General features: G+C 35.5%; 1 protein-coding gene across 1 annotated transcript; it reads left to right on the top strand.

Annotated features, from left to right (window-relative positions):
• Positions 1 to 25,854: 25,854 nt before the first annotated feature.
• TMEM47 (transmembrane protein 47) lies at positions 25,855 to 54,614 on the top strand. Its single transcript, XM_081276569.1, has 3 exons — positions 25,855 to 26,460; positions 41,185 to 41,325; positions 51,220 to 54,614. Exons 1-3 carry the CDS (start codon positions 26,235 to 26,237, stop codon positions 51,396 to 51,398), a joined length of 546 nt encoding a protein of 181 aa, XP_081132695.1. The 5' UTR covers positions 25,855 to 26,234; the 3' UTR covers positions 51,399 to 54,614.
• The last annotated feature ends 17,475 nt before the right edge of the window (positions 54,615 to 72,089 follow it).

The raw sequence follows: 72,089 nt of genomic DNA, 5'->3' as shown, positions 1-72,089 counted from the left end.
GTTCATTTCTTTTATTACAACTGTAGGTATAAAATAAACTTCACAAGCTATTTTGGTGCTGGTAAACACAAGCCTCTTAGCATTTTATAAAATAAAGAATTTTCTCCTCCTTAAAATATTGCTTGTAAAGTGCATCATAACTTTTACCATGATAGAAATTACTATGATCTGTCATTTTGTCAAATAACATTATTAAATCCTTTTTTTTACAAACAGTTGGTGTTGGGCACATTAATACAATATACTACTCTGGAACAATATGTCCTGGAGTTGTGCACAAGCTCGTCATCCTCCTAACAGTGATGTTCGGCATAGTGCTTAAATTTTTGTGACACGGGTTCCTAAAAATGGGCATAACAATAATGCTATTGATATGGTTGTTGTATGAAGTAACATTATGTAAAAAGATAAAATGGGTTTGGTACTGACATCTAAATAATACTAGCTATTATCAAAATTGCCCCCATTATCATTATTGTAATTTCAAGCCCTGTGGTCTCATCAGTGATGATCTGCAACAATCTCTGAATTGGCTCACTTCAATTCCAAATATCCTTCTTGAGTGATCAATCTACAGTGCAAATGTGACCATATCACTTCTACTTTTAAAATATGTCTGCAGTTTCTTACCACTCGCAAGACAAAAAGAAGCAAAAGAAGAGCCTCTATGCCTGGATGTCATACTCCATCTTAGTCCTATCTCATGCCATCCCGGCTTTCATGTTACATTCCAACAGCACTCAACTGTTTATAGTTCCCAAGGTAAGTCATGTTACCTTGGGCCTTTATTTTAGTGAAACATACTGTATCCACCAGTGTTTTTTGATTGAGTGCTTTCTCTGGCCACTAGGGCCCATTTTCTTACCTGCATGATAAGCAAAAAGTGCTGAGGAATCAATACCTCACAGGAGAAACACAATTGTTCACTAATACGAGCTGGTATATAAAACTGCAGCACCCCCCCCACACACACACACCTTAGGAATCATTTAGAAATAACTGTGCACTGTCCTCCAGACTTCCCGAGAAGAATCAGGCTCAAGTTACTCACAATAATTACTTGAAAACAAACTATTAACCCCTATCTCTTCCCATCTTTCTTCTTCATTGGTGTGTCCTCATGCTTCCTTCCAAATAAAGTACTAGTTCTTGAATCCTAGAGTTGGAGTCTGTTTGGGGGTTTCTCCAAATTACAAAACCTACTGTATTACTCTAGATAATTAAAATTACCTGACATGGCCAGAATTCAAAAAATCTCATCACTAAACACAATCGAAATTTGTTTTTCATTTTTGTGAAGTCTAATAAAGACTGATCAGTTCTTGTCAAGACATATTATAGCCACACCATCTGGGACACACAGTTTCCCAGGTCACAGCAACAACCTGCTCTTAGATGCCCTAGTTAAGAAGTAACTTGTGCTACTTACACTCATTGTCTATTAGCCAGAAATAGTCACATGACAAAAATCACACTACAAAGCAGGTGGTAAAATATAGATGAGATAATTGGTGAGTACTCACTGTTTTTCACCTACCTAGCTCCATATTTTTTTATAAAGTCATTTGTGGCTCAGTACTGATCATATTACACTGGATCACAGATTTTTCTTATGTGATATCATAGTGCTTTTTATAATTCTCTATTTATTGTACCAATATAATTTATGTTTTATCAGACTGAACTTCTACCTAGTGAGCTCCTTGACTATTGAGATTATGTCTTGCTTTTCTTTTAAACCCAACTTTTTCCATTTTAATTTTTTATAAAAGTAGCATATATTTAAGGAGAATAACTTGATCTTTTGAAATACATACACAGAGTGAATTAATTAGTATTGTCAAGGTAATTAACATCCATTTCTTCATAGTTACAATTTTTTGTGTGTGGTGTAATGTAGTCACACATATTTAATTTTGCTTTTGTTGCATGTACCTTTCTTGCTGTTATATCAAAACTCCTTTGCCAAAGCCAATTTCAAGAAGCTCCCTCCATGCCACCCTCCATTTTTCTGTAGGAGTTTATGGTTTCAATGTATCATATTGTTGAAAATGGCTAAGACAGTAGATGCTAAGTATTCATGGACTGGGAGTGTCACTCAGTGGTAGAGCACATACCCAAAAGGCACAACGCCCTGGGTTCTATCCCAGAACCATAATAAAAAAAAAAAAAAGTGTTCTCACTACAGAATATATTAAGTATGTGAAGTAATGTATATGTTAATTAGCTCAGTTAAGCCATTCCAAATGTAAACATATTGCAAAAATGCCATATTATACACAAGGAATATATATAATTCTTATTTTCTCATTAAATTTTTAAGTGAAGTAAAGAAAATCATAAGGGTACAGTTTCATTCTTTTGCCTGTGGACATCAATTTTACCAACAACATTTATTGAAGAGATTATCCTTTACTGTATCTTCTTGGGGGATTTTCAAAAATTAGTTGACCAAATATGCTTGCTTTTATGTCTGGTCTCTATTCTATTTCATTGGTCATTCTGTTTTTTTTTTTTTTAAAGAGAGAGAAAGAGAGGAGAGAGAGAGAGAGAGAATTTTTAATATTTATTTTTTAGTTCTCGGCGGACACAACATCTCTGTTGGTATGTGGTGCTAAGGATCGAACCCGGGCCGCACGCATGACAGGCGAGCGCGCTACCGCTTGAGCCACATCTCCAGCCCGGTCATTCTGTTTTAATGCCAATTATTACACTGTTTTGATTACTATTGTTTTGTAATATATTTTGAAATCAGAACGTATGATACCTCTATCTTTGATTTTATTTATCAAAATTATTTTGCTTATGCCTGGCTCTTTTATAATTCCATTCATATTTTAGAAAGATTTTTTTTCCTATTTCTATGAAAAATGTTGTTTGAATTTTGATAGGGATTATGTTGAATCTATATATTGCTTTAGGTGGTATGAGCATTTTAAGGATATTAATAGATTTATCTAGAAGTTATTTTGATAGTATTTTACAAAACATTATGATTTTTACTAATCAAATTTCACAAATTTTTAGGCATATACTCCATGGTTCTTAGAATGGAAATCAATGATTAGACAGGAAGATAAGAAAGGAATTCAGAGATTATGTTTTATTCATCTTTCTTTCAAAGCACCTGTCCAATTTCTTGGACATTTCTGGAAAAAGTCAGAAGAAATGCAACTTTAAAATAGAGATTAAATCAAGTGGCTTTTGCCACTACCTATAAGATTAACAATTTGGAAAATGTCACACATTTTATACTAATGATTGTGGTTTAAACTTGGTTGTTTTCTGGTAGACTTGAGTGATAATAACATCTATCTGTGACATAGTAAAACATTGTCTCCAATTTTTACCAAGAATTATCAAATTATTAGGAGTAATTTATGAACACAATTGCCCCTTTTTGACAGTACATAATCTTTTGGGAGAGAGTTAAGATTAAGTAATCTAGTTCATACTTTCATGGACCATACTAAAAAAAAGATGAAAATAATCTATATGAAAAGGAAAAGACCCTATGTGAAATGGCTTCTATTTGAAGTAGTTGTGTCTGGCTTCAGAACCTTGATATCCCTTCTAAGGAAAACAACAAAAAGTTGAATAAAATATAAACATCTTTTTAAAATATCACCCACTGATTTAACAAAAACTAAAGAGTAGATAAAGGACAAAGAATAAAATGAAAACAGAAATCCTGGGATGTAAGAGAGAAATAAAAGCAACCTTTATCTTCAGGTCATGTGTAGACCTTGGCAACCTTGAGTAGAGCATTATCTGCCTGTGAGAAAGGCATAAGGACCAGAGCAGAGCCTAAGGCTTGCCCAAGGCTGACTTATATTAAAGTCCCAGGATAAAGTTAGTACACAAAAGAGATAGACCTTCTATGTATCAGTAACGAGAAATAAACTTGGCACAATAAGGAGATGGCAGGAAGACTTTCCTATCTTGATATGCACCTTATTTGGAGCAGAAAGGATAAATAATTTTTTTTGAGAATGCTTAACACAATCAGTCCTCACACAAACTTGCATCCTAAATTCACATGACCAGAAACCTCAAGAGGAATATTAAAGATAACTGTTGGACCCCCAAATGACTGGCAGAACTACATAAATCCTCTTTGGGGGAAACAACTGCAACCCATTCCACAAAGAATTTGTATTTATAATAATGTAAGGAACATGAACTCATAGAAATGGAAATAAAAAGGCACAAGAAATTAGTTACTATACTTGAGAGGCAGCAAATGAATGTACAAAGAATTCCAATGTTGGAATCATCAGATCCAGATTACAAAAAAAGAAAACTTATATACATGAAGTAGAGGCTTAAAAATTTAAATGAGGAATCAGAAAACAAATTTTTAAGTAGATCTGAAACAAAAGAATTTGTAGAAATGCAAATTATAATAATTAAAATAAAATTTGATAGTGAGTTAAACAACAAATTAGACCATTGAAAAGAGGAGAAATAAATGCAAGATAAATCCATAAAAATGCTCTAGAATGCTTCTCAGAGAGACAAACTGTTGAAAAACGTGAATGAGACTAAATAAATTATGCATGTAAAATGAGAGTCCCATAAAATGATGAAAAGTTTTAATTTTCCAGAAGATAATAATGATTCTTAACTCATATATGCCCAATAATATAGCCTCAAACTATATAAAGCACAATTGACAAAATTAATTGGGGAATTTCAGACTATCATACTGAGAGACTTCAACATTTATTTTTAGTAACTGATGGATTAAATAGATATAGAAAGTCACAAAATACTTGATATTTGGAAACCACCATAAATATATTTGATCTAATCAGTATGTATGCAACATTGCATACAATGTTTGAAGAAATGGGTTTTCTGCAAGAACTTGAAGAGTATTGTGAATATTAACCATGGTATATTCCAAAAAGCAAATAGCAATACATTTTTTGTTTTCTTGCTTTCCTTCTGCTCCTATTCAGTCGATTCCCCACTCTACAAGAAGAGTTATTCTATGATTGGATGAGACACTTCTGTTCAGATTCTTTCATGGTGTCCTGGCTGTATCTCTGACCTCATCTCCTTTACATTCCCTCACTCAGTCGGCCTCAGTCACGCTGTCCTCTGCTATTTTACTAATAAATTGAGCCTGATTACACTTTAGGTCTTTTTACTAATAGTACTTTTACTGAGGCCCTCACCAAGAACCTTTTCATAATTCAATTTAGATCTCTGTACCCTACTTTATTTTTCCCTAAGACATTTCACACCATCTAAAATATTACTAATTTGGGCTGGGGATGTGGCTCTAGCGGTAGCGCGCTCGCCTTTCATGCGTGCGGCCTGGGTTCGATCCTCAGCGCCACATACCAGCAAAGATGTTGTGTCCGCCGAATACTAAAAAATAAATATTAAAAAAAAAAATTCTCTCTCTCTCTCTCTCTCTCTCTCTCTTCCTCTCTCTCTTTAAAAAAAAAATAAAAATAATAAAATATTACTAATTTAACATCTGTCTACAACACAACTCTTGCAACCTACAGTTTTTGTTCTGCCTTTATTTACTGTGACTTATGACTAGATTCTTTCTAATACTGTGTGTGTGTGTGTGTGTGTGTGTGTGTGTGTGTGTGAATTTGGATTTTTTTTCAGTACTTGGGAATAAACCCAGGAACTCATACATGGTAGGCAAATGCTTTACCACTGAACTACATCCCCATCCCCTTTAAAAATATATATATTTTTAGTTGTTGGTGGATCTTTATTTTATTAATTTCTTTTTATGTGGTGCTGAGAATCGAACCCAGTGCTTCACACGTGCTAGGCAAGTGCTCTACCACTGAGCCACAATCCAAGCCCCAGACCTTTTAAATTTTATTTTGAAATAGTACCTCAAAATTTTGTCAGACTGACCTTGAACTTTGGTCCTCCTGCTTCAGCCTCTGGAGTAACTGGGATTATAGGCATGTACCACCATGCCCAGTTGAATTTGGAAATTTAAAAGCTCTTTGATATAGTATTTGAGTCAGAAAAATCATAATGAAATTATAAATTATGTAAAACTAAACCTGAAAATTATGTACATCAAAATGGTAAGTTGTAGCTAAAATGGCACTCAGAGGAACTTTTAAACTTCAATATATAGATTACAAAAGAATATTTTTAAAATACTTATAAATAACATTTATAATTAACTCCCTGCTGTTCTGGTGAGTTTTATTACATTTTTTTCTTCTTTTGTTCTTATGTTGGATGCAAGTTTAATTATTTTAAAAAGATAGTTAAAGGGAGTTAATTATAAAGGTCATACACAAATAAAATAAGAACAGAGTTCAATCCATGGTAAACACTTATTTGAAAATACTAATAAATCGCTGGTCATAATAACAAACCAAACAAAACAAAAAAGGCAAAATAAACAATATTAGGAGTGAAAGAGATGACATAACTAAAGATACTACAGTGATAAAAATATAAGGTAATATTATGACTAATTCTGTTAATAAATTTAAAATACTAGATGAGATGGAAAAGAACTTATAAAATAATAAAACCTACTTATACTGGTTCAATCGAAAATACAGAAAACCATTAAAATATAGAATTAAACTTTTCTAGCAAAATCAAGCTAGAATCACGTGGCTTTAACAAGTTTTAGAAAGCATCAAATTAAATTTGATAAACCAAATTTTCCGGTAGAGAAAAAGAAGAAATATATCATCTCATTAGATAATGATACTTCTAATGTTATTACCTTAGAAGTACAATTTATAAACAAAAAATTTATATGAATGGATTTCACTTAAAAATGGCTAATATCAGAAAAAGGCTAGAAATGTGCAAAATGAGCCTGGAACTTCTTTTATTAATAGAAATCAAGGAAGTATTTGAAAAAAAAAAAAAGCAAAACCAAAAAGGTACAATAAATGCAATATATCAAAAGAATGTGTGTGTGTGTGTGTGTGTGTGTGTGTGTGTGTGTGTGTATCTCAAGGGAACCAACATTTGAGCAACAAAATACATAATGTAGCAGTAAATTGTAACTCAAAGTATAGAATAAATACCTATGAGTCCATAGTGATACATGAAAGGTGAGTGACTCACCTGAGAGGGAGATTCAACCAAGAGATTTTACTGGGGGGCTGCCTGAAGGGAAAGAAAGGGAGAGTCAGAGAGCAGAAAGAGGAGAGGAGGAGGGCAGAGAAAAAGAGAGGAGAGAGAGGAGAGAAAGAAGAAGAAGAGGGCAGAGAAAGAAGAAGAAGAGGAAGAGGGCAGAGAGCCTGAGCTTCCAAGCTTGGGCTTAAGAAGGGTTGCGTAGGTGACGTGGCAGGTGCTGATTGGCAGGGTGACTCAGGAACATTGAGCTGACACTGTGTCCTATGGGGATTGGTGGAGAAAACTTTTGAATTTGGCACTCTTGGGCTTGGCGCTCTTCGGAGAGGAAGGGGAAGGGCAAGGGATTCCGTGATGTTCTTGCAAGACAGAAACTAAACTTCAGCAGGGAGTCTCCCACACACCCAACAATACAAATAAATGATTAAATAAATAAATAATTGTGGGGAAATAATCAAATTTTCTGTTTGTAATTCCATAATTATTTTCATTATTATATAAGTATTATGTAAATATTCCTCCTTCAAATATTAGATCATAACTCTTCATTCCTTGACTTTGGCCTGTGTCTAGTAACTTTTCCCCAAATAGTATGATATGGAAAGTTACAAGTACATTTCATGAATGTGGATGCTGTACTCATAAGCAAAGTATCAGCAATCTGAATATAATCTTTTTGACAAAGAAAACAAATCATTACTGAATTGATATTATCACAGGAATTATTTTAATTTAATATTAATAAAAGTATTAATGTAGTTCCCTACTGTAAGGGACTATAAGAGGAAAGAAACATGATCATATACACAGGTGAACATAATGCTGTTTTTTTTTTTTTTTTGGTTTTGGTTTTGGTTTTGGTTTATGATTTTTTGGTTCCAGGGATAGAAGCACTGAGCCACATCAACAGTGAACATAATACATTTTATAGAATTTAGCATTTTTCCTGTTAAGAATTTTTAGAGAACTAGTAATAAAAGGGAACCATTAACTTCTATCATCAATTGTGAAACACAGATCAACTGTTGCCACAGCCTAGACAACTGGGACAAAGGAGAGAAACTGGTATTAAATAAAAAGGAACATAAGGGAACTTTTGGCTAGTGGAAATGTTTTATATCATGATGAAGGTAGAGGTTACATGACTATACATACATTTGTGAAAACTCATTAAATTGTACTCTAAAAAAAAATCAATGAGTTTTACTCTATGCATATTTTACTTCAACAAAAATATAATCCACCCATGAAATTTAAAAAACTAGAATTATAAAAACTCTTGTATACCCTCTTTTTTATTAATTAATTAGTTAATTTTAATTAGGTATATATGATAGCAAAATACATTTTGATTCGTTGTATACAATTGCAGCACAACTTCTCATTTCTCTGGTTGTACACGATATAGCATCGCAGCATATGTGCAGTCATTCAGGTACCTAGAAAAATGATATGCATCTCATTTTACCATCATTCTTGTCCCCATGCCCCCTCCCCACCCCTCCTTCTCCTTTGCCCAATCAAAGTTTCTCCACTTTTCCCTCCACATTACAGATGAGCATCCACTTATCAGAGAGAATATTTGGCCTTTGGGTTCTGGAGACTGGCTAACTTCACTTAGCATGATATTCTCCGACTCCATCCATTTACCTGCAAGTGCCATAATTTTATTGTCTTTTAATGCTGAGTAATATTCCATTGTGTATGTATACCAGTTTCTTTATTCATTCATCTATTGAAAGGCATCTAGGTTGCTTCTACAGTTTAGCTATTGTGAATGGAGCTGATATAAACATTGATGTGGCTGTGTCCCTGTGGTATGCTGATTTTAAGTCCTTTGGGTATAGACTGAGGAGTGGGATAGTTGGGTCAAATGGTGGTTCCAATCCAAGTTTTCTAAGGAATCTCCATACTACTTTTCAGAGTGGTTGATCAATTTGCAGTCCCACCAGCAATGTATGAGTGTGCCTTTCCCGCAACATCTTTGCCAATATTTATTGTCTGTATTCGTTTTTATTAATTTTATTTTTTAGTTTTAGGTGGACACAATATGCTGAGGGCCATTGCCAAGTAGGAATGACACATCGAAATTTCCTTGCCAGCGTACCCCATGTTGCTTAGAGGACATTCGCTGGGACATTGCATGTATGCTTTAGTAAGGTGACCTTGCTCAAGGACCAGGGCGGATCTGGGTTTAGAGCTAATCAGGTTTTAGGGAGTATCCCGTCCTTGGGTTTAGGGAAGTTCCAGGTTTAAGGTGTACCCTGCGAGGGAATAGGGCGTATCCTGCTGCCTCAGGCATGCCCGATCCTTGAGTTCCCGTTGAGTTCTCGTGAGATTCAGAAAGTATTGGAAAAGAAAGCCTCGTGGAGTAGGTGAATTGGATGGTGGCAGAACTGGGATTTCCCCAGAACATGTGTAGAGGCCGGTGTGAGTTCGGGAATAAAGATTGCTGTTTGAATCTACATGGTGTGTGGTGGCTCGTGATTCTGTGCCCAGCCAAGACTGTGGCAACAATATCTTTTTAATATTTATTTTTTAGGTGTAGATGGACACAATACAATGCCTTTATTTTTAGGTGTTGCTGAGGACCAAACCCGGGGCCCGCCCATGCTAGGCGAGCGCTCTACCGCTGAGCCACAATCCCAGCCCCTATTATCTGTATTCTTGATAACTGCCATTCTGACTGGCATCAGATGAAATCTGAGTAGTTTTATTTGCATTTCTCTAATTACTAGAGATGTTGAACATTTTTTTATATATTTTTGTTGATCGAATGTATTTCTTATTCTGAGAAGTATCTGTTCAGCTTCTTAAGCCATTTATTGATTGGGTTGTTTGTTTATTTGGCGTTAATTTTTTTGAATTCTTTATATATCTTGGAGATTAGTTCTCTATCTGACATGAGTGTGGCAAAAATTTGCTCTCAAAATGTAGGCTCCTTCTTCACCTTATTGTTTCTTTTTTAAAAAAAATGTATATGTTTTTAGATGTAGATGGACAAATATCTGTTTTGTTTATTTATTTTTATGTGGTGCTGAGGATCAAACCCAGGACCCCACACATGCTAGGCAAGTGCTCTACCATTGAGCCACAACTTCAGCCCCATTGATTGTTTATTTTGCTGAGAAGAAGCTTTTTAGTTTGAGTCCATCCCATTTATTAATTCTTGATTTTATTTCTTGTGCTTTAGGAGTCTTATTAAGGAAGTTGGGGCCTAATCAGATGTGATGAAGATTTGGGCCTACTTTTTCCTCTATTAGACACAGAGTCCTAGGTCCTTGAGCACTTTGAATTGAGTTTTGTGCATGGTGAGAGATAGGAATTTATTTTCACTTTGCTACATATGGATTTCCAATTCTCCCAGCACCATTTGTTGAAGAGGCTATCATTTCTCCAATGTATATTTTTGGCACCTTTGTCTAGTATGAGATAACTGTATTTATGTGGGTTTGTCTCTGTGTCTTCTACTGTGTACCATTGGTCTACAGGTATATTTTGGTGCCCATAACATGCAGGGTTTTTCAGGGGTTTTTTGGTTTTAATGGACACAATAACTTTATTTTGTTTATTTTTTTATGTGGTGCTGAGAATCAAACCCAGTGCCTCACACATGCTAGGTGAACTCTGTACCACTGAGCCACAATCCCAGCCCCCCATGCTGTTTTAGTTACTATGGCTTTGTAGTATAGTTTAATTTCTGATATTGTGATGCCTCCTGCTTCACTCTTCTTACTAAAGATTGCTTTGGCTATTCTGGATCTCTTATTTTACCAAATGAATTTCATGATTGCTTTTTCTATTTCTATAAGGAATGATGATGAAATTTTAATTGGAATCACATTGAATCTGTATAGCGCTTTGGGTAGTATGGTTGCATACCCTCTTATATATCAACTATTATCCCCTGTTGCAGCAACTACTTCCATGCTGTTTTTAATGAATGTGTTCAGGAGCTACCTTCAGGAGCTCTCTCCCCTGGATCTGCATCCTTACCTCTCCCTTCCTTGACTCATGCTGTCAAACATTACTTACATGAACCCACCTGCATGCACACATGTGAAACATAAAAGTACAGGGTAGTTAACAGCTCTTGGGGTCATCTTGACTAGCAGGGTAAAAGAGCCCATGCTTCTCTCAGGTAGATAGTTCTGAGATATGTTTTTCTCAAAGCTCCACAGATAACCAAAGTGATCATAAAGAGATGTATTGAAAAAAAATTCTGCAGGGCTGAAAGTATAATTGGAAAATGGTTTGGTATTGTTTAATAGAAATAAACAACAGCATACTTTATTAACTCTTAAGTAGATAACACTTGCACATATGCCCTAAGCCATACTTAGAAGAATGTTCTTAGCAGTATTGTTCTTAAAGGTGAAAAATGGAACCAGCCCAAGTAGCCTTTCTGGGAGAGTGGATGCATATTAATTTATGGTACAAATACACACTGGAATATTAGGCAACAGAAAAAAAAAACAAACTAATAGTACCTATCTGCATAGGTATGAATAAAGTTCAGAAATGAATCACATAAAAATCATACTGTAGGATTATATTCACATAGCACTCAATGAGGTAAAACCAAAGTTATTGTTTCAAAAATACAAAGTAAAAGCAAGAGACTAATTAATATATATTTTTGGACCACAAGTGCATCTAGCTGAAAAGAGGAAAAAAAGAGCAGTAATTTGCATATGGTGTTCTGAGGTGCTGATAATACTCTATTCTAAATTTGGTATGAGTCCATGAGTGCTCAATTAATTGTCATTGGTTGTATTTATATACCCTTTTTGTAAGTATGCTATATTTCATAATAAAAGGTGTAGTTGTCAAGAAAACTGGCTTTAGGGTTGGCAATTTGTTCAAAGGCTAAAGCTGTCAGATGGGGAATTACTTCTCTGGAGTGGAGAAACTCATTTGCAATATTCACAGTGATTTGGGTATAACACCCTCCAGGGACCCACCTACCAGGCTGCAGTACCCATCCCCACCTCATGCATCCACAGTGATGTTTTCACAAAATTAGAAGATTGTGTACAACCGCCCTCCAAAATGTGTTCCACTAAAAAAATCACCCACCACAATTCTGGCCACGAGAGAGTTCATAAAAACTCCCTCCTGAACAAGTACCAGGCATTTGGTACCTTGTAAAGATCCATGGCCGTCACCACTTCTCAGAGATTTTTTTCCTACATTCTACATCTTTCCTCTTCACTGTGAATCTTAAGAGCATCTCAATCCCTAAGTAACATATGGTTGCCATATATCTGGATTTTACTTCTTGGTCTAGCACTTTAAGGTTGAAAATAAGTTTATGTGATCTGCCTAGCTTCTCCCCAGGATGTAGCCCCTTGCATTTCTTCTTTTATCTGCATTCACTGAACTGCTCATGAACAAATAATGCTCTGGCCCAATGCCAGAGCCTTTTTTTACCCACCTTTTCTTGAAGGAAGAAGGGGTACATGCACCTTCATTAGCTTAGATGTTTTAGGTGTCTATTTATAGATTTCTAGGATACAAAGAAACAACTAACCTGGATGGAACTGAGGACAAACACTGTTACAACCCAAAAATAATAAAGTTAATGATAGAACTTTAAAGAATATTTCTAGAGTATGTATCTACAATTGAAATTATTGGATGAATCAAAAGCAAGAAAATAAACTTAAATATAAGACATTATAGTGTTCATGATGAAAAATCATAATCCTTCTAAATATATAACTTCTCCCATTTGTAAATGAAGTGATATTATATAAATTTATTTATTGTTTTGAAAAGATAAGCAAATGATTTTATATTAAATCTAACAATCCTAGAATCAAATTTAATGTTTTTGACCTTTTTCTAGGTTGAGAGGCAAATGAGCTCACATCTCTCATTTCACAAATTGATTGCTTAAAATCTCACATATCCTTATTATCAATATACTCAAATTCTCCTTTTGGAAGACTTTAGCTTGCATTAACCAAAATTTACTTGGTCCAAAGAAATCAATTTTCTTCCTCAAAGCTATGCACACTGAGAGCTAAGAAGCCCAGTTCTAACACCATTGTATTATTTTTATGTGGACTCATAGCTGGGTTTTTGTTCTCTGTTATCTAATATTGCATGTCCACCAATGAGGTGGGGTCTTTGTGGTCTGGGCTCTTTGTCGTCTGGACACTTTGTAAGATACAAGGGGACCCTGATCTAGGGCTCCAACATCATCATTATGTGTGTGTTTAACTTCACATTCACATTCTCAGCCCTTATGCTTCTGAGTAAATGAGACCCTTTCAGTGATTGGACATCTATTCAAGAATTTAATGATAATAGTCCAAAGATATTTCCTTTGAATAAGAGTTCAGTGATGAAAGTTCTCTATCTTTCAGAAAAGAATAGTAATCTAATTTTGAAGTATACTTTTTGACCAATTTTAGTTTTCAGCAAAATTGAAAGGAAGTACAGCAAATTACATATACCCAGAGGGTATGTACAACTGCCCCATTACTAACATCTCTCACCAGAGTGCTGAATGTTATTCACTGACCCATCATCATCATCTAAAGCCCAAAGTTTATATTAGGGTTCACTTTTGGTATTTTATTTTCTGTGTATGTTGACAAATGTATTATGTATCCATCATTTTGGTATTGTAAGGATAGTTTTAATGTCCTAAAAATCCACTATGTTCCACCTATTCACCCCTCCTCCTCCTCAACCATTATCTTTTTTACTATCTTCATAGTTTTGCCTTTTCTAGAATGCCATAGAGTTGGAATCATTCTGTTTGCAATCTTTTTATATTGACTTCATTTACTTAGTACTATGCATTTGTTTCCTCTATGTATTTTCATAGATTGATAGCTCATTTATTTACAGTGCTGAATAATATTCCATTGTCTAGATGTACTATTATTTATGCATTCACCTACTAAGGAACATCTTGATTGCTCCAAGTTTTGGCAATTATGAACAAAGCTGCTATAAACATCCACCCGCAGGTTTTTGTGTGGACATAAGTTTTCAATTCTTTTTAGAAAATACCCAGAAGCATAATTGTTGAGTCATATGGTAGGAGTAGATTTAGATTTTTAAGAAACTCCTAAAATGCATTCAAAATTGTAAGTACTATTTTTCATTCCCATTAGCAATAAATGACAGGTCCTATTGCTTCACATTCTCATTAGTATTTTGTTATCACTGTTCCAGATTTTGGCCATGCTACGTATGTGTTGTGATGTACCATTGTTTAATTTGCAATTCCTCAATAACTTGTAATTTTGAACATCTCATCTATGCCTATTTGTCACCTATACCTCTTCTTTTGTGAGGTGTCTGTTAAGGTCTTTGACCCATTTATTAAACTATCTTAGACTTGTTTGTTGCTGTTGAGTTGTAGGTAAAATGAGATTTTCTCAGAGTATGAGTATCTTTTCATAAATCTTGTGATTATAGGCCCAAGAAACTTCCTTTGGATAAGGGTCCACTGATAGAAGTTTCCTAATATCCTTCATGAAGAAACAATCATTGTTTTTATTTGTTTGCTCAGTTTTTAAGTAGAAAGAGAACTTAGATCATTAAGAGTCATTCTGGTTTTGAATTGCATGTAGATTTTTATTCAATTATTTCCCAAATATTTATCTTTTTTCCTCCCTAAGTTGATTTTAAAATTATCAGAACATGTGAAATACCACAAACAGGTATCATAACAAACACAAATTGTTCTTGATAAACATCATCTTCATGTGTGAATGAACCTACAGTAGTCTTGACTATGCTTTGGCTTGCTTTACAGAGGCAGTAAGGCATGTTGATTAATTTGGTGAGCTGATTGAGTAGAAACAGGTTTTTACATGAGATTATGATATATTAAAATGAAATAAAAGTATTATAACACAAAATAAATCTGAACTGGGAGACACAGGTGCCCCCATATTATATTTTATTATATTTAATTTCAAATACATTCATTCATTCATCTCTGGTTAATTTAGTAGTCTCATAAATATTTTCCTTGGATTTGTATTCAGATCATGCTTTACACAAAGTAAGTTTGGTGTGTGCTTTTTGTAAATACTGCTTAGTCTTAAAGACTAAGTCTCAAGGTGGAGAGAAAGGTAATTAGTGGTGCCAGGGGAAGAAAAATGGTGAATGGGGGTCAGTCCTGAGCTGCAGTCAACTAGCAGGTATAAGCAAAAGGCAAATGGCAATTTTTGTCAGTCCTTCTTCTCTCTGTATAACATTCCTTTATTTCTCCTTTTAAAAAAATTAAAATTAAAACAGTGAGAATAGAGAAACATTCTTGATGTTCTATTAATTTCAAATGATGTAATTTTGAAAATTCAACTTTACTACTTGATTACATGGCCTTAGGTAAGTAACTCAAACTTTATGCAGTGCAATTCCCTCACCTGAAATAAAGGGCAAGCATCTTCTTCTTAGTGTGCTCATATTCGTTTAATAATAATAATAATAAAGAGCATGAGTAAAATACCTAGAAATGCTGGCAAATAGTAGGCATTCAATAAATTACAGTTAATAATAAAAGTAAAGTGATGTGTAGTGAAATCTCATTTGGAGCTGTTCATATCTCTTACATTCTAGATCATTAATACATTTGTATTATGACTTTTAAGTCTCTGACAGTCCTTGGCCAGTCATCTGAACAGTATTCATTCTATCCTCTCTCTTTCTCAGCAAGACATTCTAATTGCTGACTTGAGATTGTATTTGATCACAAGTCTCTTTATTAGATGAAAGTGAACAGATACCCATGAGCTCTAAAACATATTTCAATAAGGAATGGAGGAAGATTATCCCAATACTAAAAAGGTTTAAAGTGTCCTTAGAAGATAAAGAAAAAATAAAATTAGCTTTTGACTCATGCTTGTTCAAAAAGACCAGTTACTCATAAATGGTGAAATAATTTCAAAGTTTTTACTTTTTAGTATCCAAATACAATGGTTGTTCCCAGTCTTTGCATTTTTTCTATTCAATACCTTCCCACACTTTTCGTTCTTATTAGATCCTCCTCAAATCAATCATTCAGCTGTAGAATGAAATCTAATTCAAATAAGATTAACTTCCATTCTAGACTACTTCTGATCTCTTTGAATTTAAAGCATCACTAATGGAAACTACCAAAACTATCCTCCTTTAGGCACTTAATCTATTCTGTGTTGCATTATTCTGATACTTCCCAGAGTAATGGTAAGAAGGCAAGAAACATCTTCTAAGACTAAATAGTGCAACTTTGGTGGGTATGATGAGAAACCTAGAAACAGCTGGAAAAAACATTTGAAAGAGTAAAGGAAAAATGGATTGATGACAAAGCCATATAAGTGTGGCTTCAACAGCAAAAATGTCTGACTGAACAGAGATCAAGGACAGTGCCGCAGTCTGGCTGGGCACAATTCAGGAGCCACTTGTCAAAAGAAATGAACTTTATTTTTAGAACTACACACCGCCAAACCACACAGCTCTTCAGGAAAACCTTCAGAGCCCAGCTGCCACCACCGGCTTCCCACAAGCCTCTCAACCTCCCCCACTCCTCCTGCTCTTGAGGCCGATTGGCTGGGTTGCATGGGCGGAGCCAAAAAAAAGTCCCCCAATGAGCAGCTCCGTGGTCTGAAAGGGTGGGGAAACAGCCCAATGAGAATCACCACAGAGGAGCCAATCAGTTGGCAGCTAGAAGTTTGCTGGCAGCTGAAAGTTTGCTGGGGCCCCTTTGGCTGTGGCTCTCAACAGACAGAGTGAGCATTTTATACTACAGTTTCAGCAAGCATATGTCCAGGTTTGCATGACAGTCCTGATTTTTAATATTTTGTCAGGTTGCTCCCTCAGAACAGTTTGTCAGACCCTGTATCCTAAATTTATGTTTTATAAGCATGCTGGCTGGCATTGATCTGACTTGGTAATAGAAAAACCAGCATCATATTAAGTAAAATGTCAGTAGAAACATTATCCCAAAATATGTAGATCATTTTCAGTTTGGTGAAATGTGACTATACATCAACAACAACAACAACAAAAACAATTCTCTTTTCCTGGGGGCAGAAGAAGGACATTTACAAAGATACAATGTCATAAAACAATACTATATGGGCTGTGTATATGTTTATGCGTGTGTATGCATATGCGTGAATTTTTAGACAATTTGATTCACTGTTTTCTTATTTAAAAAAATAACATGGATCATGTAGAAGCTGAATATGACAAAAGAAGAAAAAAGGACTAAAAAGGTTTAAGATTTGTATGTGTGTGTGTGTGTGTGTGTGTGTGTGTGTGTGTGTTGCTGGCAATGGAACCAGGCCTTTCACATGCTAGGCATGTGCTCTACCACTAAGCTACTCCCCATAGGGTGAGATTTTTTAAATGAGGAACAGTAAATTGTATATACATACTTAGAAATGCCTTTTGATTGTTTTTCTCTCCTTCTCTCTTTCTCTGTTTCTCTCACTTTGGATTTGGGGTATGGCAGTAAACATTGAAAACCAACAGGGAAACATCATGAATTTAAAAGGATATCACAAATGAATTTAGAATTAAGAAGCAGTGAACAACTGAAAGTATTTTGCAAGCAAGCATATCAATAATTAAAAGCATACCCTTTAATATAATTACCACTCTAGTTTTGCTAACTGGAAAACACAACTTTAATATATTTATTTTCTCCTATATTATTTGATGCTGCACTCAGAAACTTCAGCAAATAATAAAAACCAGATTTAGGGTTTTTTTCTCTTAAAAGGAACACTGTTTCTAAGAAAGAAACATATTCCAGGAAAGACATGAGCAACAGCAGTGCACATCAATTCAGTCAATGAAAAATATGTTAAACAGATGAAAGAACTCAAAGCAAGTGTGTGTGTGCACACACGATATGTGCTTCTCCTGGGTACACAGAAAGTATTAAAATGTATGACCAAAGGAGTGTCCACAAATTGAAATGAAATGACACTGAATTGGTAAAAAGATTCAAAATTGTATGAGAAAAATTGCAATAGGCATTGAATAAAATATACTGAACAATGATTAAGAATCTGCTTTATCTGTCTAGCTTTATCAAAATTGTTAATATCTTGTCAAGAAATAATAGCGTTATGAGAAATCACAGCTTCACTTGGTTCACTGTAGGTCAGTGGTGTCAAAACATAGAATAGTCATGTCAATCACCCTGATTCAATGTCAGCCATGAAAAAATGGTCCCTAAAAGGGTTACTAGCTTGTCAGTCAATCTTAATTGTCAACTTCAATAATTAATAACTTTTAATTACATTCTATTTTTCTCCTGATTTACCAATAATTCAAATGAATTGAACTTCTTAAATTCCATTTAAAGTAAAATTTACTTGCCTTCCACTTTAATTTTCTCTCCATCATTCTCAAAAACTGTATTCACAATTTCTATACATCATGCCCCCTGGATTCCCTCATGGACCTCTCTAGCTTGCTTTTGCATTAATAGGCAGCTTCTATTTCCAGCTCTGATCACAGGCACACCACTTTTTGTTAATTAAGGAGGTTATGCATAAGATTCCAAAATCTGATAACCGGGTCTGCAAAGGGCAAGAAATTCAAAATGAGCCCTGGGAACAAACGTCAAAGTGGCCAGAGTTTCAAACCAGAACAGTGCAGCTTCATCCTCTTACTTCACATAGATATTCATTTTCAAGCAGGTAACTCTCCTTATTTAATGGTCTTTATCAGTGTGGATTAACTATACTATTTTACTTTGTTTCATGATACTCTTTTAGACGACTTGAATAGTTGAACTTCTGCCTCTTATTTCTACATCTATAGTAGATCACTTATATATTGTGAGGCCGCATGAATGTCACAAGGTAAATTCACAAGAAGCCAGGTGTCACTCTTTGTATTTCTCAGTTATAAAAGTTGATTTTTAAAGTGCACCTGGAGAGGTATCCTCATTCATCAGTAAATTAATACATTGTCAGAGTCATAAGCTACACTGAGAATCATTGCTTGCAGAAATGGAAGAATAATGAAACAACCTGGTCGAGGACTGTCCAGCCACTTTCAGAAGAAGACAAGCCCTGCAATGCCTGAGAAGATAATGTAGATCAATGCTTCTCAAACTTTCACTTAAGGATCTCATTAAACTACCGATTATAATTCAATCGGTCTGGGGTGGGGCCATAAACTGGCATTTCTTGTGAACTTTCCAGTAATTCCAGTACTGCTGGCATCTGCATTTATGGTGCAAGAAGTAAGAATGATAGGGATGGAAACTATTGAAAGAGCAATTGGTGAGAGGAGGGAGGGATGGGACTGACAAAGATGAGAAACTAGATGTGACTTCTGATGAGGCAAGCAAGAGATGGAAGGTATTATTTTTCTAGTGTAGGTCTCCTTCCTTAGGACTTCCTAAGTACTCTGAAAAATTTGTAACTTCAAACCTATATTTTGTCATTTGACTTATTTCTTCTGGAAATTGGTGAAGAGTCTGACATTTGCACATAGGTTTGCTAGGGGCAGAATTATGTATTTGAATAGCTACAGAGCCAAATACAAAGAAGAAAAGAAGCAAGAATTTGGAAAAGGAGTTTGGACTATGAAGGATCATGAAATCAGAGATTTGAGCAAAGTTTACCTAAATCTCCCAGGGACCTGGAGGCCTTAGCTGACATCTGGATTATAATAATGTAATAATTATGATTAGTGCTTACCATATGCCAGGAATTACACCTTATGTACATTAACTCATTAATCCTCACAACAACCCAATGACATATCACCCCATTTTATACAAAAGGGAACTGAAGTTAGTCACATGATCAAAGCTACATAGTCCGTAGGTTTCAGAGTGAGTATTTTAACCTTGGTCTTGTTGAATCAAAAGAAATTCCCATTCTTATTTATCGAAGCATAAAAAGCTTGAAAGGAAAGAGAAAAAAATGTAAATGAGGTAAGCTAAAGAAAAGTGGAAAAAAATATTCAGGAAATGACATAAAGCACCGATCTTCAGGTTTTTCTGATATTTTGCACCCATGTTTGTTTGGACCTGAATGAGCTGACATTTGGAATTTTGACAGACTGCAGACGTATTCTGTAATACTACTTAGTCACTTTACAGACTAATTTTAAAAGGTGAAATCTAGAGGTGAGAGCTGCACTGAAATAAAATTCCTAGGAGGGCCTTTTTTCCATTACCCTCAATCCCTTAACACTGCTGACATTTAAGACCACCTTTTAGAAACCCCAGAGAGTAATAGCTTAGTTGTATTCTTCTAGTTGGAAGTGTGAGTATAAATTGCCCCAGGTACCCTTTCTACTTAATCCTTTTTAACTTCAGCCTTTCTTTCAATTAACATTGAGCCTCAGTGTATTTGGGATATATAATTTGAGGCCCATTATTATTATTATTGGGGGGTGCATGAGAGTCCTTTAAGCCACAAAGAAGAGGAGGGACCCATATTTTCCAATGAAGAAGAATTTTTTGACACAGCAGCTACAAACCATAGTAAGAGAACACTGAAGAAGGTTTCTCAGCTACAACAGTTGTTAGAATGACTATTTTACAAAGCTAAACACATGAGAGAGAATACGCAGTGCCAATCATAATGTATGAACTTAGTGTCAGGTTGAGAAACTGACACTACAGCACTCTCATTTGGAAAGTGTATCTAAGTAGGTATTAGACTTTTTCCATCTAGCTGCAAGTACCCCTACTCAAATGCCCAAGGGCAAAAGGTCTCTATGAAAAGTTGTCTTTATGATAACTCACCAAGAAGTGCACAAAGGTGGCTTTAGACTAAAACTTAAAGTCATGGAAGAAGCTTAGCTAATCATCCCTAAGGAGAGCAGGGGAAAAGGATGAAGAACTCTTTATGATGTCTTTTTATTTTCCCTTCCATGTTTACACTAAATTCCTTGGTCTGTGCCCAAGTCAACATCTAAGTCATGATTCAATGGTAAGCCCCTTTAAGTTCCTCCAAGTATAAGCTAAATCTGTTCATCTTACTGTTTCAACTATTCAGGGTAGGCATTTCTGAGGCTGTCTATGTTTCATTTTCAATTCAATTCCAAAACATAGAGAGCACTTAGCAACAGATATGGGAAAGAAGTATCACTCTTATAGTGTCCAAGGATACCTGAAATTCTATCAGCATGAGAATGTGTTTGTGGGCAGCATGCACTTGCTTCAGAATAACCAAAACTATATTGACTTGTAGTGTCAGAAACAAAGAAACAAAAAGATTAAACATAAAATCATGATGTGCTTATACTTGATCATTTCTCCACATAGCTATGAATGAATTCAAATAAAACACAAATGTGGAGGAAGATTTGTGCCTATAGGGAAAATTTGTTAAAGAAATAAATGTTTTAAAAAGATTTAAAAGTCATTTAGAATTAGTCCCATTGAGACTATTCTAATTTTCCCATATTCCTACCTCTTGGGCATCTGACTCATATTTTTTTCATTATGATAAACATATTTATTTTAAAACTAGTCATCCTTCTCCCTCAGTGTCCTCTAGTGTGTTCACTTTCATGATTTATTTCCTTTCTTTGTGGGAGAGTAAATTATTATGGTCATGGGTACTATGAAACATCAATTCACTGGAAATCGAAACATCAATGTGAATAAAGAATGTACTATTATTGACTTAAATCTAACTGATGCCATAATATAGTACATTTTAAAATGAGCTGTTTTCATTCTTTTATTCTTAATTTTTGTAAATGCTTTTTATTTTTGTTTTGGTACCAGGGATTGAATCCAAGGGTACTTAACCATTGAGCCACATTCCCAGCCACTTTTTAAATTATTTTTTCTTAATTTCAAGACAGGGTCTCACCAAGTTGCTCTCTAAATTGTTGAGGCTGGCTTTAAGCTTGTGATCCTTCTGCTTCAGCCTCCAGAGCCCCTAAGATTACAGGCTTGCACCACCATGCCCAGCTTGTAAATAATTTTTAAAATAAATGAAGAAATATCAATCCTTAGTCATGGTTATTTTTTTTATAATTCTAAGCCAAGAACTTTGTCACATCACAAGAAAAAATCCCAGAAATGCAATACGGAATGCACCATAGCCTGAAACTCTCTTGACTTCATTAGTCATCATCAGTAGTAGACTTAGGTCATTATATTTTGATTTCCCTCACATCACAGTCCATCTTTTGTGACCTTAAAAATGACTTAAAGAGAGTACACCTCAGAAGTATTTATCTGTTTCTTATTCCTAAAATATTTTGACCACCTTATTACTTGTTACATTGGAAATGCGGTTGTTGGGTATTTCTAATCTTTCAATGACTGCTTCATTCTTTATTCTTCCAGGCAATTCGTTCCTCCATTTTTTTTTCTCTGAGTTAGCAAACAGGTCTGAGCTGAAAGATATTTCCAGGTCTGGGTAGAGAATCTGACTAAAAGTAGACTTCTCTGGACAGAGAGACTACTCCATAGGGATGGTGGTCTGAGTTTAGAAAAGGAGGAAACCTCCCTCTGCCCATCTAAAGAAGGGTTTAGGATTGACAGTACCCAGTGGCTGCTGCAAGAGTGACAAGTTAGTGACTTGAGCAATGTGTAAAATTTGTTGGGCTCATTACTGAAAACAATGAACAATTTACCTTTTTACCTGATTAAATCCCCTGTGTTTATTCCACATGACTGAAACAGTAGTTGCATACTTAATCTACCAAGCAAATATAGAAGATGCTTCCCTTGCTGATACGTTGTGTGATCTCAGGCTATTAATGTTATCTTTATTCCGAATAAGACAAGTTGGACGTCTGTAACCTAACCCAATCCCCAGGACACTTTCTACTTTCCTGATGGACTTCCCAATATCTTCTAGACATCCAATTTTACATTCAACATTGCTGATCTCTCCCTCCCTCCCTCCCTCCCTCTCTCTCTCTCTCTCTCTCTCTCTCTCTCTCTCTCTCCCTCCCTCCCTCCCTCCCTCCCTCTCTCTCTCTTTTGGTTGTTGTCCTTGTTGTTGCTTTTTTCTGGCCTCACTGATTCAAGCTTGAGCTGATCTTTTCCCCGACTTCAGAAACTCCTTCTTGTCTTTCCCTAGCAACACAATTCAATGGGTTGAATTGTGTTGCTAGGGAAAGGGTTAGGGTTAGGGTTAGGGTTAGGGTTGGGGTTGGGGTTGGGGTTGGGGTTAGGGTTAGGGTTAGGGTTAGGGTTAGGGTCAATTTTCATGGAGCTCTTATACCAAAGGACAGAGTTAAGGACCATAGCCGATAGGCTCTTCCCTGCTGCAGTCCAGAGACAGGGGTGACCATGGTGATACAGTGTCTCAGGCTAGACTCAAGCAAAAGATGAGGACTCTGGCCCTTGTGTCACATGAAAAGTGCGTGGTCAACAAAAACATCACTTCTAAGTAATCTTGAGTCAATTCTCCCCAACCTTAGTGCTCTAATTTTCTTCAGTTCAATGTAGACCCTCATTCTCAAATCTAGGTCTATTTCCATCCTGTGTATGTGTGTGTGCATGCAAGTGTGTATCTTAGTTCTCACCTTTCACCCCATTTTCCACCCCACTTCCAGGCATGTACTGTTTTTTGGTAGGTTTTCATTTAATGCATGCTAGTTGGAATACCTCCTCTACTTTTTCCATCAAGGGTAAATACTGGTCTATCATCCCTTATATGAAAATTTGTTTAGCCAGCTATGATGAAAAATTCAGAAAATTTCAGGTATTTGAAGAATACATTGGTATTCATACTGTAAATTATATAGTGGATGTGCACTGATTTGCATGAAGTGGGATAAATCAAAATCATAATGTTTAAAATAGGTTTTTCCACCAAATGAATTTGCTGCATATTTACAAAAAGAAATAAAATACTTTGTTTTGAGAGCTTTTTATATTTTGAAGAAGACTAAGAATAGTCGATCGTCCTTATGCTGTGCAAATTTTATAAATAAATAATAGAGGAATAGAGGAATGAGAATTTGGCTTTTTGTTGTTAAAAAAGTTTTTTTCCCCTAATTTTGGAAATAATGTTGAGGAAAAAAATTTAGGAATACAAAGAGGAATGGAGTAACTCAAGTAAGCTGTTGAGAATAACCCAGGGAAAAAAGTAAATAAACAAAACAGATGTGGAGGTTAGAGGTTATGGGTAGGGGTAGCCAGGGAAGAAAGCCTGAATTAAAAGGAACAAAGATTAAAATATTAGCTAACTTGAGTAACTTATTAAAGAGAAAGTTATAGAACTTGGAAAAATATTTCTTTATAACTTCGAGAACAGGTTCAAGAAATTTTCTTAAAGATTACTTCTGAAAGTACATTGTAAGCCCATAGATAAGTCCAGATTTTTTTTTTTTAAGATGTTTACAAGCCTGGTCACCCCTGTTCGTCCTCCCGGTTTTTACATTTTTCAGTATTCCCTAAAGAATATTCTCAAGGAGAGGCTGTTAGGCTTGGTTTTACTTTGGGGAGGCAAAGAATAAGGTTGGAAGTACCAGGTTATGGAGCTCAGAGTGCTACCGTCATTCTTTGTGAATGGTCCTACAGTAATTAGCATGATAATGATTGAGCGGTTAGGGAACTGTCACCAGTTATCTCATTTATAAATGTAAGAAAATAGTGGGGTTTTATTTTCCATCGGATTGGTTCTTGTTCTCCAGTTTTTTGACACCAATTCTGTTGTTTGCTAGACACAAAACGTAGGTTCGATCAAGATGTGTCAATTTATGCAAAGAGGTGGTTAAAAAAGAATTGTTACCAACAAATTGAGGTTGGTATTTCAAAAAAGGGAGAGAGTGTTTTTCCATCTTCAGGTCTTAATTCCTATTTTAGGTTTCCCACCAAGTTTTGGAGATGGTGAATGATCTAAGAACAACCTAAACTCCTCCAATGATCTAGTTGATAAATGTATTTTACCGGAAAGCTAGAAGGTAGCCAAGACAGAACCCTTCAATCACATACTGAATGAACTACACAAATTCAAAACCGCAATTTCAGTTTCAAGGGATGTTTAGTCGTCCTGCATGGGGAAAAACACGAAGTGTCTCCTTAAGAATCAGGACAATGCCCTATTGGGCTGAATCTACAAATATTTATTGAACCCGTAGGTGTTCAATAAATATTTGTAGATTCATTAGTTTCCCGTTCAGGGAAGATAATAACATTTTTTTTTCTTATTACAGGCCGGGGGCTAGAGCTGGGCATAATTCAAACAGGATTAGATTAAGGTTTTAGTCAACGCGCAAAGGACAGAGCAGCGAAGATGCAAATAAGGTTCTTTATATTTTGCGTAATATCTAAGTTCTGCACGCCCTGAGCAAACGCCCTTCATAGGGGGCGCAAAAGCAGGCGAGCCCAGAGAACAGAAGCAGATGCTGGCTTAGAAAACTGAAGAAATAGGGATCCCAGGGCTCCTTGGCCCGTCCTGCGTTTGAAAAGAGGGCGAAATGCCCTTCGTCACTTTTCTCCACCTTTCAAATCCTTCAGGATGTTAAACTGGCCTTGGAAGAGAGCTTTGCATCATAGAGAGAGAGGGGACTTCTCCTTGCTTCAAGGCCACGCTTAAGAAACCTAGGAATTCACATCTAACGCCTTCTAGAAAACGACCCACCGAGCTCCTTAGGAAAAGGAAATCCACGTGATTGAGCGAGGATTGGAGCGGACGACCCTAGAGCTAGCGTGGTCTGGGGCGGGATCCGGGCAGGTCTGCTTGGAGGAACTGAGGAGCGCAGCGGGCGCGCGGGGTTGAGGCAAGGGCAGCGGCAGAGGCACCGGCATGGGCACCGGCCGGTGCAGAATCAAGGGCGGGGTAGGACGAGCTAGAGTCTGTGGGACTGTGAGCCAGAGCCCGAAGCCGCCAGGGTGCGGACCCTCCGCCCCTCTCCTTTGGCGCCGCCTCTCGCAGCCCTGGGAGGGGCCGGGGCGGAGCGAGTGGGGTTCGCTCAGGGGCGGAGCAGGCGCGGGCGCTGGCAGAGCGCGCGGCGAAGGTCCGCGACGGGATCAGTGTCGCGGGCCGCTGCTATCGACCCCCATCGGGCCAGCCGCCTCCACAGACCCACCTTCCCCACGCGGCTGGAGGCGCGGAGCCCCGAGGAACTAGTCCCCACGCGCGGCGGCTCAGCTGCTTCGCTCCTCTGGGCGTCGGGCTCAGGCTCTCCGGACCGCCTGGTGTCCTCGCCTCCGGGGCGGGCGGCAGCGGCGCCCCGGGATGGCTTCGGCGGGCAGCGGCATGGAGGAGGTGCGCGTGTCGGTGCTGACCCCGCTGAAGCTGGTCGGCTTGGTGTGCATCTTCCTGGCGCTGTGTCTGGACCTGGGGGCGGTGCTGAGTCCGGCCTGGGTCACCGCTGACCACCAGTACTACCTGTCCCTGTGGGAGTCCTGCCGGAAGCCCGCCAGCTTGGACAGCTGGCACTGCGAGTCCACGCTCAGCAGCGGTGAGGGCCCGGCGCGCCGCGACCCCTGCCTCCCTCCCCGGACTGTCCCGCGCCCCACTGCCCCGACGGCCACCGCCCCTCCCCACCTCTCCGGGTCCCCCGCTCCCGTCGTTTCCCCCTGTCCTGGCCCTTCGCGGAGCTTCGGCCTCCAGACGCGTCCCTGCATGCACCCCTCTCCCCGCCCGGCTCCAGGTCGCCTAGCCTAAAGCGGCGTCCCACGCCCTCTCCCTCCTCCCGTGGCCATTCCTCCCGCTCTGGAGTAACAGGTATGCTATTTTGGGTAATTGTTATCGTTTAAGGCGAGAACCATGTGGCTGTGTAAAAAATGAAACTCCTTCCACACCCCCGTTAAAAAAGAAACGGGCTAAAACGCCCAACTCCAAAGATGTGTGGGTTCCCTGTTCAGTTTTTCTTCTCCTTCTTTCAAAGAGGAATTTGCCTGAGTTTACCTCTTAGAGCCCACGTTTTTGCCTGCTCAGCTCCACTATATCTGGGTATTCTCGAATGAATTTTGATGCAGATTATATTTCCTTAAATTTTGGGGTGGCTATGGTGAGCTGGGAGAGAGACAATCTTAATTCCCCCCCCCCCCTTTGGTGATACCGTCCTTGATTCTGAGTTGCCCTTTTTTTTCTTTCACTGTAAGAAACTCCTCTCTCCTCTGTGAGCTATTCACAGTTGCCTGGAAAGTTGTGCTTTATTCTGCCAGCTTTGAAAACTGCAAATGGATGGAATGGGGGTGGAGTACAAAGAAGGTAGCCATTGGAGCTGCTAGCCCCACGGGGATTTTATGGCTTTATTCTCTCCCTCCCCGACCCTCTAGTTGCCTCCAGCGCCCCAATTGTGCCCTTAACAGAAATCTGCCACTTCCGATTTCTTGCTGCAAACTCTTCCCTTTCCAATCTTAATTCTTCAGCTGCTGAATGTCCGCACAGAGAATGGGGGATAGAGAGAGGACCAAGAGTTTGTGATTTTTACACACACACACACACACACACACACTCCTGAGAAACATTAAATTCCTTCCTGACAGTGTCATGTCTTCTCTGAAACCATTTAAAAAGCTTTACTGGAACCGTTTCAAGTTCCAATAAAGTTGAAATAGCACAAAAAGCCACAAAAAAATCTGATTTTCTTTTGTCTTTCATTTCTTGTTATATGAGAGATTAGTTCACTTGGTTAAGTTCCTTCCATAAATTAAATTTTGTGTTTACAAAAGCTTTTTCTTTTCTCTTACCTCAAAATACCCATTGAAAGGTTTCGCCTTTGTTGATTAATTCACTGAGGAGGGGACTGGTTGGCAGCAGGACGTCAACATTTAGGTCTTTTAATTCTTTCAGAGTTGGTTGTTTACAACTACAGATAAAATAAATAGGTAAAATACCTTTCTTCAGTAACCCGGAGATCCAAATAAACTTTGGAGAAAATATCTTTTCTTTCCCCTCTTCAATAGAAATGGAAATTTATGTAGGAATGCCAGCTTCAGAATGTCTCCTTAGCAACATGAATCTTTTGCCCCTTTCTCTCTGTCTCCTGAAATAATAGCCCTCTGATTGCATAAAGACTTTTCAGATAGGTTAGAGAAACCAGCTTCAACTTCCATTTGCTTTTCAGGCCATTATCCTTTTCTCTTGGCCAGGAATGTAGGGAATGGTGAGAAGCCAGCTCAAGTTTGTTTGAGCAGTATGCAGTGTTTGCTAATCTTTCCTTAATTGCCTCCATACCCATTTATTTCAGCATTTTTTTCTCTTCTAGGCAAAGAAATAGGGAGACCCAAGCTTAATGCAAATATAGTGGATTTTTACTCTGCAATGTAAAAAGAAGAGGCTGACCACTTCCCCCTCAAGCACTTTTTTCTATCCCCATGCATATATTCATGGGAAAAAAATACTTTTCAGCTCAGAAAATGTAGTTTGTAAGCGAATGGGTTACAAGTGAAGGTGGTTTTGGTGGAGGCTATCTGGAACAAGTTCTTGACTTGATGTAGTAGCAGTTCAGTTTTGCTCTCCACAGTGGTGGTGGTGATGGGGGGTGATGGAAAGGAAATAAAAGATGGAAAATTGCCATGTCCCCAGTAACAAAATGTTCTTTTTTAAAATGTTATGTGCACTTGAAACTTCTATCAGTATTTTTGAAACAAAGGGGCACACCAGAATCGAAACCAGCAATGTTTTGCTTGCCTGATCCAAAGGGTAGACAGCGTTTTTCAGTCTGTTTGCTGTGTAGAGTAGCTAAAGGGAAGGGAGGGAAATGCCTTTCTCTGAAGGTTTGTAAGAGATCCACTTCCTTGTATCTTGAAATGAATTATCTTGGGAGGAACCACCAAGGACAGTTTTACTGAAGGCCCTACACCAGGATCTTCAGGGCTTAATTAAAAACCTTTGTCTTAATTAGAATTAAAACTGCCGGGAAGAGGCAAGCTTGTATTTACAGAAGGAAATTTTCGGGAATGTTTCTTCTGACGACAGTGTGCCCTAGTTAGGCCCAGTTTCTACTAAAACTTTCCCCTAAGCCATTATATTTAAACTTGCATTTTAATTTGGGTACCAAATATGCATCGTTTGCTGTTTATAACCTATTTTATGGTTTTAAGCGAAAGCAGAGCCATGCCTCTTGTGTCCTGGTGTACTGAAGGTTGCGTCAGCACTTCTAGTATGAACCAGTGATCTGGTTGTCAGTCAGCAAGAATGCTTTTCTCTGGCGTCTAATTCAGTAATTCAGTGTACTAGGGACAGTGCAGACAATGGTCTTAAGTTTTCCAAAAAGACAAATGAGAAAATGACTTATTGACTGTCATTGGTGGTGCAAAAAGAAAAGAAACATAAAGTATGCTTGTTAGGAAGTTTAGAATATGCAGTACTCATGGCTGCTGGCCACAGAATTCCTTTCTAAGAATGGTTTTCCACAGTACTGTTTAGGACAGGCTTTTAATGAATCTTAAAGCTTACTCAAGGTTGTACCGATGTTTTAGATTTCTGTTTACTCTTGTTTAGTTTTGATAACTTTGTTTTAGAATATAGTTGTTAGGGGTTCACAGCCATAGCAGTTGTGTGAGAATCCTTTCTATCCACAAAGTACTTGATCAAATAATGCCTTTTTCAAGGAATATTGTTAACATCATTCATGCACTCTACTAAAAATAGCTGCATTTGTAACATGAGTCACTGTTAGCTTTGAAATGGCAGTGTACCGTATGCTAATAACAGATGAATATTAATTTTAGTATAAAACTCCACTTTGAGGAATTTACAAGAAAACCTGTTTTAGGTGGTACTTTAAGATCAATAGAACTGCCTGAACACCTTCAGTTCTTAAAAGATCTGAGATACAGTGATTCTGAGTTCAGATATGTATCATCTGTGCATGCTTTTGAATCTGTACCTTAATTCAGAAAACTGAATTTCATTGGGAAACCTCACAATATGATTTGCCCCAGGGAAGGTTCATCTTGTTACTTGAAATGAGTTGATATTAATGGATGTTTACACATAGCTCAGCAAACCTGGAAGTCACTGCAGTTAAACCTCCTCTGACTCCCTCTAAAAGAACATAAGTAGGACAAATGCAATTTCATTAAACCTGTACAGCACAGATGGTGAAAAATTAACAGTACTAGTTAGTACCCAAACTTTCTCAACTAATGAACATGAGAAAACTAAGTGTAAATTATTTCAAGATCTTCAGGATTTTTTAAAAATATCTTCTAGTATTTCACATTCCCCAGATTTACTTTTACAAAGGACATTTTAATTTGTGGGCAAATATAATTCCTCTTTTGCTCACATTCATAGAAGGATTATAATCCCCAGGGAGCCACTTAGATCAGTCTTTGGCAGCAAAGGGATTTGATGGGTGTGTGAAAAGCCTGGCCTTTGATAAAACATATCAAAACAAAAACAAACAAAAGCATATTTCAAGCAATAGATTGTATCTGCTGTCAGTAATACATTGGAGGAATTTCTTTGTTTCTGTTTAATGTAAGACCCTTTGAAAGACTATAGATACAGTCAGTACTACTAGATATATTAGTCAAAATGGTTGTAGATGTTTCAAAATAAGTCTCTTGATTACCTAAATACCACAGCAAACTTATATATGAACTATGCTAAATCCGTGGCAGCAGAGAGAGTATTATTATGGAGAATACATGAGACTTTGGGTTCTAACTGATCTGAACTTGGCCACTTAACAACCATGTGACTGAATACAACTTATATATAAGTTCTCAAATGATTTGTCATGAAGATTAAATATATGAAACTATTTATTTCATATCATGTATGTAGAAAAATAGACTCAGTGATTTAGGAGGTCTTTTCCCTCTTAAATAGTAAAATTTCTTTGCATTTCATTTAATTTCAAGTTTAAATATTGATATGTATTACCTAGTGTTTAATAATATTCTTGGTATGTCATGATCACAAAACCATTATTCATTTCTACCCACATACTATGATTATTCCCAATGTCATAAACTTTCATAGTGGCTAATGTAATTCCTAAATACTGTTGAGAATACCAGGAATTTTTTGTGAATTTACTAAGATCTCAATTGATTGGCTGTAGAGACAAGATTTACCAAGAGTATTCCAATTGCTAATGTTAGGAAGCTAACCATAACAAAAGTTAGTGTTGTACCATAATCATTTTGTTATGTTCATTAATTATGTGGGTCAATAATTCAAATAGGGCATAATAAAGATGGTTTGTCTCTGATCCAAGATATCCAGAGCCATACCTAAGGATGACTTCAGTGACCTGGGAATGGAACATCTGGAAATGTAGAACCTTTTCCAAATAGTTTTATTCAGAGATTTGTCACCTTGGTATAAATAACTGGAAAGGTAGCCTCAACTAGAACTCTAACTAAAGCAGCTATAGGAACTCTTTCTAAGATGGGGATTTTAGGATAGTTAGACTTACATAATGAGTGATTTTCCCCAGAACAAGATTCCTAAGAGAACCTGCCCCATTGAACTAGCATGGCAAATCACACATCTCTTTTATCACATTCTGATCCTTTTGAAGGAGCCCTATAGTCAAGCTCAGGTTCAAGGAGAGGAGAATTAGACTTTAAAACCTTGATGGACCGACCATGCAATCCATCTGACACTGTGCAGTCCATCTGACACCGAGTCTAGCTGCAAATCTGCATTCTTTATTACCTCTGAAGAAAGAAAACAACCACATAATTTTTGCCTTCAGCCAGTACATGGCTTTAGTGATTGGTCACTTGCATGGGATCGCTAGGACTGGGGATGAAATGAACTCAAGAGCCTAACCTGTCCACAAGTACAGACAGACAGACAGAGATAAAAGATATACCGCCTTCCATTTTTTGTTTGTGGTTTTAGATAACCAAGGCTCAACTGATTAGGAATCTGTACTGTAATCTGTTACTTTGTGTTATGTAATAACATTTTGCTCATTTTCTAAGAAAGTTTTGTGTGTATCTGATGAGATGCTTGGAACAGGAGCATTAAAATGTTAAAATTCTACACAAGAGTCAAGTTTTGCAGTGCTTTAGAGGTATTGAAGCTGCAGAGTTGTTTTTGTTTGCTTCCTTTTTGTTTTAATAGCATGATTCTTCTCTCGATAATTGCCATGTATTGAATTGCAGAATCATAGCGCAGAGTAGAAAGGATTTTGTAAATAATTTAGTCAAATCACATGTATTGCATCAATAAGGAAAATTAAGCAGGATGCAATGTTAAAGACTCAACAGAGAGATTGCACTTAGCCATAGTATTTTTTTTTAAAGAGAGAGAGAGAGAGAATTTTTTTCATATTTATTTTTCAATTTTCGGTGGACACAACAACTTTATTTTATTTTTATGTGATGCTGAGGATTGAACCCAGCCCCCCGCGCATGCCAGGCGAGCACGTTACCGCTTGAGCCACATCCCCAGCCCAGCCATAGTATTTTTACAGGGTCAGTTTTCACATTTTTCTGTAATATTGTAGATAACTATCTCTTGGTGTTTGAAGGACCATTGAATATGGAATTTTTGATGAAGAGGTTAAGGACTACTTGCGAAATATCCACTTTTCATAAGATTAATAGCCATATTTTGATTTCATTTGAAATTTACATAGAATTTAAAGTTCTCAAATAAGTATAGGTACAGTTGCATATTGATAAATCAGTTCGAAATTTAATTTTTTATCATGGCTAAATTCTTTAATAAGCACTCTTTTGCTTTAAGTTTCTCCATGATGGGATACTATAAAACAGCTTAATTTTCAGTTGAAAATTAATTCCAGGGGCTGAGGATGTGGCTCAAGCGGTAGCGCGCTCGCCTGGCATGCGTGCGGCCCGGGTTCGGTCCTCAGCACCACATACCAACAAAGATGTTGTGTCCGCCGAGAACTAAAAAATAAATATTAAAAATTCTCTCTCTCTCTCTCTCTCTCCTTTCACTCTCTCTTTAAAAAAAAAAAAAAGAAAGAAAGAAAATTAATTCCACAAGTATGTTGAAGTCAGCCAGGTAAGTATCTTGAATTGATGAAGTGAATATAAATTTTCATTTGACAACTTATTGCATTCAGACTTTATTAAAAATATATAGTAATTTATCAAAAGAGATTGATTTTTCTTTAAGCAGAATTTCAGCCTTACATGTCAAAGGCACTGACAGATAAATTTTACCAGTCTTCGCAAATTATTGGATCATCTCCCTAGAAATGTAGACAAGGACACTTCTCTTTAGCCTTTTTGCTCCTAAGTTTATGTGAGATCTGGAGATCCTAGTAGATCATCAATTTTCTGTCCTATTCTAAGCTTGCCTTGGGCACCAAAGACTGCCATTTAAAAAAATACGAGACATCCATGTCTCCCAAAGAACCAAGGAACATCAAGTATATCATCTTGGTATCTATTTGCTTATTAACTACTATGAGGCTTAAAATGATAGTTAAATGAGCCATGTTTGGGGATAATATTGGTACTGCGCATTCGAATGTATGTTTATTAGATAAAATAATATAGGAAAAATAGAAGTTGGGACCTACAAATCACATTTTCTGTACAAAAAAAGGACACCCCCCAAAAATACAAGTTTTTTTTTAAAGAATTTTAACACTCTCATTTTTCAGATTCCTAAACCAAACATGCACCAAAACACTGCCATGGTGATCTGTGAGTGAAACCTGGAATCTATTCTTAGCACCACTGGGTGACATAAATAGAAATGACTTGTCTCCATTTGCCTGTCTTCTCACATGTACCCAGGAAGTTAATTTCACTGAAACACATTAATTTTCTAGCAACAGGTAGACATGATCCTGGTACACAGCCAGTTTGTGTGCAAAGTTCTGTGCCAGTGCTGAGAGAAGAGGATGAATAAAACAAATTTATCTTGTAAACAAATTAATGAAATAAATGTACAAAGTGCTACAAAGAAGGCAATAGAAGTTTTACTTCTACAGAGAGGTATAAGAAGGAGCTGGCAAATGCTTGCCCATTTTATCATTCCATATTTACTAAAGAGGTGTCTTAATACTGACTGTAGATGGCTCTCTGGCTGTGTACGCTTTTGCTTATTAGCTGTCCCAAACCCATCACAAAAGCATCTTAGTTACTTAGAGGAAGGTCGCCCACTCTTATTCCTGGTGTGGGTTTTCTTCTTCCTGCTTTTCTAATAAGTAAGTTTTCACATTGTAACCCTCTTAGGGTGTTTTCAATCAGTGGGAAAGAAACAATTTTTAGTATACCAAACCCATCACAACCGTATAGAAATACCATGTTCCGAAATTACTATAGAGATATACCAGTACCCATTAGGTAATATTATCATCACATGATAGTGAAAGCTTTGTAACATAGCTCATGGTAAGAAACAACAGTCATTAGAGGTGATGGTATCTTTCTTTATGGCTAAATACTATAACATGCTTTAATGACAAGGTTCCTTGCTAAACTCTGTATATAGTAGTTTTATTGGAGGAGGATGATATGTTGTGGTATTTAGATTATAAACTACATTTCCACTGAGTTTTCTAAGATAAATTCTATGAAGCAGGTTTGAAATTGTCATGGGTCAAAAACTAGTACCCTGTCTGGCAGTTTCGACAGCAAGGATTTTCCAAAAGTTTGGCAAAATTGACATGCAGTTTTGGTCATTAGAGTTGATGTGTCACATATTTGAATGGTTGCCTTAAAATAGCTTAAAATCAGGTTGACACTGTACTTTTGATACACTCCTACTTTGTGAATGGGCCTAAAGAGAAGGACTCAAAATTGTTGCCAACTTAGTTAACATGGGTATCTAAAGCAGCTGCGTTTACAATAATCCACTTCATTTTGTGCAGCACAGTGTATATGGTATCCATATTGTTTGCCATTTTATCAAATACAAATAGTTATTTGCCTTAAGTATTTGTTTGCATGAAAAAAGTGTTATTTTAATATCATTTGTTTGAGAAAAAAGAGATAAGACTTTTAATTATTAAAGTTGGAATCCTAATTCTTCTCTTGGCTGCCTTTGTTTGTGTCCACATAATGAAATAGTGGAAAATTAATGCAACACTGATGGATTTAGGTCTAAATGCAACTTGGCCAAGAAAACAACGTTTAAACTGCCTCAGTAATTGTTTCAGTTTTCCACTTCATTTGCCACGCTCGGACTAACTTGGAAAAGTTAAGTATATCATTTGATAATTCTGGAGTTAGATTGTTAAGTCTATAATCACCTTCCTTTTACACAAAGTAATATTTTCGTTTGATTAATTTTTTCGAGTATATGGCCTTTCTAGCCAAAATCAGATGTAATGTAGCATTAATCCTAAAATAAAATCTTGTTGCATTTGATAAAAATAATCAAATACTTTCAGACAAAATGAGCTGGTTGGGACAAAGACATGGATAATTTGGGGAATGTAAGTCTGAAGTATTATTCTGTAACCGAGACCCCCCCCCCCAAACAAATAGCATCCTAATTATTTCCAGTTCCTGATGATAGAAACAGATTGACAATACAGAATTAGCTTTCTAAGTTCTCACCAATTAAATGGAAATGTTTTGCTATAAATATGTTTTACGTGATAATAAAGTTTAGAAGAACTGAATATTTGCTTGAAATGAGTAAAAATTGTCCATTTTATTAGGTGAATTAGAGAGAATTTGTGGATACCTTGTGAAGAGTGGTGTCAAGGTAGAGATGATCTAGTGAGTAATTGTAGTTGTAGTTATGAATAGTATTTTAATTAATGTAATTTCCTTTGGGGAGTTCAAAGATGAAGATACTAGTGCCTATCTGACAAATTTGAATGTGATTATAAACCTTTTTTTTTAAATTCATGTTTTGATTTGTAATGGGAATTACAGAAGTGAGAATCATCCATTAAAACCATGAATACATTGAAGGAAATATCATCCACACAAACAGTGGAACTTGAATTTAAAAGGTTAAAAAAACTGTTTTTTCATTTATTTTTAATCATATTGAATTTCCTAAAAGAAGTAGAAATTGTGTGCTTAGGGATTTACATATAGTAGAACTAATCTCAGCATATAAACAATTCTACAGAAATAAATAAATTAGCCAGTGTTTGATAAGTTAAATGTTTGGAAACGAGATGGATGGAGGAGAAAAGCTTAAGGCACTGGTGTGTGATGCTCTGACTTTGGCTTCAAAATGTGGAAAATGTACCCTCATTAAGATTTTTGCCTTTCCTTAAAGTAAGTGGATTTTGACTGTGAATCCCCCAAGGGAAAAAAAAAGAGTTTTAATGCAGCCCATAGAATTTTCATAATGCAGTGGCTATTTCAGCCTAGTCTCACATATTATACTAAGTAAGTCAGCATAATTCTGCAGAATACTAAAGCATTTACAGACATAGAAAACTCTGATGCCAGCTAATACAAATACCTTGAAAGAGGACTCTACTTTAGTTCCTGAGTTGCATATTAATGTTAAATTTAATGTTATATAGGGATGGCCTGGTTTTTATCTTCTTACCGTGGGGGAATACATGTAAATGTACTTTTCTTGAACGTCAGCTTCTCTAGGTTCAGTTCCAAAGCCTCCAGTGTGATATTGTCAGTTTTGCCAAAATAATCTTGAGGGAATCTGACATGTAATATGGCAGCCTCATTTCAGATTTGGTTTCCAGATCCAAAACATGCTACCCTGCCCATCTGAGCCCTCACCAGCTTATAAACCAAGGCAGCACATTATTTCCTCAAAACTGATTACCACCTGCTCACCTACATCTTGGATAACAAATTTAGATTTCCAATCAACTGGCCTAACATTGAACAATGGCCAGTTTTAATTGTGCAGAACACTGCAATTTGTAAAACAGCACCATGCCTATTGAAGTTGTTCAAGGCTGGATTATGTTTACTGCTTTACTATAGTATAAGTACATCACTTACAAAACTGGAAAACTAATGCAGAGTAATAAATCTCTAAGGACTCTTAACACTTCATCTGACTAAATACTGTGAGGACTTTCATTGGGGGACTAAGACTGGTACAGAAATGAACTGATGATGAGAAATTAAGATACACGACTTTTTAAAGAAATGGGGCTGAAAATTGAGAATTGTATATCATAATTTTAATTTATTTTACAAACACTGAATATGAGATAGCAAATATTTGCATGCAAACCTTAATGGAGAAACCCTTTGGGTAGAGATATAATATGTCTGTAAAATTCTCCAAGTCCTGTAGAATATAATAAAACATTTTATATGTACATATTCTTGCTAAAGCTAATACTGGGCTTCGATTGAGTAATGGGAAGCCCAGTCTATTATTTTAATAGCCAGTGCTAGGTATCATTAAAATATGTTTTACTTTTTTCCCCCATATCCTAGTCTTGTTCAGTAAGAAAAAGGAAATGGTAACCATCCAATCTACACAGTTTCTGACTTTGTGTTCACCTGTCAGGCTGACTCTAATGCTTAAACAGTGAATTCTGCTTATATTCTCAAAGAGACAGGATGCCACAAACCCTGTTCTCAGCTCCAAAATGCCCAGGCTGACCCTTGAAAAGCACCCTAGGCCTCCATGTCTATGATAGCCATATTTAACCAAATTCTTTGCTTTCTAATTGAGGTTAAGGTAGGCAGCTATTTAAAGTTTTAGTCCTACACAAACAGCCTGAGTCCTTCCAAGTGTATGTGACAATAATGCTAAAACTTGGCACTTGTCCACCAGTGATATAGTCTCAGTAGTCCAGTCTAAGCACAGCTTCTGGCTAGGACAGTGGCATTCATGGACATTTCTAGTCTCTCTTGGAAAATAAAACAGCTTTTCTGTTTGAGTAGTTGAAGCTTTGGTTGTAGATCAAAGGGAAGGGTAGCAATACCACAGCAGTGATGATACTGGTGACTGTCCTTGTTGACGTTGTATCTAGAGTGACTTTCTTATTAGCGACAAACTCAATACTAAATATATAGAACACTTAGTAGAAAACATGAACTGCTTGTGTTCACCTACTTTTTACAAGTATTCCCTGTGCTATAAGAGATTCCTTTCCTGATAAGGTTCTAGTGCCTTTTAATAACATTTATTTTCCAGGTGTTTTCTACTGTGGCATTTTATTGCTTCTCCATATGAAATAAAGTATCGCTATTTGGAGGAAATTTAACATTGTGTGAAATTAGCACTTTTTGTTGTTACTTTCTATTGCTATTTTGGATAAACATCACTTTGTACTCTATATTACTCATTTATCCAAATTAACTTTATTATGTGATTTTTATTATTTGAGAGACCTTTACCTGAACATTTGAAAATGAAACATTGACCAGGAAGCACCAAATAATAACCCAACCACAGGGTCAAAACTAGCCTGCCACCTGTTTTTATAGATAAACTTTTATTGGAACACAGCAATGTTCCTTTGTTTACATATTTTGTATGGCTGTTTTCATGCTACATGGCAAAGTCAAATAGATACTATAGAGACCATGACCAAAAAGCCAAAATTATTTATTTTTTGGCTCTTTATAGAGAAAGTTTGATGTTTTTTCTTAGTCTATCTATATAAAATGAAAACAATTGTATATTGTGTTTTTAGCTATTCTTGGAGCCTTTTTAAGATAAAGAGAGGGCTGGGGATGTGGCTCAAGCGGTAGCACACTCACCTGGCATGCACGGGGCACTGGGTTCGATCCTCAGCACCACATAAAAATAAATAAACTAAAAATGTTGTGACCACCAAAAACTGAAAACTAAATATTAAAAAATTCTCTCTCTCTTCTCTCTCTCTCTTTAAAAAAAAGAAAGAAAGAAGATAAAGAGGAGTAGCCAAAATTATAACTGTTTGTTTTGGGGTAGGAAGTGAAAATAGTCAAATGTATTATATTTTATGCATGTTGAGTTATGAAAAGGAGTTTATCAGGAAAAAGCAACTAATTGTAGTTTTATTTTAAGATATTTTTAAATGGGTAGAGATTTAGTTTTATACTAGTTTAAATGAAACTAACACTTTAAAAATCTACATGAAGTAATTTATTGAAAGTTGTTAAATAATAATCATTTTATAAAAGTAGTAGATAATTAAAAGAGTATCTAGCATAGGTGTTCTTACCGAACTCTCCAGGAATTACATTGATGGATGGATGGATGGGTAGATTTTATTCTTTTCTTTGTACCCTCTATGCTTTGATATAATTAAACTTTGATTTTTTTTCTTTCAGAAATTTCAATTTACACACAAGTTTTCAGAAGGATTTCCAATATATTAAATAATGTTCTATGTATAAACTTTTCCAAAGAAATTTAGAGGCTTCCAAGTGTAAGGATTATTCTTTTGGCTTTTTTTAATTCAAAGCTACATGCTGTTCGGGAATAAAAAAGCCATAGTATGGCTATCCTTTTAACTTCTAGTTAAAAGCCAGATACACGTTTATTTGAAGTTATATGACTTTCTTACAAATAGATGGCATAAAACTGCTTTCTACTTACTTGTGATTCATCTTTATATTTTTAAGAAGTGTGGATTTGTTCTATTTTCCCCTTATTTATTTGTTTCCTGATTGCTGTTTAAGTTCTAGTTAAGTACTAGTGAAAAAAAAATTAGGATTTCTTAGGAAAGAGTGTGGAAAAGTATACTTTGGAAGTTAGCTTTCCCTCCACTTCCACGTGCACCCCCCCATCCCCTCTCTGTGCTTCTGGTGTTTTCCAGGGCTTCACACATGGTAGGAAAGTACTCTATTACCCAGCTATGCTCATAGGCTTTTTTATATTTTAATTTTGAAATAGGGTCTCACTAATTTGTCTAGGCTGCCCTTCAACTTGTGATCCTCCTGTCTTAGCCTCCCAAATAGCTGGTATTGTAGGAGTGCACGGCCATGCCTGACTACTTGGGAAGCTTTTTAGAAGGATAATTTTAAAAGAAAGCATCAAAATATCATGAGTCTACACTTTGACTATAATATGTTGCAATTTAACAATAGATTAAAATGTATTTTCATTTCCTACATATTCATTAAACTAAGGGCCAGAAGAGGCAGTCTGGGACTTAGAACCACCACTGTATAGTGTAATGCTTGAGTAGTGCTTTCATAATTTCACATTGCTTCTTCTGAGAGAACATTCTACCTTCCTTAGGAAAGGAAAATGGGCCAGTTTTCTGTCATACCATAACTACTTCTTTATTTTTTGTAAGAAATGAGAACATTCATTGAGGTTTATTTTTTATGAAGTGTGTGGGAGACTCAGTTGATGTGTCCATAATGCTTGCATATACTAAGTGGTCAATATAGGCTGTTTCATCTGTACATGAAGAGAGGGGGTCCTGCAGCCATTTTTTAATCCATTCTCGCTCCGTAGGAATACCTAATTTCAGAAACTACTCTTGTAGTAGTAAATCCGAGAATGAGATAAGAATGAAATAAAAGAGAGGACAAACAAACAGCAACAAATCCTCCTGAAGTTAATTGGCTGAGGAATTGTTTTAGTGGTTGAGGGAAGGCAAATAAAAACTTGGAGAATTTTTATGAGGTCAAAGAAGGCTTTCTAAGAAGGAACAGCACTAAAAAAGAATGTATTACTGCCACACACAACCACATGGATGAATTTCAGAGATTTAAAAGTCACACATAAATGTGTTTATAATATTATTTATAAACAGGCAAACTGAATTAATCCATGGTGATAGATGTGATCACTACCCAGGTGGGATGGTGGTTATTGACTGGGAAGGGACATGGGAACTTTCTTGTTCATTAATCTGGATGGTCATTACATTAATATACATATATATTACTAATCCTCATCCTTATTTTTTTCCTCTAAGATTTGTGAGCTTTATAGATCAATAAAAATTTAAATCTTTTTTTTATTGGTTGTTCACAACATTACAAAGCTCTTGACATATCATACTTCATACATTAGATTGAAGTGGGTTATGAACCCCCAATTTTACCCCAAATGCAGATAAAAATTTAAATCTTAATAATATTGAAAATAGGTCATGGAGAGGACACTCGATTTAACATGAATGCTTAATAAGAGTGCTTGGAAGAAAAGCATGGCAAACCCCTAGTCTAAAAACTCTGCTGAGCTTAGCATAGGAGCCATTTCTGAATAAAGACATTAATATTAATTTTTGTTGCAAAACATTTCAAACCCCAGAGGATGCTTAGCGTGCAGTAAAATCACATTTGTTGAACTGCAGCAAGGTGAAGGCTGCTAAGTTAGTTCTGTTGATTCTTTGAGGACTTAATGCTTAAAAGCAATGCCTTTCTTTTTTTTTCCTTTCCAGACTGGCAGATTGCTACTCTGGCTTTACTCTTGGGTGGTGCTGCCATCATTCTCATTGCATTCCTGGTGGGTTTGATTTCTATCTGCGTGGGATCTCGAAGGCGCTTCTACAGACCTGTTGCTGTCATGCTTTTTGCAGCAGGTAAATATATTCATACTTCCAAACCAGTATTAAAGTTTCAAGAACTTTTCTGCCATCATCTCTTCTCATACAGAAGCAGTATGCATTTGCTATATGACATAAAAATTGAGAAACATTTGTTATATTTTAAGGTAAATGGGCTGAAGACATAATATTATCAGTTTTTAGCATGTTAAGCATTTCACAGAGCACAGTGTCAACTTCTAAACTTTGAACTCAAATGTGAATAAATAATACATCTTGTCAGGGATGTTGCCTTAGGAATTACAGCAGATGTATTTACCAAGTCTTTTTTTACATCCATTTTTTCTCCTTTATACTGCCCCCTTGGTGATCTTAAGGCAGCATCATTTTTTTTTTCTGACATGAAACTGGAAAAAAAAATTCCAAAATGTGCACCCTCAAAAATCATACATCTCTTTGGAAGTAACCATGGTTATACTGAAAAATCACCACATAACCTGGAACCATCAGGCAAATTAATTATATGAAACCAATTGTATGTTCATTTATTTAACAACCGTCTTTCTGTGATGTGTAGCTTGAATTAAAACATCAACCAAGGTAAACCAAAAAGCAAGAGAGCTGTGTAGAAAAGGGACTTGTGGACTAAAAGCCCAGTATATTATTTGATGAGAGTTTTAATTTTCATTTATAATAATATCCTTGAATATATTATTCTTTTCAACTTAAACTGAAAGATTCTTGTGGTGCCTTCAATTTACCCTGTCAATCATATCTGATTTGAAGACTGCAAAATAAGCCCCTGTGACTGTCAATAATGAAGACACTGACAGAATCATCTAGGCTGTTAGATGGATTTTTAAAAGCTGTTTAAAGGTTGGAATAGATGAAATTTCTCAGAATTTTTGAAGGGTACTTGGAGCTAAAAATATAAAATCCAAAGTATTCTGCTGCCCCCTGCTGTTTGTCTTCATTTTCTTATACCCATGAAGAATGGTCAGAATGTCAGTGTCATAAAAACAAAGGCCTAAAGGGCTGAAGAAATTCAGAAGTACATCAAATTCATATATTTAAGTGACTTGTTCAACACAGGAGTCCCCTGTGTTTCTCCTTTGCTAGCCAAGAAATAAACCTTCTTTTTCCTTTTTCTCAAAAAACAAAAAATCACATAATAATTACTGACAGCTGGGGCTGGAAGGCTACTGAATCTTAAACTAGTTTAAGACTTATTTAAACTAGTTTAAGGTTTATTCATTACTGACTCCTTGGCACATTCATTGAACTATTCCTTGGGTACCTGTTATAGAAACATTGTATTAAGACAACTGTAAAATTGGCCAGAATATCACCGTGGATACTGTCTAATAGCCTAGAAAACATCATTACAGGAAACATTTTTAAGTTTTAGGAAGTGACCATAGTAATCATTACTTTATTACTCTCACATGTAATGAGAGTCTGTTGTGAATGATTTAGTACAACATGAAGGTTCTCCTAAAGATCTATCACTATTTTCTAATCTATTTCTTGGTTCATGGATTTACCATGACTTTTTTTTCTGTCTTAGAATGAAATAATTTAGATATATCAATTTTATCATGTCTATCTTTGCAGATAGGATTTATTAACATAATGATTAGATAATTGATTATAAGAGTATTCATAATAAATTCAATGATATACAATTCTTGAAATGGAATTCTGTCTCAAAAAGTTCATTGTTGATACCATATCTTATAAACATGTTTAGAATATTAACTGGAAGTTTCCAGATTTTTTTTCCTAAAAATGTCTGTATTTTTACAAATACAGAAAAATTTGTGAAAATAAGTACTTGTTGTAATAGAAAATACATTGTAAATGAACATAAGTAAAAGGTAATAGATTTAGCTGAAATAAATATTTTGATTTAGCTCTACCTACTACATATATTATTAAAATATAAAATGATGAGGAATTCCTACATCAAAATTCACAGTGTTGTTCTACCCTCTGAGACCTAAAATGAGCATTATACTACTATATTTTTTAAATGTACATATATTGAGATTTAATTTTACTCTTTTATCATTTGACAGTGTGATTATGGACATATTTTGAAATAACCATTATTTTAGTGTTCATTGTACATATAAGATAAAATTCACTGGCTGTTGTAAGATGTCACATAAAGGTTTCTCTCTTCTATTTTAAGAGCATTAAAGAATTACCTGCAGCTGATGTCTGGATAAGAAAGATATTCATTATGCATAATAATCTATTATTGATTTATGCTTAAGATTGGAAAAGTTAGATAATCTGCCTACTTGAAACAATGCCAGCTAAAGTTATGGTTTTCTATTTTTCTTGCCTCTTATTAAACATGCATTTAAGTAGTGATTCTTTCTAAATGTGTATTTCAGGCCATTTTCCCCTTTTATAAATCTTGTTCTACTTGTAAATGGTCTGTGTTTCTCTTTTCAAAATGTTTCCTTCTCCAAATAGCCTCAAACTTTGTGACAATAAGTATTATTTTGGTGTTCACACACATAGAGAATGATGCCTATCTCAAAAAAGAAATGTTTTTTTCATCTTTTGCTGAGACATGTAGCACATAAATTCAATACAGACATATCACTGGCACTTGGAAACATCTCTATCCAGAGCTACATAGTTAATTCTGTACCATGTGCTGTGCCTGGTACTCAGATGCACTCAGTAAAGTGTTTCTGAATAAATGCTAAAAAGATGACTAAGTCATGTGGCTTATAATCCAGTGGGGAAATACAAAAATGTAAACAACCAACTGTAATTAAAAAACATTTCTATTGTTGGAACTTATGAAGTGGCAACTTTCATATGACCACAAAGCTATAATAATTATCAAAGTGATTGTTTTCATTTTAATATTTTATTCATTCATTAACAAATGTCAGACACCTATAGTATGCAAATATAATATCTTAACATTTAGATAATAAATTCTAAGGATTTTTCCTGAAAGCTGATGACTAAATCTCATAAAGACAGGCAAAGGAATTTTAAAAATTGTATCTTCTCTTTGTCTTGAGGTCCTTCATTACCACAATGGTCAAGGGAGCTTGTTAGCTGCTTGAAAAGTTGGTAGCAGAGCAAGAGCAAGCCATCATTACAGCCTTTCTAAACCATTGCCCCATTTTTTATAACTCTCTTACCAGTCCTAGAAATCTAGATTTCAGAACCAGATGTTATCCATGATGATGATGATGATGATGATGATGATGATGATAATAATAATAATAATAATAATAATAATAAATTAAGCATCTACCATATGCCACAGTCTTAGACACTTTAACATGTGCTATTTCTGATATAACAATCTTAAAATTAGATGCTTATTTTCCCCATATTATTTATGAAGAAACAGGCTCAGAAAGGGAAAGTAATATCCCAGAGTTATCCAGTTGGTATGTTGGAGAGCCAGAGTTTACATTCAGGACATCTATGTGAATTGACCGGTCATCTTTACTGGGGTGTGTATCATATATGCAAAAAAAACAAAGCAGAATCAACCTGGATTTTGAATTCAGCTGCCAACTGTGTACTATAATTGGAGTCCATCCTATAACTTCAGTTGCTCGATCTCAGGAATAACACCTGAAGGAAGTTATCAACTTGAGATGGCATAAAGACCATCTGATCAGTGCAGCATGACTGAACGATAGCACATAATGAAATCTGTGCGTGTTTCTAGTGCAGTTTACTACAGTATTTTCTTTTAGGATAACTCTCAATGACAGGATATGATATGATTGTGAAAACTGGCACCCAGTTCTCTTAATTAAAAACTTGGTAAAATTGGAGGGATTGTCTTTCTTGGATCTCTTCTTTTATTGTCTGATTTTGAACTGGCTAGAGATCATTTTTATTCCCCACAGGGATTTACAGTGTTTTTTCTTTTTCCCCAAAGCCTTATTAATACAAATTACAGAATATTTTTAGTCTCTTATGATTCAGATTTTTAATAACATAATCTCCAATTATTATTTTATTAAAGATGCTTCCTTTTTGTTGTATCTATAAAAGCCTCCTATTATTATTTATGTGGAATGGTGACTTTTTTTCCAGGGTTCTGCAACTTATTTCTATTTCTGAGCTGTCTCTAATTAGAGACTTATGGTTTACACCCCTCCTAACTAGCCTGTAAGTTAATACAAGATGGCTAGAGTCACTTGGAGTCTAGATTTTAGCAGAAAAGTCAACTTAGACTTCAAACTTCAAAGGACTTTGTACTCACAGTTCTTTAGATCCCATGTTACTTTCCAAGTACCAATATCAAACTACACTTTGGCTAGTACAATTTATGGTGTCGCTACCCAATAAGTAATTTCATAGACTACTACTACTTTTGGTGTTATAAGTTAAAGAAATTGATAGCTTCATATTAGTCCATCATGGACAAATCTCTTTACTCTTTAAATTGTCATTTATTTTATGTAAATTCTATATTTAAGGACCTGGCTAGAAAGGTCTGTCAATTCTGCCTTAATTTTCTCTTAAGTCTGCACCTTGTCTTCATACACCACCATTATTTTTTTCAATATTTTTTTAATATTTATTTTTTCATTGTAGTTGGACACAATACCTTTATTTTATTTACTTATTTTTATGTTGTGCTGAGGATCAGTCCCAGGGCCTTGCATGTGCTAGGTAAGCACTCTACCGCTGAGCCACAACACCCCAGCCCAACACCACCAACACCACCCAACACCACTTGGTTGAATCTACGTATGTTCCTCAAGTGACATATCTCCATTCCCAAAGTTTGCCTCCCCCTACTTTCTTTTATTTTTCTGTACCAATATATGACTTAAAATGTCTGTGACTCCTTTCCTCTTTCCTATAATTTAGTTTTGCAGTTCTTTCTTATAGTCTTTCTTTATATTCTCTGGCTTTTCTTTTCCACTGATACCACCTTAGTTATCACTGCACACAGGTACCTAGGCACTGGCTGACAGATTATGGCCCCTTCATTCTCTATTGTCTTCCCCATTTATTCTGTCTTGCACAAAAACAACTGATATATTTCTGAAATCTGGTCTCATCATTTGCCACTTTTGTTTCCATAGAAGCAGTCCCCAAGACAAGGAATCAAGTGTAAATACTTTATTCGGGAGGTTAAAATGAGGGGTATGGTAAGGGATATGGAAAATGAGACAGGGTTGGGAAGGCAGCCAATAAAGGGAACATTACCAAGCCAGTTGTCACTCAGAGCAGAAGCAGCTGGAGCTTAATCTTCCTGGAGAAGTTGTTACCTCACTGGGGGACTAGGGAGCGGGATTGTTTGTACACCAAATTTTGCAAGTCAGTGGGAAGGGGCTTAGTTGTGATTGAGGGATAGCAGTGTTTATTTTCCAGAACTTCTGATCCACCCCTCAGACAGGCAAAGTAGCTTTAGTGGCCAGAGGAAATTTAGGCAAAGAAATTCAAGTGCTTACAATTTGAAGGCATGTACTGAATGGCATGTACAAGATGGCATGTACTGAAGTGGTAAGAATGAGTATATGGATAGGGTACCAACAGCATTTACATTAAAATAACATCTCAGATGTCTCCCTAGAGAAACAAGTCTATTATTATATGATACACTAAGGCTTTTATAATCTGAATCTGACATCCTACTGTGCAGGCACCCTTTATTCTACCCACATGAACTATCTATAGGTATACCCTCTTATACCTCTGAGTTCATACAAACCACTTCTGGTTCCCAAGGGTCTTTTCATCTTTCTCTTCTGGCCAATTCCTATCCATCCTTCCAGAACCAGTTCAAACAGTGCTTCCACTCTGAAGCCCTCCCTTCCTTCTCTAAGCAGGATTGGTAATTGTCATATTATTGGAGCTTGGTCAGTGTGTGTTGAATGGATTATAAATAAATATGTCCACAACTGCTGTTGAACACATTGATTTGTACTTATCAGATAAGTACAAATCAAATCATAATGTGAAATGTTCAGGTCAAGGACCAGGTCCTCTCTTATTCTCTTCACCTAGAACATGGTGGACACCCAATAAATGTTTGTTGAAATATTCCCATAGAAAAAATATTGAATATTTCAATATATTGAGTGTTTTGAATATTTTAATATTGAAATATGCATGTAAAAGCACATGAATTAGTAGCTTTGTCATCCTTCTCTCCATATAATTTTTTAGTCAGTAGTTTCATTTCCTCTTTTCACAAAACCAGGGGAAACATGAATGAACCCTAAATTCTTTATAAATTCTGAAATTTTTCATAACTTCCTATGTTGTCTGTGAGGCAGAGTGCAGAGAATAACACAGCCAGTGCCTATTAGGTTTCTTTGATTCATGGTAAAATAGAAATTTAGTCTTAATGACATTTTCTTGAATTCTGAACTCTAGTAGTTTCCACTCCCTTTGCAGAATTTATGAAAGACAAGGAGGCGTTTTTAGCTACATCCATGGAGAAAATTATTTACCAATACAGAATCATATTTTTCTATTGCATGCATTTTTCTTTGATTCCAGAGAAAGTAAAATAATTCTGAGGCATAAAGCATTTTAGGGTAATTTTCGTCTGTCTTTATTCAACACAATAAAGGTCTAAAAGAAGCAGTTCAAGAAAGTATGCCACTGGAGTCTAATGCAGTTGTATTTCTGCTTTTGCACTATAAGGAAAGTATTTTTATATTATAACATGGAAGCTAAATATTGGCTAAATAAAACACATTGAAATGAATATTAAAAGCAGCATAGGTAAACACGTTACTCCAGGGACTGGCTGGTTCTCAAAGAAGCACTGTAATACTTTTAGAATATAATTCAGATTAGTTATTACTTCTATGCTCAAATTCCTCTAGCAGCTGCTTGTCACACTTAGAATAAAATCTAGACCCCTAACCATGGTTCTCAAGGCTATCCATGAAACGTGAGTAGGTCCCCGCTGGCCCTTCTGGGGCTTTTCTCTCTCTGTACTACAACCACTGTGCCCTCTACCTGCAGCACTTACTTCCCACTATATTGACATGTGCCTCCATTTCATTCCATTCTGGTCTGTGCACAAATGTTCCTTCCCAGAGGGGCCTTTTCCCTTTTCCCTTTTTTCATTATTGATCTAAAAGAGCAGCACTCATCCCTCTGACTGGTCCTGCTTTCTTGGATTTTCATGCCTCTTAAAAGTACTTGCCATTGTCATCAGTATTTATTTACTAATGAGCTGCCTACCCATGGCAATAGCCCCTTGTCTCCTTTGTTATCAATAATGCCCTAAACTGTGTTACTTTAGAAACATTGAGGTATTTATTGAATTATGAATTTATTGAAGGAGTGAATGAATTCCTATATCTAACTCACATTCCTGTCTCAATCATATCCTGGCAGGATCAGCCATATTTTGACTAGCAACCAGAGTATAGAAACCAAAGGAGAAATGCCTTTTTAAAAGCACACTTAGTAACTTTGGAATTTCTTTTTATGTAGTTCATGGTTAATAGCAATTGACTTTTTGTAAGTTTTAAGACATTTAAAATGTGAAGGTTCTCTTTTCCCTCACAAAGGCACAGAGCCACCTGACTTTTTAAATTAATATAGATTGTATCACTAGAAATAGGTGAAGTGTGGGTTATATAATATGTTCTCAACTGAATCCTGACAATGACTTAAACCTTAGTTTCTAAGTCTTTTAAGCTAAAACCAGGATGTGATTCCTATTTTGGCTATCAAGAGATTCACTTTTTATGTGAACCTATTTATCCATCCACTCTCAGTAGTAACTTGAAAGTGTGGCAGACAGATGGGAGCTTAGAGCAATGTTGTGCTACAAGGCAAAGGTGTTTGGAATTATTATATATCTGACTCCAGATGACCCTTTACTTCCTAGTCAGGTTCTTGGAGAAAGTAATGTTTTTAAGGAATCATGTCCTTGTGAATTTGTTATAATTCTTCAGTTTTATGCCAGAGATCAATATTTGTTAAGTAGATTTTTCTAGGAATGTTAATCATTGACAAAATGATTCTTTACAAGCAAAAAGAATTGATGAGAGTGGATTTTAAAGCATAAAATTTCAGTATTATTAAACATGTTATCCATATTGTTGTTCTTTTTAAAAAGTTTAGTAAACTATTTCAAAAGATGTATGCCTCTTAGGTTTTATGTATGTATATGTGTGTGTGTGTGTTTATGTATAAAACTATGTCAAAATTTGTTTTTTTCTCTTATTCGTTTTCTTTATTGTTAACATTTTTATTCTTGAACTTGAGAAATTTACAGTATTTTAGGATGAATTAAATAATAATAATTTTAGCTAAAAATTTTACTTAATATATCAGGGGTTAGCTCTTTTCTTTTGTGTGAAGGTCCAGAAAGCAAATATTTTTTGGCTTCATGGGCCATTTTGTTTTTGCTGCAAGAATTCAGCTCTTCCATTGTAATGTGAACAGTATATCAATGGATGAGCATGGCTCTATTCCAGTAAAACTGTTTTTAAGGGGATAATAGAGGATAGGAAAGGTAGCAGAATACAACAGTCACTAATATGGCATCATGTAAAAATATGGATGTGTAACCGATGTGATTCTGCAATCTGTATTTGGGGTAAAAATGGGAGTTCATAACCCACTTGAATCTAATTTATGAAATATGATATGTCAAGAGCTTTGTAATGTTTTGAACAACCAATAAAAAAAATAAAAAATCAAGCACTAGACCAGATCTAGTAGTTTGCCAATCCCTATTATATATAAACTGTACCCTAGATTTTTAGGGATATTATTGTCTATTTCTTGAGAGTTAAAACTGTCATATAGTAGAGAATGAGGCAGATACAGCCCATAAATTCTCATTCAATCAATTTAAATAAAATATAAGTTATTTAATAATGAATCCAATAGGGAGTTAGGAATTTTAAACAGATGACACCATCTCTTCTATAATCCAGCATCTCCCATATAAAAATATCCACAGGATAAATGCCATTTTAATTTTAGATAGTTTTTAAATAAAACTTTCCTTCCCTTCCATTCCTGATTAATTGGTATGTATTATTTTTTTTAGATATGACTCATCACATTTCCTCTTTGGTCCTGGCTGGGAACTAAGGGCTAACTAGAAAATAAAAGCTAAATTTTGTGCTCTGCTGTAGTAGCCATCATTATCCCAAGTTTTTCAGTAACATTAGCTTCCATGCCTTCACTGACAGAAAGTAGATGGGAAATACATGTGTAAATATCATCTGTTAGATCCAACAGAAACGGTATAATTAGTTGTAGCTCCTTGAAAAATATTATTTTTGAGCCTCTTTTTAAAGATCAGAAGCATGAACTAAATGAAAGAGAAAAAATGAAACTAGTTTTAGATCAAGACAATGGAAAGAAACACATCAAGGTAGAACTTTCTGGAGTGTTGGACTGAGTTGGATGCAAAGCAACAATGAAAACAGGAACATCTTGTATGAATTCTGAATGAATGTAACTGGTTGACCAGTTTCATCAGGAGAAGTGAATTTGAATTCCCAAGTTCCTCAAGCACATAAATAAATAACAAGGGTTTAAGTTTGCATTGAGCTCACTGTTATTAGGGTACTATTTACAGGTTTTGTATAATAGAACAGTTTAATTTTAACTAGTACTATTTGCCATCATAGTGATAATTATATATGTGTTTTTAAGGTGAGAATCACTACTTTGTATTCTCATATAAATTATTACATTGTACCAATTATTTCTTCAAATACTAGTGATTCACTAACTATTAATAAGGTAATTCTTACTATATTGTGAAAGTGTTTAAACAAAAAACTTAATATTTTAAAATATACCATCTAGAATAACCAGTGTTTTAAATGTTTTGGCTTTTATGCTTATTTGATTAAAATGTCGATTTATATGTTTATGTTGTTTTATTTCCTGTAAATAACATTTTCTAATTTTTATTTGCTTTTCTTTCAGTTGTTTTACAGGTTTGCAGTCTGGTTCTTTACCCAATCAAGTTCATTGAAACTGTGAGCTTGAAAATTTACCATGAGTTCAACTGGGGTTATGGTCTGGCTTGGGGTGCAACTATATTTTCATTTGGGGGTGCCATCCTTTACTGCCTGAACCCTAAGAACTATGAAGACTACTACTAAAACCAAGTCTCAGATTTAAAAAAAAAATAGAAAAAGCAACCATCCAGCAAAAGATTTACATCTGCATCTTTTCTAACTCACTATTTTCTAAAACACTTGTGGAGCATCAAGCAGTTTGCTCAGTTGATTTAATATCCTTTGCCTTTTGGCTGACAACATCATAACCAGCTTTTACATCCATTTTAGGGACCTGCACAAATTAAGAGAGCTGTTTAGACGTAGGCAAATGCTGCAAACTTTCAATATGTTCATGTCATTTTTCTTGAAAAGTGAAGGGTCTGTATGACAGCAACCATTGTGGGAAACTAGTTGGAATGAGAATTGCCTGAGTCTCCTGTTGCCTGCAGGGGAACATCTGGCATAGACAGCATTTAGAAGTTCCTTTGTACACTGAAAAGGATTCCACTGTTAGAGCCCTTATCACCTGCTTATCCCACCCAATAATTACATTGGCTGTTGGTTATTTGCTTGAGTGAGCTCTTGTAAAGTGAATGCCCTTCAGCCTCTAATGGGAGTTCTGAATATAACTGGTTAATGGAACACATTCCACCTTAGTGAATACTCTTTAATGGGAGGTTATGCTTTGGCAATTAGCATCTCCCTGGGAAGGAAGTCAAGACTTGGAGACATGCTTTTCATTATGTGATTAGAAATTGTGCCCCAGACCCATCTAGAATGGGGGGGAATTAAGGGTCTCTGCTTTCCCTGGGACAATCAGAAAGAAATATGCATGAGTTGCTTTTGTACCCTTTAAAGCATTTACGAAACATTGCAGCAAACAATTGTGTATATGTAACAAGCCTAAGTATTTTTATAGAATGTGAACCATTAGTATAAATGGTAATAAGTTGTTCCATAACCATCCACATATCATTTACTAATTACACATACAATTAACATTTGCTCTAGTGAAGTGGATTGAAACACTAACCTTGTACACATTGTTAAGAGGCTTAGATTGGTATTCACACTTATTTACTATAAAAAAAATACATATACCTTAAAGCTTTTGCTCTATGTTCTGTACTGTTTCACTGGAAAGTGTTAATAGAATTGCCTAAGAAGAAAAATTGAAATGGTGTTAATCTTAAAATTAATGATTCTTCTGTAAGCACTGTAGTTCAAAAGAGAGTAGCAATTAGAATGATCACTTTGTGTAAAATTCATTAAAATAGAAGGCTGCTATTTTTTGCAAGTATTTTAAATGTCTTCATTTAAAAAAAATAGTGATAGATTTATATAAATTTCTTGATAGAGGAGTAGAATTTGTTTGGTTTTCACCTGGTCCTCTAAAGTTAACCGATGGGCTGATTTGTGCACACAATTATGATGGGTTTATGTTAGGGGAATCATTTACTGACTATTTCAAGGGAAGGAAATATCAATACTAGGTACTAAGTTTGCAACTAATCTCTCATTGCAAGCTTATGTTAATTCTGTTTAATATACAAATTTGGATAGTTTAATTATGAACCTATTTTTATATAAAATATACAATTCTATAAAACTTATAAATAATTATTTTTGTTAACAAAGACACTAAAATAATATGTTCTGGTTTGGCCCTTCTGCAGAAAGAAGCATTGGAAAAATAACTTAAAACGTTCCTGTGTGCTATTGTATTGAAAAATCCATTAAAAGTAGGACCACATCAATAGTGTTAAATAATTTGCTTTACCTCCCAGAACAGAGTTCTGCTTTCAGCTTGTCTTAAGAATGGTTGCCAAAACAACAGCCCTCCTCCCCTCAAATAAAACTATTTTATTATTCAAATGCCAAAAGGCCACATCTTGTGAATTTTCTATAGAATCAAAAAGTAAATATGAAGTACCAGGTTTATTATTACTAGGTTTAGTAGTGATAGACAAAGGTGATTAAATGTATCCTAGAGAGAAACCTTTATAAACGTGTATGATTCTATAAAGAATCATAAGAAACTATGAGAGGAAATTTTCCAGAAAGGTATTAGCATTATAGAGTATTTTGAAGTGATTTTCTTGAGAAATAGTAAAATCTGGGGCAGACTGTCTTGCAGTTTATTGTGTATTGTCAGAGCAGTATGAGAAATATGATATTTGGATAGGGATTTCAGCTATTAAACATGCGCTATTGTGAGAAGTCTTTATTCCTGAATAATGGAAGTACAGTACTTTAGTGCTGACATCAATGAGGCACTTTTCTTGGATCTAGTGGAGGATGCAGTGTGCTGTTAGACCAATATCATTTTTAGAGTCTAATCAACTTTTCATTTTCTTGTCAGTATGACAAGCTGGATAGTGAATGACAGAATATGTTATAGGTTGAGGCATACATAATTGCCATTTATTGAAAAGTAGATTTCTTCTAAAATGTTTGTCCTTTCCCAGTAAGAGCCCTATAGCCCTATGCTATATTTCTACCATCCCTAATATTTGGGAGTGTTTCATTATTAACAAGGCTCAGTACAACAGGAAAATTGTTGCTCATCTGAAATAACTATTTTGTCTATCAGAATAAACATGAGTGAAGTTTTCACTTAACATTAACATTATGTCTTTGTGGCTTTAGGTTTGTTTGATGTTTTCATAAGCAAAATTGTTAACCACAAACCCATTGTTTATCTTAGAGAAATAATATATATACACACATGCATATCATAAAAGTACTCAGCAGGGCTAGTTATTCGGATTTCTTGCACAAGTAATTAGCTTTTTGTAAGTTCAACATGTAAATTTTAAAGTCATAAATAGAGAGACCTATGTGTTTGAAATATAAATGATATATATGGAATAGCATGTACCTGTATATTATTAAACATGCAATGAATTGACTGGTAAGTGATGTCTAATTGTATGGCTAGCAATGTAATTTATTCAGACTGTATTTTTGTACAGAGCAGCACACACTAACCTATGCCTCTGTGTCCTCTTTAATGCCTAAAACTGTGCCTAGAAATTTCATCTGTCTTAAAAAATACAATATACTTCATGCTGTTTATGCTGTTAATTTCTCTACTGCTATACTGTATTTATTATTTTTTAAATATATGACATGTTTACTACTTAAATATGAATTTATGTTATCCTGGTTACTTTTTTTTAACAGTCATCTGGGGTAAACCTGTTTATCACTCCAGTGATTTTGAATTTGCAGTTTCATGAGCAGTTCATTTCATGATTTTTGTAGTTGACATGAAGTTATCTATGTGGAAAAAAATAATAAAAGTGGTTTCACTGATGCGGTTTGGTTTGTGTCTTCTCTGCTGTGTAAACCATTTAGACAGCACTTCTAAATTACATGTCTTCAGTTCATTTTTTTTTCTTTAAAACATATTTAGAAAACCCAGCATATGAGACAATTTTTTTTTTTCAAGTGCTAGAGATCAAACGCAAGGCCTCACACGTGCTAGGCAAGCACTCTACCACAGCTATACTCGTAGTCTCCAAAACAGGATTTAGAATTTTTTAAAATTTTGAATTCTTACCCAAGATCCCTACTGTCTTCAGCACCTGAATTATATGAACAATCATTAATAAAAGTGAGGAATATTATTAAATGTCTTCTTTAAACTTTCTGTTTTAAAATGCTCAGAAAGGAGATGCAGTGTAGACTATCATTTTTCCTACTCTATAATCACACAATTAGAAATGAGAGTAGCAAAAGGGTTTGACAGTTTTTTGTTCTTGTATAGTTTTCAGCATTTGCACAGTATTAAAGCAGGCATGCCTGCTTTCTATTTTAATTAAAGAAACAAAAAAATCAGTGCATGTTCTTGTGCACATGTACATACATGTGCTTTTATGTGTATGAAAAAAATCATAAAATAAAAACTCCTCATCACCCTTTGGTGTGTATAAATGGCAAGCATATTGGAAAGCAGTTTAAATTAGACATGCAATAGAATTCATTGGTATGTATGCCCAAAAGTTTTCCTGATGATATAAATAGACTTGTACGCAATGAAGCAAACTTTCTTGCATTGATAAAATCTGTTTGATTGTAAAATACATTTGTTATGAAGACATTCTTTCATGTGAATCTTTAAATTTTGAGTGGTTCAGTTAATTTTTATGCCAAGAAGAAAATTTAAATCACCTGATTATTTAATATCAAGCCATATATATATATATATATATATATATATATATATATATATATATATATATAAATAATCTGTTTTTCTATTGTTTTAAACATTTCCCTTTTCAGTGGCCTGTATTCAACTTTGATGGAGTAGCATCATGAATTTGATACATTTTCAGTGTGTGAGAATTCTTGTGGGCAAATCACCTTTACAAACATGTTTTGCCTGGTAATTATCCATGACCCAGTTTCTCTGAAAATGGAAGACATGCAGACATAACTTCACTAGTATTTGACAAAGGAAAAATCCTCTACCTTCAGAGAATTCATTGTGAACATAAAACAAAGCAATTTTAATTTCCATAGTGTACGTACAGGCTATGAGCAGCCTGCTTTCTTGAGTCCATGCATGTTCCATTTCAAAGATTTTTGAGTCATTCTGCTTGGGAGATAAATTGATAGTGAAATTGTAGTGTATTGTTTACATGAATCTGCTGAATACCTAAATTATTAATTTATCAAATTTTCAAGCTATGACTTTCTGTTAACAGCATTTCAGAAGTGCAATATTAAATGAGGTAAGATTAAAAGAACAAACAAAATTAGAATTAAGTGCTTAGGAGTGTTTTTACAGGAAGCACTAATTTATTTTAATAATTTAGCTTCTATGTCAAGTTTTGGGACATGATATTGCAACAATATCAAAAGTTAAAATTGAAGTTTGGGGTCTCCGGACATGCCTGTTGGGAGGCTAAGGCAAGAGGATCACAAGTTCAAAGCCAGCCTCAGCAACTTAGCAAGACCCTGTATCAAAATTTAAAAGGCTGGGGAGAACCCTGGCTTAATCCCTGGTACCAAAAACAAACCAAAGAAAGTTAAAATGAGACTACGTAGCAAAACTCCATGTAATAAAAAACTAATAGTTTTCTTATACAAAGCGAGTTTGGGAACTGTTTGGGGAGTCCTCACATTTCTACTAGCTACTAAATGGGAAGAGGTTCCATATAGTTATATTTGGAAAATCTATTTTGAAAGAGTCACTGACTAGGTGACTCACATTTATATTCCAGAAGTAAGTCTAATGGCTCCAGAGTATAACTAAGAGAACAGGAGCTGAACTGTTCAAGTGGAAAGGATAATATGTAGTTTCTAAGCCAAGATTAACAGCACAGAAAGAATGGTGTTCTTTGTAAAAACCAAAGCTGTGTTGAATGGTTCACCAGAGAAACTCAATTTTGGCAAGCAATTATTTCCAAGTTGAATGACTTCATAGAAATAATGATTATAAAAGAAGCTTGGAACAAGTACTGGAAAATCATGTCATCAAACCACTGGAAACCTTGAACACTTCAACCCCTGCATGTAACAAGGATTAGTGCACAAAATCCTGCCATGTATACATATGTATTTTATATATGTATGAACAATTTTTGCATGGAAATGAATGCATCTATAGGTGACCTGAAGGCATTTCCTATAAACTATAGTTGAGAGGCAGCCAGCTATGAAGTTAAAACATTTCCTGTAAGAGAAAATGGTACTGAAGACTGCTCCTCAGTTTGCTTTGAATTTATCATCATAAAGGTGGAATAAGAAATTTATATTAATCATTCATGGAGAATATTCCATTTTAAAATAGAAGTATAGTTCCCAAGGAAGACTTCAAAGAAATTGTTTTAAACCTGAGCAGGAAACTAAGAAGTTAAAATTTAAGGGTTAAGTGCAGAAGAAACACAACTCTGCTGGTCTTTGATACTGTGTGTTAACTACAAAGGCAGATAGTGGCTATCATGATTGGCAACTTCTCCCAGGGAAATTTCTGCTGTATCAAAGCATTTGGGGAGATTAAGTCCCCTTTTGTCCATATCACTGCTCAGGAGAATGTGGCAACTCCTCACATGTAGCACAAGTTTTCCCATTATTACCTTTTAGGTAATACATCCCTTTAAACATTTTCTAGTTCCCATGATTGCGTTAATTACTTGAGACATGTGGTCTATGTAAATGACACAAAACATGAAATTGAAATAAACATTTAACCTGATTATAAAAAGCATGTTTCTCATTTGACTCCAAGCTATGAATGCTACTTATTATTGGAACATGGCATAAATTTGACATAATACAGAAATTTCACAGGGACAAAGTTTTATATGTAATTTCCAGTTACAGTTCCTGAAGACCTTGATATTTTCAAATTCTTCACAATGAAGAATTTTGGAAAATCCATTGCTCAGAATCTTTGTGAGACCTTCAGTAGTTGGCACATATCTTTCCAGCCAACTTGCAAGCCGTGAAACTTTTCTTTTCTATCACTCACAGAAAGTCAATAGACATTAGTACATATTTAGCCCAGATTATGAGCTTTGGAAAGTTCAAGTGTGATTCAAAATACAGTAACCTACTGCTCCCAATTATTGCATGACATCTTCAAGTCAGAAATGCTCTAAAGGGCCAGGTGTGGTGGCACACACGTATAATCCTAGTAGCTCAGGAGGCCGAGGCAGGAGGATCATGAGTTCAAAGCGAGCCTCAGCAACTTGGAGAGGGCCTAAGCAACTTAGTGAGAACCTATCTCTAAATAAATTTTAGAAAAGGGCTGGGAATGTGGTTCAGTGGGTAAGAGCCCCTGGGCTCAATCCCCTGGTACCAAAATACAAACAAAAACTAGTAAGAAATGCTCTAAAAGATGAGATAATTAAAGCTTCATATGCTCATTCAGAAAAAAAAGCACTGTTTGGCTTCAGTTAGGCTTGTTTGACTTTTGTGCTGCTTGGATGGGGAAAACACATGTAATATGTTGTTTTCCTAAAGTTGGCCTGGTTTTGGTTTATATGTATGTGTATATATATATATATTTTTTTCTATGCATGTATATAATTAGAATGGTTTGTATAGTATCTGTTTTGGAATTGAAACATTTTTAGAATTGTTTACAATTTGAAAATACAAAGTTGAAGTCAGTAAGGATTGGGGAAAATTACCTACAGGAAAAGGAGATCAAACAGTTGACTTCCAACTGTTGCCACTTAGCCATAACTGCATGTTATAATACTGCAGGTATGAGAAAGAGAGTAGAAACCTGGACAGTTGATGTCATTGATTAGTTTGGGGATTTTTGCTCCACCCACAATATTTCTTTGAGAACAATAGAGGCCTTGGCAGGCAGCCATATTTACACCACCTATCCCTGAACGCCTGGACAGAGATGATTAGAGCAGAGATGGTTTCTGCCTCCAGCTAGCCCCCTCTGTTTCTCTTGCCCATTAATTTGAAATTGGTCTCTGCATGTAGCTAGTAATAAAATGCATAAACTATGGGGCTTTGGAATGTGTGCAGAGATGCAAGGAAAACAAACAACAAAGAAAAAAAGGACAAAACAGATACACAGAAGTAGCAAGAGGAGCCATGTAGGAGCCAGAGAGAAAGAAGAGGTAGTTTCAGTTCCTAGAAGGTCAAACTGCCTTATGAAATACTCCTGTGTCTTTCCAATAATATCCTGTTTTGATTAAGCCAGTTTTAGTTGAACAAAGGAGTACCTTAACAAAAACCCTTCCAACAGAGGGTTCAGTATTCTGGTTGTGCTGACTTTCCAAGAAAGAATAAGGAAGTAGCCTAGTGCGATGGTGCATGCCTATAACGAGGCTGAGGCAGGAGGATCATGAGTTCAAAGCCAGCCTCAGCAAAAGTGAGGCACTAAGCAACTCAGTGAGACCCTGTCTCTAAATAAAATACAAAATAGGGCTGGGGATGTGGCTCAGTGGTAAAGAGTCCCTAGGTTCAATCCCTGAAATGGAAGGAAGGAAGGAAGGAAGGATTTCTTGACACACTTCCTATCCTATTCCAGAGTGTTCAACACTCTAGTCTCCCATCAGAACTTACTCCCAGTTACCTCATTCACATTAAAATATAACTAAGTGAAAATATTTTAGTGTTAACTCTCTCTTCTATGTATATTTTTTCCCAGGATCAAAGTCATGTGCTAAGGGGAAGATCAATAATTATCAAGTTGTGTGAAAGAAATCCTAGAATTTCCGAAATTACTTGTGATTGTTTCTTCCAGATCTTACCTCCAGGATACATTGGCATTCTGCCTTAGCACCTAAAATAGCACCAGTTTCTTTGTACTTATGGCTTCTCTGGAAGACCAATATCTCACACATACAACACTATCAACTAAGGTTTCTATTGCCTTCACTCCAGTGCTGCTTTAGGCTCAGGTGAAATCAAGCCCAGAGAGAATCAAACATGTGGGAACAGACCTATTGACTGATGAAATATTCCAACCATTCAACACCCCTGGAAATGCAAACTACTTGTTTGTTTAAACAAGTTGATCTAACAGTTACAATTTCTCTCCCTGCCCCTTCCCTCTCTCTCTCTCTCAGCACTGGGAGATTGAACCCTAGGGTCCCTTTCATAAAAAAATTTATTTTGAGACAGGATCTCACTAAGTTGCTGAGGCTGGTCTCAAACTTGGGCTCCTTCTGCCTCAGTCTCCCAAGTCACTGGGATTATAGGTGTGGGCCACCATGCCTGGCTACAACTATTCTTGCATCATCCTTTGGCTGGAACCAAAGGTGAAGGACTTAACCATCTGCATATTTGTGTTTACATCTTAACCTAGGGTTAAACAAGGCATGTGAAGTAAAATTCTCCACTTCACACTGCTGTGTTCTAAAAGTAAATCTATTTGTTTTTTAAAAGAAAAGATTGTGACTTGTTCATGAAAATTCACATGTGCAATATATATGTCAATTGGAGGTGCAATCATGACAGGTAAACAGCTTAGAATGGAAGGACAGTTTATTCTTGTAATGAACCAAAAATTAGGTGTTGAAATTATATGCTAGATGACTTGCTTCCTATTACAAAGTATCATTGGTAGTCAGATTATCTGTCATCTCTGCAGCTTTTATTTAGGGACTAAGTAAAGCATCTACTTTAAGAGGTTTTATTTTCTACTATTTAATTCAAAAAAAAAAGTTCTGTTGATTGATGTGAATTTCAGTTTCAACAGGCATTTTTCTTTGATTCTGTATGACAGCGGATGGTCATAAGATTAACTGATTCATCACCAGAAGCATCCACTGTTGCAATACACTATCCCTGAATTTTCTGTACAGTATCTTCAAATTGAGTACAGAAACCACAAATACTCAGCACGTGAACAGAACAGCAGTTCTAACAACTATTGTGACTGCAAAAAGGACCCCTTAAGACTTAATTTATAAAAAAATTTTAGCAATATGGTAGGTGACCTCTGAGTCATTTTAGTTCTTTCAGTATTCAATACTACTAAGTATTCGACATCATCATTTTCTCATTTATTTAAATGTCTCAGGCCTTTAAAGATCCTTGAATTTATTTAACAAAAAGTCCAATCCTTTAGCACATTCTCTTTCTGTAACTGAGCAACAAGACCCATTTGTTTTTCAAATACCAGGCAATTGTCACATTTCCTGGGTCAAGGGAAAATACATGCCTTGTTATTTTCCATTCTTATTTGGAACTAACAATGCTGGGCAAAATAATTTTGCATCTCTGACTCCTTCATCAGGAAAATGGCATACGAATCCACATAGCAAACAGAGCACAAGCCATTTAGGAGTGCTGAATTTTACACACTATATTTAAATGCTGCAGGAATAAAGTTAGAGTCTTAAAAATACATCCGGTCAAGACTTGCCTCCTCCTTTCTCCACAGCCTTTAAATGCAAACTCATGCATACTGACAGCGCTCAGAAAAATAGCCCTAATGAGAATTCTCCCTTTCCCAAGGGGTGCCCTCTGCCACCATCTATTTATGGAATAATAGCTGGCTCCTTACTTCATTCTCACATAGTACGTTTAAAAGAGCAATTTCCATTTTTGAAGTATTGCTGAAAGGAAAGAAGTCATCTTTTATCACAGTCAGGAAAGGTCAGCAAGTCAGTAATCCTCCATTCACTTACTGACAGAAATATCCTCTTTTCTTCCACAGCACACCAGAAAAGTGATTTATTTGAGATTGGCATTAATACATAAAATGGCCAATGCACCTAGCTATGCCTGGGCAATCCCTTACATGGTCCAGAGACTTCTTTTATTACCTGCTAAGGCTGTGAATTGAATCTGTTGGGGCAAGCATTGTAGATAGGCTTCTCAATTCCCTCCCATGCACTCTTCCATAATATCGATTCCTGCCAAGGCCAAAACATTTTCATAATGAAGACCAGCCCACAGGCTGTCCTTGATGTGTGTCCAAATGACGACCTTTTCTTTGTATTCAGGTACACACACACACACACACACACACACACACACATACATCAATTTACAAAAGTTTTTTTTTGTTTGTCTCTTACAAGTGTATTTCATATATTTATTTTCTAGCCTAGGTTAGTCAGCTTTTCTTTGCTGTAACCAAAATACCTAAAAAGAACAACTGAGAGCAGGAAAGATTTATTTTGGGCTTATTCAGAAGTTTAGCCCATGGTTGGCTGCTTCAAGGCAGAAACATCATAGTGGAGTAGCATGGTGGAGGAAAGCCACTTAGATCCTGGCAGCCAGGAAGTAGAGAGAGGTGGGAGGAAGAGGGGAGAAGATATAATCCCTAAGGACACCCCCAGTGGCCTACTTCCTACCTCTGTGCCCCGCCTGCCTATAGATATCACCCAGTTGTCCACTCAAATTGTTAATTAATCAAATGGATTAGTCCACTGATTATAACTCTCATAATCCAATTAGTTCACCTCTGAACACTCTTGCATTGCCTAACATTGCATTGCTTTTGGGGGACATTCCAGATCACACCATAACACAGCCCTCCAACCCTTCTCCAAGTTTCATTGCATCTTTAATATGTGTGCAATACTATATAAAGCACCAGGACATTATTAAAGATATAATCTGAGACTTCCAGGGATTTATAATTTAGGTTGGAAACACAAAGTATGTGCATAGAAATAATAATTATGCCTTATATTGTAGAAAGACTTATAGTTCTCAAAGTAAGTTCACTAATTTAATGTACCTCATACTTTTATTAATAATATAGAATATATAAGAACATTTTGACCAAATTTAATACATGGTTAAACAAAATGATACATGTAAGAATCTTTCTGAGTTTTCTTGTCCAGTTAGAGGCTAAATAATTTCTTTTGGAAAAAAAAAAAAAGCACCTTTCTAATTACCGGTGACTTCTTATTTTGTACAATCTCAATTTAATTCTATTTTTTTATGTACTAATAAGAAAGGACAAACACAATAAAGCTTTCATGGGAGGGTAGTCTAATAGGAATACCCTGAATGAAAAAAGAACACCAAAGGCTATAGATTCAGTGTGAGACCATATGACTCAACAGAGTAGCCACAGAACAAGAAATGGCAATGAAGACTCAACTTATAAATTTTGACACTGGGTGGAGAATTTGAACAACTTATCAGTACTCAGACACACTAGATGAATTCATAATTCCATTGTGGTCTAAACAACCTCAAGCAAATAATTCAGTTTAAAGTCATCTCAGGGGGGTACTGTCTGAATGTAAATAGCAAAACAGTAAAAATTCTCTCTGGAAAACCTTTACTTCAATCTGTGCTGACATAGATTGAAGATAATATTGATTATAAGATGCACCTTAAGTCAAGTGTGGTGGTGCACTCCTGTAATCCCAATGGTTTGGAAGGCTAAAGCAGGAGAATCCCAAGTTCTAGGCCAGCCTCAGCAACTTAGTGAGACTCCGTCTTAAAATAAAAAATAAAATAAAAAAAACTAGGTATATAGCTCAGTGGTAAAGCACCCCTTAGTTTAATCCCCAGTACCAAAAAAAAAAAAAAAAAGACTTAGGATTGAAAAAACATAATTATTACTTATTTTTAAATGATTAAATAATACTCATCACACAATAAGCTCTTGGTTACAATTAAAATATCTGAGATTTAGAAAGAGTCAGTTGTTTTATGTATCTTATTTTTATGTGCCTTTACTTCAACTTTATTTTTCAGTACCTTTATATCACTCTTTTCAGTACCTTTGTATCATTATTTTTCATTGCATTTAATATTAGGAGTCTTCTCTGTGTATTTTCTGATATATGTTTCTAGTCTAGCAATTCAGGTTAATATGTCATTTAGTCACAAAGTAATGATGATAAATGTCAGATAAGACTTTCTTTAGAATATATGAAAAAGTTGCTGTATATAAAAGCAATTATTTCTTAAAATTATAATACTTAGTGGAATCTTAGACTAACCCTAACGAGATAGGAGAGAATCTTCCAGAAGTGCTTTCATACATGACATTCTTATTAGAATTGTTTTTGGTTTTTTATCTTTTCATTGTGAAATAAAGCACACACACAAGTGTAGAAACACATATGTAGAGTTCAGTAAATTCTCAGAGTGAGCATCCATATAGCCATAAAACCAAGAAGCAGAAATTTCCAGCACTGTGAAAGACATGCTCATCTCATCACTGTCCCTCCATTTGCTCCACCCCAGAGAAATCATGTGTTTGTCCTGCTTTTCAATAACTTGACTGCATATCTATTTATTGCTATACATCCTAATTTTACTTGGTTTGTTTTTGAGTTTAGGAAAATTTGGACTTGTTTGGTGATTTCTATCTGTCTTATTTTGCTTAACATTATATTCTTGAGATTTGGCCATATTATTGCCTGTAGCTGTAGTTTTGACGTTCTCATTCTGTATAGTTGTCCATGATATGAAGACATCACAATTTATTTACTCATTCCAGTATAGTTGGATATACAGGTGGCTCTCAGTTTAGAGTAGTACAAATTTGATGCTGTAATTGTTGTTGTACAGGCCCCTATATAAGACTGTGGACACAGGTCTGTTGCATATTTATAAGCTGTAACATAATTAATGGGTAATTTGGAAATTCACAACTTCAACCTAATAGTCTTAAGCAATTTTCCCCTGTGGTGGTACCAATCTGTGTGCCCAATAGCAATGTTCAACAGAGTGCTAAATTTTTCTGGTATTTATTTATTTATTTCATTTTATGCTGTGGATCAAACCCAGGGGCACTCTGCCACTGAACTACATTCCTGGCCCGGTTTTATGTTCTATTTTTAGACATGGATTTGCTAAGTTTCCCAGGCTGACCTCACACTGTGATCTTCTTGCCACTGCCTCCTGAGATGCTGGGATTACAGGCATGCACCACTGTATCCAGCTCTGATTTTTTAATATTTTGATCATTTGACTTATTAAATTTTTTTCTATGACTTTAAGAGTATGCAAGAATTTATCACTAGCATTATAGAATTATATGGTCAGGATGAAAACTAATGACAGGCTAAGACAATAGAGCAATGGAAATAATATAAAATTCAGCTGGAGCTGTACAAAACTACATCATCTGGCCAAGAGTAATAGGAAGAAACAGTGTCAGAGAATTTTATGTGATAAAGATGGTGGGATGTCTCTAAGATGTAGCAATCAGAAGGAAAAGTACTATCCAAATCAAATTTGGCAGGGTCAATTTTGTCTAAGCAGAGCTTTGTTTTAGTCAGCTTTTTCACCACTGTGACTCAAAGATCCAACAAGCACAATTGTACAGGAGGAAAAGTTTATTTGGAGGCCCACGGTTTCAGAGGTCTCTGTCCATAGGCAGCTGGTTCCATTCCTCAAGGCTTCAGATGAGGCTGAATAACATGGTGAGAGAGTGTGGCAGAGGGAAACAGATCACATGATGGGGCAGAAAGAGATCTCCACTTGCCAAATACAAATATAAACTTCAAAGCCATGACCCCAAAGCCCCACCCCCTCCGGCCCAGTGTATCTGCCTTCAGTTACTACTCAATTTATCCTATCAGGTGATTAATTCACTAATTGGGTTAAGGCTCTCATAACCCAATCATTTGTCCTCTAAGCTTTCTTGAATTGTCTCATCCATGAGCCTTTGAGGGACACCTCACATCTAAATCATAAGGGTTTGTTTAGCCAACCCCCAACAAGGCATGACCATTTCACTCAATGTTTGCTAAGTTAGTGAGTAATGGATAAATGAATGATTGGATGGTTTGTGTTCAAAGTGGAATATTAGAGACTATAAATATACTCCAAAATAAGGCTTATCTGCATGGTGTCTCTTTCCATGTAAATCCTTTTTATTGAAAGAAAATGAAAATTAGGTGACACTTATTAAATTATTAACAGAAGCAAATGAGCCAGGCACAGTAGCACATGCCTATAATCCCAGCAACTCAGAAGGCTGAGGCAGGAGGATCCTGAATTCAAAGCCAGCCTCAGCATCTTAGTGAGTCCCTAAGCAACTTAATGAGATCCTGTCTCTAATGAAAAAGGACTGGGGATGTGGCTTAGTGGTTAAGTGCCCCCAGGTTCAAGCCCCAGTCTAAAAAAAGAAAGAAAAAGAAAAAAAGCAAACAATTAAAATAAGAACCAGTCAAATCAAATCAATGATTTGGGGGAGACATTATGAAACAACAGGTTTTATATAAATTATTTAAGTCATAGTTATCCTCTTCAAAGTTGAACTACCTTTTCTTATGCTGTCTGACCCATTTCTTTTGGCTGCTTTCTGTTTTTCCCCTCTGTTTTTCTTCTAAGTCCATTTTTTTTCTTTCTCCTTTTTTAAAAGTGTAATTTCTGAAGTTTATATAAATAGGGAACATTATACTCTAAACCTTTTAATTCAAGAGAACCCTCTGCTGGTCATGCCCTGCTCAATTTAGTTCCTACACTTCAATAGAGTAATGCTCCCCATTACTCATTGCACCCACTAAAGCATTCTATTGTTAATTTTTTCAAGAGAAAAAATAACTTTGAGAGGTTTCAATACATGGAAAGATGAAAAATCAAATGAAATTTTAAAAATTTATGCCCACAGAGAATACTCCATGTAAATAAAGTCACACCTCATAAACTTAATGCATATTAGCATCTCCAGACTTTTTTTTTCTGTTTATTCCAATTTCAAGGCATAATCTGCTTCCTGTTTTGCAACCATTTGTATATGCATGCCTTCTGAAGCTGAGGAATAAATGCCCTGTTTCATTGCAATTCCCCAAGGTTATTTTGGTTCAGTGGGCTGATGTGTGTAACGCTTCATAAAATTAAGACATATCTTATTAATGTCCTCATTTCCCCTTTAGGTTTTTTGTCTATATGATCTATGCTACAGATTACATTTACTGTAAACTTAATCTATTTTTAATGACACTTGCCAAGAAAACTGTGGCTTTATTTTTCTGTTTACTTGGTAGTTGCCTAGCAAATAGCAGCGGTCTATCACTGATTCAGAAGGAAGGTGGCATGTTAAATTTCACCATTTATCAGTTTTCCCTATGTAACTAGCATATCAAAGAACAGTGCATTTGAAATCATTTAGTGCTTGCCTGGGGTTTCTTTCTTTCTTTTTTTTTATTATGAGACAAAGAAAAAAATCTAACTGGAATTTTATAGCATCTTTGAAAAGGAGTTGCATTCTCATAATAATGCCTTATATTTATAGTGTGATTTAACATTGACAAAGCACTTTTTAAAAAAGATCTCATTTCATCTTCACGAGAACAAAGCCATTCAGTGTACTGGTTAGAATATGGCCTCTGGAGGTAGGATCTCTAATTTCAAACCCTTCTTCTGTCATTTACTGTCTGGTAATATAACCCAGGGCAGTTAAGGGAACTTTTCCCTGGATCTCAGCATCTTATTTTGTCCAGTGGAGATGATAATAGTGCCTTCAGATTCATTGTGTGAATTAAATTAGATTCATTTGTATCTGCTAGTTATGGCCACTATAATAAAGGTAAATCCTCTGTAGTTTATAACTACAAATTTATAGATGGGGGTTGGCTAGAGGATGGTTGTACTGATCGTATTCGGTCCCATTAACAAGTCTGGGAGTAGGTAAAATGTCCTTTGATCTCAAATGACCTAGGCTGGGATGACTTAGTGTCCTTGACTCTATAGTACCTGTGCTTTAATTTCTATTAGTCTGTCCTGGACATATTCTCACAGCACAAAAGGGCAAGCCCCATTGCACAAGATCATTTCAGACCTCTGCTTGCTCATGCCTGTATCCCATTTGCTAAAGTAAATCAAATTGTTGAGCCCAAACTTAAGGGACAAGGCAGATCAGCACACTCATGTTAGAAAGATACTAAAAATGTGTATTGCAAATGGCACAAATAAAGGAAGAGGTCAACAACTGAAGCCACCAGTGTAATCTACTACAACATGTAAAACCTAACAGAGTGCCTATACCAAAAAATGGATTCAATAAATGTGTGGCTATTACTGTTAGGTTGATCCAAATGAAATTATCATTCTTATAGATAAAAATGATCAAATACCAGCAATTTTATAAGATCCGACTTCAAATTACTATTACAACATCCTGTGAAAAGGAATTATTATCTACAATTTTCAATGGAAGAAACTGAAGACTAAGTAATTTTCAAAGTTACCCAGCTAGTAAATTTTACCTTTTTATTTCAATGTAATCTTCAGACTCTAAATCCAGTTATCTGCCCTTATATTACAGCTGCATTTTCGAGATGCTTGGTAATAGATAAATAATTTTAACTGTGGCATGACTTTAGATCTAACACAGAGACATAATTCCCCAACACTTATCCTCATAAAATTCATGCACTGCCAGTTTGTACTGACATCTGAAACACCTGGACTTTTGCCAACAATAACCCCATAGCCTTCCATCTCTTGGTTACTAGCTCCCAGAAATAGAAAGGAAACTGGTGGTAGCTAAATGCTATATTAGTACTCTTAGAAAAGCCATCTCAAAAGCATTTGAGAATTTGTGAGTTATGGCTAAATACAGAATTTCATTCTTATCTCGCATTCCCCTAAACATGATGGCTATGGTATTTTTCACATTTATATCTTGCTTAAATATCTAATTATATTTGAGCCTGTTGTACAGCTACATTATGTGTAAATATATGTGTGGATTCTTTTTACATATGTACATATAACATTTATCACTGAACCATGCATCAAAATATTTTAGAGATTTCTCATGTACTGCCTCTTGGGTTCCCTCCACTAAGTGAATTGACTAGATTAGGAAATAGCCAAATACTTACAATACAATCGATATCTCTTAAATAAGTTAATTAAATGAACTTCCAAATCAAATTATTCTTCCAATTATAAATAATATTTAATATTGATCAGCAAAGAGAATATTTATAGATGGCAATAAACTATTGAAGCTCCACATTATCATATATTGCTGCTAAATTAAGTTTCCTGGGCCATCAGATTGTATCTTATTTAAAATAGATCCAATCTTATTCAGCCTTCTTATTCTCAATAAGGTCAGGATCATCAAAGGATTGTTCATTTCCTGGCAAACTGTATTCAAGACTGCAGTAGTCTGTGTTACTTATTGCTCTTTAAGTTAAATGATTGTGATGATTTATTTTGTTGAAGAAAGAAAAATATTTAATACTAGTAAAAAAAGCCAGAGCAACTTGTCTGCACTAGTGACACCCTAAGGATTCCCAGTTCTTAAGCATGATTTTTTGTTTCTGAACCTGAAAGCTGTGTGCAGATGGGACACTTGCCATAGGACCTCTAAAAAGAGTGTGAGAAGATGTGACATCACAGGATTCATAATTGATTCCAATTTTTGTCTTGTACTTGTTCTATGACATTAGGAGAGGTCTTTAAATTCAGTGTTCTCATGTCCGGTATTTGTATAAAACCTAACTCATAGTCTTGTTTGACATTCAGTGAAATGTTGTCTATGCTTAAGGTCCACACAGTTGTTGGTCAAACTCTGAATAGTAGGATCCAGAGAACTATCTGCTAGATATCTGTTTATATATCTAGTGAAGGGGAAATTTTTAAAAAGCTACACAGCTTTTAAGTCTTAGGAAGTTACCAATCAAATCTACCAGCCACAATATTTTATTTTAGAGTTTGTCTTTTTTGCATATCAAAATTACCACAGATTATTTTGATATGACAGTGTAGACTTTTTGAAAAACTTGAAAACTTATTAAGAAATGCATTTTTACTATAAGTCAATATGCACCTGCAGTGAACATATGCACACATCTGCAAGAAAAGTTTCATAAACTTTTGCTACCTGTGCTATTATCTAATATTTTCTACTATCTCATTCTTATGCAATTTATTTTTTTCGTCTAAGAAAAGTTTGATCAGTATCCCTGCAATGTGTCACAACATATGTTTTAAAATATTTGAAGATAGATCAAAATTTAAGTCCTGAATCATCCACTTGCTAGCATAGTGACTGTGAGCAAATTAAAATTTATCAATTTCCTTATTTATAAAATGGGAATTATAATAGAATAAATGTTATTTCATAGAGACATAGCCAAGATTAAATTATATAATTAATATAAAACATAAAGCCTAGTAGATGGTTATTATTTGTGTTTCAAATCACTACCTCTCCCTAGCACCACGAAAACAAATAAAATCATTACTTTTAATTGCATTTGAGTTTAAAATACTTTTGACTAGATTCTCTCAAATTTGGGAAATTAGACCTTAATCTGGACAATTTAGACTCTCCTCCTCCTCCTCCTCCTCCTCCTCCTCCTCCTCCTCCTCCTCCTCCTTCTCCTCCTCCTCCTCCTCCTTTTTCCACTTCTTTTTCGTGGTGCTGGGGCCTTGTGCATGCAAGGCAAGTGTTCTACTATTGAGCTATACCCTCAGCCATCCCCAGGTTTAAGTTATTAAATTTGTTTGTCATGAGATATTTTATAGAGAGAAATCAAAGACTATTTTAGGATCTTTAATGTGCTTTAAAAAAAAAAAAAAAAGACTTGTCTCCAAACACCACTGACCTAGTTTAGTGGGAAAGGCCATGAATGTTTTGGAAGCATCATTCTGGAACTTGTCAAGTGTGTCACTGCTAAAAAGCCATTCAGGGGACTGGCCTGATATGATTTAACTCTGTTTCTGAGAACTCTAAATTCAGGTCAATATTTGTAGACACCAATGCACAATTAATTGTAACATCATTTTTCTCTCTCTTTTCCCTCCTTGTCCCACTTCATTTCCCCAACGTGACTCAATATTTAAATTTATCTGATAGTTCCAAGTGTGTCTGAGAAAATTGTATCATTGTTAGCCACCTTAGATTACAGTACATGGCCAAAATCAAATCCCATATTTCAAACCAGACCTACCCCTGTTGATTACTGCTGTGACAAGAAGAATTTCAATTAATTCAATTTGATTTTTTTCTTTAATTTAGTAATGAAAATTATTATACTCTGTACTGGATATGCTACAGTGTACAATGTAACTGAGACCTTGTTGGTTAGCAACTCAGAGAAATTAATTAATGTAGATTTTTTAAACATTTTTTTTAGAAGTAGTATTCATTTATTTTTATGTGGTGCTGAGGATTAAACCTAGGGCCTCGCACATGCTAGATAAATGCTGTACCACTGAGCCACAACCTCAGCCCCAGTGTAGATGTTTATAGTGAAAAAATGACCTGCTTACTTAAAATTCACTTCTTTGTAATGTAAGCGAATATCTTTTCAAATGGTAAACTATAGGTGTTTGGTAACAGCCCTTTTCAGACATTTTGCTTTTTTTCTTTTCCTCCACCCTCTTTTGTCATGCCTGGTAAATATTGTTGACAATGGGTTTCAAAACTTCATGCAAGTATACCATGCTTCTATGTCCTGTGGATTCCTTATCATGTCCTCTTAATATCACTTTACTTAATGTAATATTCCCCACACACATACTAGGTGTGCTACCAAATAAAATAAGAGAAATATATTCTCCCAAATGAAATTCCCTAGCTAAACTAGAAACATGACTTCCCTATCTCACCAGGTAAATCTCATTTCAGTCACTTTCCATTAAGTCATATTTTAAAATATTTTTATATCCTATGAAGTGTTCAGGCAACCTTAGGAATGAAATTTTTTTAAACTAGAGGTAAATCCCATTAATAAATTGCTTACATTCTCTGGGCTTAATTGCAAGTCTTTTGGGAAAAAAAAAACACCATTGAATGAAATTTACTCAGAAATTTTAATGATACAGATATTAGAATTTGATATCTTTATAAATTTTAAATAAGAAAAAAGGAATAGGTTAATCATTCATAAAATAATGTTTCCTAACATATAGCTATTTTGTATTTTTATTATTTCTTTGGACTTTATATCTTTGGACTTTTATAAAAAAAAATGTCTAATTTCAGGGCTCTGAATCAGTAGTAATGACCTATCTCTGTCCACTAACTATTGCATCAGTTGAAATTTTAGGTTGGTTATTTCAATGATACTGTGGATATGTTGTTAATATGTGTTTATTATGTATGTATGTATCCTGTAGATTTTTTTAACACAATGCAAATACAAGGACAGTAGCCACATCAGGAATAAGGATGGAGATTTGGACTTAAAGACAAATGACAACAACAAAAAGCCCTAAATGAGTGAAAGACATATGACTAGAATCATTAATTCCAATACCTGCATGCCTGCAAAAGAAACATAAGTTAATGAAACTGGTTGGATAAAAGACATATTGAGGTATGGTGGAGTCTATGTCCAACGAGTTGGTGAGGAATTATTTGGCCCTAAGCCAGCTGGGCTTATGTGAGAATACAAAACCAGAGATTTCTGA

The sequence above is a fragment of the Spermophilus citellus genome (genome assembly GCF_964194105.1).
Source record: "Spermophilus citellus genome assembly, chromosome: X".
NCBI classification, from domain to species: Eukaryota; Metazoa; Chordata; class Mammalia; order Rodentia; family Sciuridae; genus Spermophilus; species Spermophilus citellus.
This window is presented reverse-complemented; position numbering and strand designations above follow the sequence as displayed.

Bases quoted from the DNA above. Each gene is read 5' to 3' on its own strand.
- TMEM47 (XM_081276569.1), top strand. From the start codon at position 26,235: ATGGCTTCGGCGGGCAGCGGCATGGAGGAGGTGCGCGTGTCGGTGCTG. The intron at 26,461-41,184 runs GTGAGGGCCCGG...TTTCCTTTCCAG, and splicing joins CGAGTCCACGCTCAGCAGCG to ACTGGCAGATTGCTACTCTG. The intron at 41,326-51,219 runs GTAAATATATTC...CTTTTCTTTCAG, and splicing joins TGTCATGCTTTTTGCAGCAG to TTGTTTTACAGGTTTGCAGT.